Source organism: Sceloporus occidentalis, unplaced genomic scaffold, assembly GCF_023333645.1.
Source record: "Sceloporus occidentalis isolate IW3139 unplaced genomic scaffold, rSceOcc1.0.p SCAF_32, whole genome shotgun sequence".
NCBI classification, from domain to species: domain Eukaryota; kingdom Metazoa; phylum Chordata; class Lepidosauria; order Squamata; family Phrynosomatidae; genus Sceloporus; species Sceloporus occidentalis.
Genome location: NW_028317012.1, coordinates 9,544,226 through 9,616,314, shown reverse-complemented (window position 1 = coordinate 9,616,314; position 72,089 = coordinate 9,544,226).

The following is a 72,089-nucleotide window of genomic DNA, read 5'->3' as shown; positions in this document are numbered from 1 at the left end:
ACTTTTTTATTGTTAATGCCATCGTGTGAATGAAGGCATTTTTAACCTGACGTGTAAAGGTCACATGGTGCTGGCCGTCGTATGTAAAGTGCTGCCCAGGAGGGTATAGCATCTGTATGTTCTTCCACAAATGATATCAATTACTGCAGAGCCGTCACTGAATCCCACAGATGTTACATTTTGCTTGTTGCTCAGCATCGCGTAACATTTATGTGTCCAGTTAAAAATTGCAGGCGCAATGAGGGTCCACCGCCCAGCAGGTGCGGGTTCCATCTCTGATACATATCATCAGCGACGTCGTCCATTAAATGCGTTTCATGATGGTACTGTAAAAGTGAGTCAGTTCTTTGAATACGGAATATATTTTATTTTAATATATACTGACCATTGCTCTTATGAGTTTTGGCTGTTGCTGATCAGTGGATTAGAAATGGGCATCTGTGCAATAAAACTTTAGCCATCTCATCAGTGTTCCAATCAACTGCAATTGGTGGCTACTGACTGAGACGGTTGGGGGTTCAAGTAAATGATCTCTCTCTTTTGCATCACGCCGTGTTCTTTGATGCACAGGGACACTCGGTGAACTTGTGGCTGTATCTCTTGTCTCCATTCACTAAAAGATTAAATGATCAGTATGTTAAGCAATATTTCAACTGACCAGACTCAACTGCAGTTAGGGGTATCCCCCGGAGGCAGAGGACACATGGGGCTATGTTTGAGTTTGGGAGGGGGGGGGCACTGGTGGATTCCTGGGGAGACTTATTACTTGCCTTCCCAGTCCATTCATGTCTAAGTAACCCTGTGCTTATTGGGGGCACAGGGCGAACGAGATGGCCCGTCTGGTCTGATTTTATAATCCTTGATACCGAACATACTTCATCTAACATACTATCCTTCAGAACCAACAGACTTCAGTAGAGTCTTCATCGTCCTATCCTTCTGTAAAATACATCGGAATAGATACAACACCTGTTAATCTCCGCGGCACAATATATTCCGAAAATAGTAAATAGAGAATCTTCCGTACCCTATGTCGTTCCGATCATGCTAATAGCGACAATACGTTTAACCCGTCACAGTTCATGTGTCCATGATCAGAGCTAGAATTACTGCTACCCAGGGTAAATGGCAAAGTGGCAAGTTTTCATGGGGTTAAATAATATTAGGACATACAAATTAATAGGAGTAACATTCTTAATGCTATAGTTGCTTATATAGAAGATAAAACAGTATCTTTAACATAGGCGATGTACGTTTTGATCCTGCACTTTTTCTAGATCTTGTCCTCAACACTATTCCTTACATTTGGTCCATCATACACCGGGGGCTCCCACCTAGTTTTCCGTATGGGAGAAGAAACCTAGTTCAGCCACTTAAGGGTTCACGAAAGAGAAAAAAGAGGGAAAAAAACAAAACAAAACAGGATAATCGGAGCTTTTCGTAATATAAGGGTTTGTATCATTTCATAGCAAACAATTAACATACCCTAAGTTGATACAAAATGAGACCTGGATGAGATGCCACATGCATCGTTGGCTTGGATCTATGTTAAGGATGGAATTGTACAACTCCATCCTTCTAACAAGGGGCATGCATTCATCACGCACTTCAACTCAGCCAACCCAGTGCATAGAGTCACCCGCCCTGGTATTTAAGTCGCGAGAAATGCCTCTTTGTCGTGGTTATGGTGAGCCTTTAAAAATTTTAGAAATGCCGCTGATTTTAGGTTATGGTGAGCATTTCAATATTTTTTTGTCGTTGTTAACTGTCATATTAAAAACTTCTATGGGTAATTTATTAAGTAACATGATTACTTTGCATTACCATGATGTTTATGTCAGCTATTCTTGTAAAGTATTTGCTCAGCTGCACACAGTCAAGTCAAACAGGAGTTAATATATGCGTGGAATCGACCAATCACAGTCGAGTGGGCGGGGTTATCCGGCCAACGCAATAACAAAGGCACGAACGAAAAGCTAAGTGCTGATACAGTTGCTAAAAACCTATTTTGACACAAAAACTGGAAATTGGAGAGAAATAGGTGAAGCCCAAATGCCACAAGTATGCCCCTGGAACATTGTTATATGTTGGTGCATTCTAAATAATCACCAGCAAGTAATTGGGAGTGCAGAATGCAGAGGCTTACCACTTGGTCGTATTTATTTGCTAGAGCATTTTTATATGGGGGGGAAAAAACCCCCCAAAAAACATTTCATATATGTATAAATATTTATTGGGGGTCTGTGTGACGTTTTTTAACCCATTCAGGAGCAAGAGATTTTCATACTCCAATGATGACAGTTGCTAAAGCATGATTTCATTTTTATACCTTTGATATAAGAATGACACTTCATGAGTCCTGAGGTGATTTGTCTATCAAGGGGCATTTGTGATCTAAAAGATCAGACAAACGTACTTAAATATTTGATACCCCCAAAACCTTAATCTAGTACAAATGTCCTGCTGGAGCAAACAAAATATCTGTATAATTATAGTTATTTCAGTGCGTTAGATGGAGCTTTCCTCTTGCTAGCAGTTCATCTGGTAAGTCGCTACAAAATATCTGCATTCAGCTGTATCTTCAGCTGACCAGAAAATGAATTCATTAGAGCCTCTATATTAGTTGTAGGCAGGAATCTAAAACAGAGTGCCTCTAGTGGCAACTACTTCTTTATTGTTAATGCCATCGTGTGAATGAAGGCATTTTTAACCTGACGTGTAAAGGTCACATGGTGCTGGCCGTCGTATGTAAAGTGCTGCCCAGTAGGGTATAGCATCTGTATGTTCTTCCACAAATGATATCAATTACTGCAGAGCCGTCACTGAATCCCACAGATGTTACATTTTGCTTGTTGCTCAGCATCGCGTAACATTTATGTGTCCAGTTAAAAATTGCAGGCGCAATGAGGGTCCACCGCCCAGCAGGTGCGGGTTCCATCTCTGATACATATCATCAGCGACGTCGTCCATTAAATGCGTTTCATGATGGTACTGTAAAAGTGAGTCAGTTCTTTGAATACGGAATATATTTTATTTTAATATATACTGACCATTGCTCTTATGAGTTTTGGCTGTTGCTGATCAGTGGATTAGAAATGGGCATCTGTGCAATAAAACTTTAGCCATCTCATCAGTGTTCCAATCAACTGCAATTGGTGGCTACTGACTGAGACGGTTGGGGGTTCAAGTAAATGATCTCTCTCTTCTGCATCACGCCGTGTTCTTTGATGCACAGGGACACTCGGTGAACTTGTGGCTGTATCTCTTGTCTCCATTCACTAAAAGATTAAATGATCAGTATGTTAAGCAATATTTCAACTGACCAGACTCAACTGCAGTTAGGGGTATCCCCCGGAGGCACAGGACACATGGGGCTATGTTTGAGTTTGGGAGGGGGGGGCACTGGTGGATTCCTGGGGAGACTTATTACTTGCCTTCCCAGTCCATTCATGTCTAAGTAACCCTGTGCTTATTGGGGGCACAAGGCGAACGAGATGGCCCGTCTGGTCTGATTTTATAATCCTTGATACCGAACATACTTCATCTAACATACTATCCTTCAGAACCAACAGACTTCAGTAGAGTCTTCATCTTCCTATCCTTCTGTAAAACACATCGGAATAGATACAACACCTGTTAATCTCCGCGGCACAATATATTCCTAAAATAGTAAATAGAGAATCTTCCGTACCCTATGTCATTCCGATCGTGCTAATAGCGACAATACGTTTAACCCGTCACAGTTCATGTGTCCATGATCAGAGCTAGAATTACTGCTACCCAGGGTAAATGGCAAAGTGGCAAGTTTTCATGGGGTTAAATAATGTTAGGACATACAAATTAATAGGAGTAACATTCTTAATGCTATAGTTGCTTATATAGAAGATAAAACACTATCTTTAACATAGGCGATGTACGTTTTGATCCTGCACTTTTTCTAGATCTCGTCCTCAACACTATTGCTTACATTTGGTCCATCATACACCGGGGGCTCCCACCTAGTTTTCCATATGGGAGAAGAAACCTAGTTCAGCCACTTAAGGGTTCACGAAAGAGAAAAAAGAGATAAAAAAACAAAACAAAACAGGATAATCGGAGCTTTTCGTAATATAAGGGTTTGTATCATTTCATAGCAAACAATTAACATACCCTAAGTTGATACAAAATGAGACCTGGATGAGATGCCACATGCACTGTTGGCTTGGATCTATGTTAAGGATGGAATTGTACAACTCCATCCTTTTAACAAGGGGCATGCATTCATCACGCACTTCAACTCAGCCAACCCAGTGCATAGAGTCACCCGCCCTGGTATTTAAGTCGCGAGAAATGCCTCTTTGTTGTGGTTATGGTGAGCCTTTAAAAATTTTAGAAATGCCGCTGATTTTAGGTTATGGTGAGCATTTCAATATTTTTTTGTCGTTGTTAACTGTCATATTAAAAACTTCTATGGGTAATTTATTAAGTAACATGATTACTTTGCATTACCATGATGTTTATGTCAGCTATTCTTCTAAAGTATTTGCTCAGCTGCACACAGTCAAGTCAAACGGGAGTTAATATATGCGTGGAATCGACCAATCACAGTCGAGTGGGCGGGGTTATCCGGCCAACGCAATAACAAAGGCACGAACGAAAAGCTATGCATGGCATCAACCAATCACAGTCGAGTGGGCGGGGTTATCTGGCTAACGCAATAACAAAGGCACGAACGAAAAGCTAAGTGCTGATACAGCTGCTAAAAACCTATTTTGACACAGAAACTGGAAATTGGAGAGAAATAGGTGAAGCCCAAATGCCACAAGTATGCCCCTGGAACATAGTTATATGTTGGTGCATTCTAAATAATCACCAGCAAGTAATTGGGAGTGCAGAATGCAGAGGCTTACCACTTGGTCGTATTTATTTGCTAGAGTATTTTTATATGGGGGGGAAAAAAACCCCCAAAAAACATTTCATATATGTATAAATATTTATTGGGGGTCTGTGTGACGTTTTTTAACCCATTCAGGAGCAAGAGATTTTCATACTCCAATGATGACAGTTGCTAAAGCATGATTTCATTTTTATACCTTTGATATAAGAATGACACTTCATGAGTCCTGAGGTGATTTGTCTATCAAGGGGCATTTGTGATCTAAAAGATCAGACAAACGTACTTCAATATTTGATACCCCCAAAACCTTAATCTAGTACAAATGTCCTGCTGGAGCAAACAAAATATCTGTATAATTATAGTTATTTCAGTGCGTTAGATGGAGCTTTCCTCTTGCTAGCAGTTCATCTGGTAAGTCGCTACAAAATATCTGCATTCAGCTGTATCTTCAGCTGACCAGAAAATGAATTCATTAGAGCCTCTATATTAGTTGTAGGCAGGAATCTAAAACAGAGTGCCTCTAGTGGCAACTACTTTTTTATTGTTAATGCCATCGTGTGAATGAAGGCATTTTTAACCTGACGTGTAAAGGTCACATGGTGCTGGCCGTCGTATGTAAAGTGCTGCCCAGGAGGGTATAGCATCTGTATGTTCTTCCACAAATGATATCAATTACTGCAGAGCCGTCACTGAATCCCACAGATGTTACATTTTGCTTGTTGCTCAGCATCGCGTAACATTTATGTGTCCAGTTAAAAATTGCAGGCGCAATGAGGGTCCACCGCCCAGCAGGTGCGGGTTCCATCTCTGATACATATCATCAGCGACGTCGTCCATTAAATGCGTTTCATGATGGTACTGTAAAAGTGAGTCAGTTCTTTGAATACGGAATATATTTTATTTTAATATATACTGACCATTGCTCTTATGAGTTTTGGCTGTTGCTGATCAGTGGATTAGAAATGGGCATCTGTGCAATAAAACTTTAGCCATCTCATCAGTGTTCCAATCAACTGCAATTGGTGGCTACTGACTGAGACGGTTGGGGGTTCAAGTAAATGATCTCTCTCTTTTGCATCACGCCGTGTTCTTTGATGCACAGGGACACTCGGTGAACTTGTGGCTGTATCTCTTGTCTCCATTCACTAAAAGATTAAATGATCAGTATGTTAAGCAATATTTCAACTGACCAGACTCAACTGCAGTTAGGGGTATCCCCCGGAGGCAGAGGACACATGGGGCTATGTTTGAGTTTGGGAGGGGGGGGGGCACTGGTGGATTCCTGGGGAGACTTATTACTTGCCTTCCCAGTCCATTCATGTCTAAGTAACCCTGTGCTTATTGGGGGCACAGGGCGAACGAGATGGCCCGTCTGGTCTGATTTTATAATCCTTGATACCGAACATACTTCATCTAACATACTATCCTTCAGAACCAACAGACTTCAGTAGAGTCTTCATCGTCCTATCCTTCTGTAAAATACATCGGAATAGATACAACACCTGTTAATCTCCGCGGCACAATATATTCCGAAAATAGTAAATAGAGAATCTTCCGTACCCTATGTCGTTCCGATCATGCTAATAGCGACAATACGTTTAACCCGTCACAGTTCATGTGTCCATGATCAGAGCTAGAATTACTGCTACCCAGGGTAAATGGCAAAGTGGCAAGTTTTCATGGGGTTAAATAATATTAGGACATACAAATTAATAGGAGTAACATTCTTAATGCTATAGTTGCTTATATAGAAGATAAAACAGTATCTTTAACATAGGCGATGTACGTTTTGATCCTGCACTTTTTCTAGATCTCGTCCTCAACACTATTCCTTACATTTGGTCCATCATACACCGGGGGCTCCCACCTAGTTTTCCGTATGGGAGAAGAAACCTAGTTCAGCCACTTAAGGGTTCACGAAAGAGAAAAAAGAGGGAAAAAAACAAAACAAAACAGGATAATCGGAGCTTTTCGTAATATAAGGGTTTGTATCATTTCATAGCAAACAATTAACATACCCTAAGTTGATACAAAATGAGACCTGGATGAGATGCCACATGCACCGTTGGCTTGGATCTATGTTAAGGATGGAATTGTACAACTCCATCCTTCTAACAAGGGGCATGCATTCATCACGCACTTCAACTCAGCCAACCCAGTGCATAGAGTCACCCGCCCTGGTATTTAAGTCGCGAGAAATGCCTCTTTGTCGTGGTTATGGTGAGCCTTTAAAAATTTTAGAAATGCCGCTGATTTTAGGTTATGGTGAGCATTTCAATATTTTTTTGTCGTTGTTAACTGTCATATTAAAAACTTCTATGGGTAATTTATTAAGTAACATGATTACTTTGCATTACCATGATGTTTATGTCAGCTATTCTTGTAAAGTATTTGCTCAGCTGCACACAGTCAAGTCAAACAGGAGTTAATATATGCGTGGAATCGACCAATCACAGTCGAGTGGGCGGGGTTATCCGGCCAACGCAATAACAAAGGCACGAACGAAAAGCTATGCATGGCATCAACCAATCACAGTCGAGTGGGCGGGGTTATCTGGCTAACGCAATAACAAAGGCACGAACGAAAAGCTAAGTGCTGATACAGCTGCTGAAAACCTATTTTGACACAAAAACTGGAAATTGGAGAGAAATAGGTGAAGCCCAAATGCCACAAGTATGCCCCTGGAACATAGTTATATGTTGGTGCGTTCTAAATAATCACCAGCAAGTAATTGGGAGTGCAGAATGCAGAGGCTTACCACTTGGTCGTATTTATTTGCTAGAGTATTTTTATATGGGGGGGAAAAAACCCCCCAAAAAACATTTCATATATGTATAAATATTTATTGGGGGTCTGTGTGACGTTTTTTAACCCATTCAGGAGCAAGAGATTTTCATACTCCAATGATGACAGTTGCTAAAGCATGATTTCATTTTTATACCTTTGATATAAGAATGACACTTCATGAGTCCTGAGGTGATTTGTCTATCAAGGGGCATTTGTGATCTAAAAGATCAGACAAACGTACTTAAATATTTGATACCAAAACCAAAACCTTAATCTAGTACAAATGTCCTGCTGGAGCAAACAAAATATCTGTATAATTATAGTTATTTCAGTGCGTTAGATGGAGCTTTCCTCTTGCTAGCAGTTCATCTGGTAAGTCGCTACAAAATATCTGCATTCAGCTGTATCTTCAGCTGACCAGAAAATGAATTCATTAGAGCCTCTATATTAGTTGTAGGCAGGAATCTAAAACAGAGTGCCTCTAGTGGCAACTACTTCTTTATTGTTAATGCCATCGTGTGAATGAAGGCATTTTTAACCTGACGTGTAAAGGTCACATGGTGCTGGCCGTCGTATGTAAAGTGCTGCCCAGTAGGGTATAGCATCTGTATGTTCTTCCACAAATGATATCAATTACTGCAGAGCCGTCACTGAATCCCACAGATGTTACATTTTGCTTGTTGCTCAGCATCGCGTAACATTTATGTGTCCAGTTAAAAATTGCAGGCGCAATGAGGGTCCACCGCCCAGCAGGTGCGGGTTCCATCTCTGATACATATCATCAGCGACGTCGTCCATTAAATGCGTTTCATGATGGTACTGTAAAAGTGAGTCAGTTCTTTGAATACGGAATATATTTTATTTTAATATATACTGACCATTGCTCTTATGAGTTTTGGCTGTTGCTGATCAGTGGATTAGAAATGGGCATCTGTGCAATAAAACTTTAGCCATCTCATCAGTGTTCCAATCAACTGCAATTGGTGGCTACTGACTGAGACGGTTGGGGGTTCAAGTAAATGATCTCTCTCTTCTGCATCACGCCGTGTTCTTTGATGCACAGGGACACTCGGTGAACTTGTGGCTGTATCTCTTGTCTCCATTCACTAAAAGATTAAATGATCAGTATGTTAAGCAATATTTCAACTGACCAGACTCAACTGCAGTTAGGGGTATCCCCCGGAGGCACAGGACACATGGGGCTATGTTTGAGTTTGGGAGGGGGGGGCACTGGTGGATTCCTGGGGAGACTTATTACTTGCCTTCCCAGTCCATTCATGTCTAAGTAACCCTGTGCTTATTGGGAGCACAAGGCGAACGAGATGGCCCGTCTGGTCTGATTTTATAATCCTTGATACCGAACATACTTCATCTAACATACTATCCTTCAGAACCAACAGACTTCAGTAGAGTCTTCATCTTCCTATCCTTCTGTAAAACACATCGGAATAGATACAACACCTGTTAATCTCCGCGGCACAATATATTCCGAAAATAGTAAATAGAGAATCTTCCGTACCCTATGTCATTCCGATCGTGCTAATAGCGACAATACGTTTAACCCGTCACAGTTCATGTGTCCATGATCAGAGCTAGAATTACTGCTACCCAGGGTAAATGGCAAAGTGGCAAGTTTTCATGGGGTTAAATAATGTTAGGACATACAAATTAATAGGAGTAACATTCTTAATGCTATAGTTGCTTATATAGAAGATAAAACACTATCTTTAACATAGGCGATGTACGTTTTGATCCTGCACTTTTTCTAGATCTCGTCCTCAACACTATTGCTTACATTTGGTCCATCATACACCGGGGGCTCCCACCTAGTTTTCCGTATGGGAGAAGAAACCTAGTTCAGCCACTTAAGGGTTCACGAAAGAGAAAAAAGAGATAAAAAAACAAAACAAAACAGGATAATCGGAGCTTTTCGTAATATAAGGGTTTGTATCATTTCATAGCAAACAATTAACATACCCTAAGTTGATACAAAATGAGACCTGGATGAGATGCCACATGCACTGTTGGCTTGGATCTATGTTAAGGATGGAATTGTACAACTCCATCCTTTTAACAAGGGGCATGCATTCATCACGCACTTCAACTCAGCCAACCCAGTGCATAGAGTCACCCGCCCTGGTATTTAAGTCGCGAGAAATGCCTCTTTGTTGTGGTTATGGTGAGCCTTTAAAAATTTTAGAAATGCCGCTGATTTTAGGTTATGGTGAGCATTTCAATATTTTTTTGTCGTTGTTAACTGTCATATTAAAAACTTCTATGGGTAATTTATTAAGTAACATGATTACTTTGCATTACCATGATGTTTATGTCAGCTATTCTTCTAAAGTATTTGCTCAGCTGCACACAGTCAAGTCAAACGGGAGTTAATATATGCGTGGAATCGACCAATCACAGTCGAGTGGGCGGGGTTATCCGGCCAACGCAATAACAAAGGCACGAACGAAAAGCTATGCATGGCATCAACCAATCACAGTCGAGTGGGCGGGGTTATCTGGCTAACGCAATAACAAAGGCACGAACGAAAAGCTAAGTGCTGATACAGCTGCTAAAAACCTATTTTGACACAGAAACTGGAAATTGGAGAGAAATAGGTGAAGCCCAAATGCCACAAGTATGCCCCTGGAACATAGTTATATGTTGGTGCATTCTAAATAATCACCAGCAAGTAATTGGGAGTGCAGAATGCAGAGGCTTACCACTTGGTCGTATTTATTTGATAGAGTATTTTTATATGGGGGGGAAAAACCCCCCCAAAAAACATTTCATATATGTATAAATATTTATTGGGGGTCTGTGTGACGTTTTTTAACCCATTCAGGAGCAAGAGATTTTCATACTCCAATGATGACAGTTGCTAAAGCATGATTTCATTTTTATACCTTTGATATAAGAATGACACTTCATGAGTCCTGAGGTGATTTGTCTATCAAGGGGCATTTGTGATCTAAAAGATCAGACAAACGTACTTCAATATTTGATACCCCCAAAACCTTAATCTAGTACAAATGTCCTGCTGGAGCAAACAAAATATCTGTATAATTATAGTTATTTCAGTGCGTTAGATGGAGCTTTCCTCTTGCTAGCAGTTCATCTGGTAAGTCGCTACAAAATATCTGCATTCAGCTGTATCTTCAGCTGACCAGAAAATGAATTCATTAGAGCCTCTATATTAGTTGTAGGCAGGAATCTAAAACAGAGTGCCTCTAGTGGCAACTACTTTTTTATTGTTAATGCCATCGTGTGAATGAAGGCATTTTTAACCTGACGTGTAAAGGTCACATGGTGCTGGCCGTCGTATGTAAAGTGCTGCCCAGGAGGGTATAGCATCTGTATGTTCTTCCACAAATGATATCAATTACTGCAGAGCCGTCACTGAATCCCACAGATGTTACATTTTGCTTGTTGCTCAGCATCGCGTAACATTTATGTGTCCAGTTAAAAATTGCAGGCGCAATGAGGGTCCACCGCCCAGCAGGTGCGGGTTCCATCTCTGATACATATCATCAGCGACGTCGTCCATTAAATGCGTTTCATGATGGTACTGTAAAAGTGAGTCAGTTCTTTGAATACGGAATATATTTTATTTTAATATATACTGACCATTGCTCTTATGAGTTTTGGCTGTTGCTGATCAGTGGATTAGAAATGGGCATCTGTGCAATAAAACTTTAGCCATCTCATCAGTGTTCCAATCAACTGCAATTGGTGGCTACTGACTGAGACGGTTGGGGGTTCAAGTAAATGATCTCTCTCTTTTGCATCACGCCGTGTTCTTTGATGCACAGGGACACTCGGTGAACTTGTGGCTGTATCTCTTGTCTCCATTCACTAAAAGATTAAATGATCAGTATGTTAAGCAATATTTCAACTGACCAGACTCAACTGCAGTTAGGGGTATCCCCCGGAGGCAGAGGACACATGGGGCTATGTTTGAGTTTGGGAGGGGGGGGGGCACTGGTGGATTCCTGGGGAGACTTATTACTTGCCTTCCCAGTCCATTCATGTCTAAGTAACCCTGTGCTTATTGGGGGCACAGGGCGAACGAGATGGCCCGTCTGGTCTGATTTTATAATCCTTGATACCGAACATACTTCATCTAACATACTATCCTTCAGAACCAACAGACTTCAGTAGAGTCTTCATCGTCCTATCCTTCTGTAAAATACATCGGAATAGATACAACACCTGTTAATCTCCGCGGCACAATATATTCCGAAAATAGTAAATAGAGAATCTTCCGTACCCTATGTCGTTCCGATCATGCTAATAGCGACAATACGTTTAACCCGTCACAGTTCATGTGTCCATGATCAGAGCTAGAATTACTGCTACCCAGGGTAAATGGCAAAGTGGCAAGTTTTCATGGGGTTAAATAATATTAGGACATACAAATTAATAGGAGTAACATTCTTAATGCTATAGTTGCTTATATAGAAGATAAAACAGTATCTTTAACATAGGCGATGTACGTTTTGATCCTGCACTTTTTCTAGATCTCGTCCTCAACACTATTCCTTACATTTGGTCCATCATACACCGGGGGCTCCCACCTAGTTTTCCGTATGGGAGAAGAAACCTAGTTCAGCCACTTAAGGGTTCACGAAAGAGAAAAAAGAGGGAAAAAAACAAAACAAAACAGGATAATCGGAGCTTTTCGTAATATAAGGGTTTGTATCATTTCATAGCAAACAATTAACATACCCTAAGTTGATACAAAATGAGACCTGGATGAGATGCCACATGCACCGTTGGCTTGGATCTATGTTAAGGATGGAATTGTACAACTCCATCCTTCTAACAAGGGGCATGCATTCATCACGCACTTCAACTCAGCCAACCCAGTGCATAGAGTCACCCGCCCTGGTATTTAAGTCGCGAGAAATGCCTCTTTGTCGTGGTTATGGTGAGCCTTTAAAAATTTTAGAAATGCCGCTGATTTTAGGTTATGGTGAGCATTTCAATATTTTTTTGTCGTTGTTAACTGTCATATTAAAAACTTCTATGGGTAATTTATTAAGTAACATGATTACTTTGCATTACCATGATGTTTATGTCAGCTATTCTTGTAAAGTATTTGCTCAGCTGCACACAGTCAAGTCAAACAGGAGTTAATATATGCGTGGAATCGACCAATCACAGTCGAGTGGGCGGGGTTATCCGGCCAACGCAATAACAAAGGCACGAACGAAAAGCTATGCATGGCATCAACCAATCACAGTCGAGTGGGCGGGGTTATCTGGCTAACGCAATAACAAAGGCACGAACGAAAAGCTAAGTGCTGATACAGCTGCTGAAAACCTATTTTGACACAAAAACTGGAAATTGGAGAGAAATAGGTGAAGCCCAAATGCCACAAGTATGCCCCTGGAACATAGTTATATGTTGGTGCGTTCTAAATAATCACCAGCAAGTAATTGGGAGTGCAGAATGCAGAGGCTTACCACTTGGTCGTATTTATTTGCTAGAGTATTTTTATATGGGGGGGAAAAAACCCCCCAAAAAACATTTCATATATGTATAAATATTTATTGGGGGTCTGTGTGACGTTTTTTAACCCATTCAGGAGCAAGAGATTTTCATACTCCAATGATGACAGTTGCTAAAGCATGATTTCATTTTTATACCTTTGATATAAGAATGACACTTCATGAGTCCTGAGGTGATTTGTCTATCAAGGGGCATTTGTGATCTAAAAGATCAGACAAACGTACTTAAATATTTGATACCAAAACCAAAACCTTAATCTAGTACAAATGTCCTGCTGGAGCAAACAAAATATCTGTATAATTATAGTTATTTCAGTGCGTTAGATGGAGCTTTCCTCTTGCTAGCAGTTCATCTGGTAAGTCGCTACAAAATATCTGCATTCAGCTGTATCTTCAGCTGACCAGAAAATGAATTCATTAGAGCCTCTATATTAGTTGTAGGCAGGAATCTAAAACAGAGTGCCTCTAGTGGCAACTACTTCTTTATTGTTAATGCCATCGTGTGAATGAAGGCATTTTTAACCTGACGTGTAAAGGTCACATGGTGCTGGCCGTCGTATGTAAAGTGCTGCCCAGTAGGGTATAGCATCTGTATGTTCTTCCACAAATGATATCAATTACTGCAGAGCCGTCACTGAATCCCACAGATGTTACATTTTGCTTGTTGCTCAGCATCGCGTAACATTTATGTGTCCAGTTAAAAATTGCAGGCGCAATGAGGGTCCACCGCCCAGCAGGTGCGGGTTCCATCTCTGATACATATCATCAGCGACGTCGTCCATTAAATGCGTTTCATGATGGTACTGTAAAAGTGAGTCAGTTCTTTGAATACGGAATATATTTTATTTTAATATATACTGACCATTGCTCTTATGAGTTTTGGCTGTTGCTGATCAGTGGATTAGAAATGGGCATCTGTGCAATAAAACTTTAGCCATCTCATCAGTGTTCCAATCAACTGCAATTGGTGGCTACTGACTGAGACGGTTGGGGGTTCAAGTAAATGATCTCTCTCTTCTGCATCACGCCGTGTTCTTTGATGCACAGGGACACTCGGTGAACTTGTGGCTGTATCTCTTGTCTCCATTCACTAAAAGATTAAATGATCAGTATGTTAAGCAATATTTCAACTGACCAGACTCAACTGCAGTTAGGGGTATCCCCCGGAGGCACAGGACACATGGGGCTATGTTTGAGTTTGGGAGGGGGGGGCACTGGTGGATTCCTGGGGAGACTTATTACTTGCCTTCCCAGTCCATTCATGTCTAAGTAACCCTGTGCTTATTGGGAGCACAAGGCGAACGAGATGGCCCGTCTGGTCTGATTTTATAATCCTTGATACCGAACATACTTCATCTAACATACTATCCTTCAGAACCAACAGACTTCAGTAGAGTCTTCATCTTCCTATCCTTCTGTAAAACACATCGGAATAGATACAACACCTGTTAATCTCCGCGGCACAATATATTCCGAAAATAGTAAATAGAGAATCTTCCGTACCCTATGTCATTCCGATCGTGCTAATAGCGACAATACGTTTAACCCGTCACAGTTCATGTGTCCATGATCAGAGCTAGAATTACTGCTACCCAGGGTAAATGGCAAAGTGGCAAGTTTTCATGGGGTTAAATAATGTTAGGACATACAAATTAATAGGAGTAACATTCTTAATGCTATAGTTGCTTATATAGAAGATAAAACACTATCTTTAACATAGGCGATGTACGTTTTGATCCTGCACTTTTTCTAGATCTCGTCCTCAACACTATTGCTTACATTTGGTCCATCATACACCGGGGGCTCCCACCTAGTTTTCCGTATGGGAGAAGAAACCTAGTTCAGCCACTTAAGGGTTCACGAAAGAGAAAAAAGAGATAAAAAAACAAAACAAAACAGGATAATCGGAGCTTTTCGTAATATAAGGGTTTGTATCATTTCATAGCAAACAATTAACATACCCTAAGTTGATACAAAATGAGACCTGGATGAGATGCCACATGCACTGTTGGCTTGGATCTATGTTAAGGATGGAATTGTACAACTCCATCCTTTTAACAAGGGGCATGCATTCATCACGCACTTCAACTCAGCCAACCCAGTGCATAGAGTCACCCGCCCTGGTATTTAAGTCGCGAGAAATGCCTCTTTGTTGTGGTTATGGTGAGCCTTTAAAAATTTTAGAAATGCCGCTGATTTTAGGTTATGGTGAGCATTTCAATATTTTTTTGTCGTTGTTAACTGTCATATTAAAAACTTCTATGGGTAATTTATTAAGTAACATGATTACTTTGCATTACCATGATGTTTATGTCAGCTATTCTTCTAAAGTATTTGCTCAGCTGCACACAGTCAAGTCAAACGGGAGTTAATATATGCGTGGAATCGACCAATCACAGTCGAGTGGGCGGGGTTATCCGGCCAACGCAATAACAAAGGCACGAACGAAAAGCTATGCATGGCATCAACCAATCACAGTCGAGTGGGCGGGGTTATCTGGCTAACGCAATAACAAAGGCACGAACGAAAAGCTAAGTGCTGATACAGCTGCTAAAAACCTATTTTGACACAGAAACTGGAAATTGGAGAGAAATAGGTGAAGCCCAAATGCCACAAGTATGCCCCTGGAACATAGTTATATGTTGGTGCATTCTAAATAATCACCAGCAAGTAATTGGGAGTGCAGAATGCAGAGGCTTACCACTTGGTCGTATTTATTTGATAGAGTATTTTTATATGGGGGGGAAAAAACCCCCCAAAAAACATTTCATATATGTATAAATATTTATTGGGGGTCTGTGTGACGTTTTTTAACCCATTCAGGAGCAAGAGATTTTCATACTCCAATGATGACAGTTGCTAAAGCATGATTTCATTTTTATACCTTTGATATAAGAATGACACTTCATGAGTCCTGAGGTGATTTGTCTATCAAGGGGCATTTGTGATCTAAAAGATCAGACAAACGTACTTCAATATTTGATACCCCCAAAACCTTAATCTAGTACAAATGTCCTGCTGGAGCAAACAAAATATCTGTATAATTATAGTTATTTCAGTGCGTTAGATGGAGCTTTCCTCTTGCTAGCAGTTCATCTGGTAAGTCGCTACAAAATATCTGCATTCAGCTGTATCTTCAGCTGACCAGAAAATGAATTCATTAGAGCCTCTATATTAGTTGTAGGCAGGAATCTAAAACAGAGTGCCTCTAGTGGCAACTACTTTTTTATTGTTAATGCCATCGTGTGAATGAAGGCATTTTTAACCTGACGTGTAAAGGTCACATGGTGCTGGCCGTCGTATGTAAAGTGCTGCCCAGGAGGGTATAGCATCTGTATGTTCTTCCACAAATGATATCAATTACTGCAGAGCCGTCACTGAATCCCACAGATGTTACATTTTGCTTGTTGCTCAGCATCGCGTAACATTTATGTGTCCAGTTAAAAATTGCAGGCGCAATGAGGGTCCACCGCCCAGCAGGTGCGGGTTCCATCTCTGATACATATCATCAGCGACGTCGTCCATTAAATGCGTTTCATGATGGTACTGTAAAAGTGAGTCAGTTCTTTGAATACGGAATATATTTTATTTTAATATATACTGACCATTGCTCTTATGAGTTTTGGCTGTTGCTGATCAGTGGATTAGAAATGGGCATCTGTGCAATAAAACTTTAGCCATCTCATCAGTGTTCCAATCAACTGCAATTGGTGGCTACTGACTGAGACGGTTGGGGGTTCAAGTAAATGATCTCTCTCTTTTGCATCACGCCGTGTTCTTTGATGCACAGGGACACTCGGTGAACTTGTGGCTGTATCTCTTGTCTCCATTCACTAAAAGATTAAATGATCAGTATGTTAAGCAATATTTCAACTGACCAGACTCAACTGCAGTTAGGGGTATCCCCCGGAGGCAGAGGACACATGGGGCTATGTTTGAGTTTGGGAGGGGGGGGGGGCACTGGTGGATTCCTGGGGAGACTTATTACTTGCCTTCCCAGTCCATTCATGTCTAAGTAACCCTGTGCTTATTGGGGGCACAGGGCGAACGAGATGGCCCGTCTGGTCTGATTTTATAATCCTTGATACCGAACATACTTCATCTAACATACTATCCTTCAGAACCAACAGACTTCAGTAGAGTCTTCATCGTCCTATCCTTCTGTAAAATACATCGGAATAGATACAACACCTGTTAATCTCCGCGGCACAATATATTCCGAAAATAGTAAATAGAGAATCTTCCGTACCCTATGTCGTTCCGATCATGCTAATAGCGACAATACGTTTAACCCGTCACAGTTCATGTGTCCATGATCAGAGCTAGAATTACTGCTACCCAGGGTAAATGGCAAAGTGGCAAGTTTTCATGGGGTTAAATAATATTAGGACATACAAATTAATAGGAGTAACATTCTTAATGCTATAGTTGCTTATATAGAAGATAAAACAGTATCTTTAACATAGGCGATGTACGTTTTGATCCTGCACTTTTTCTAGATCTCGTCCTCAACACTATTCCTTACATTTGGTCCATCATACACCGGGGGCTCCCACCTAGTTTTCCGTATGGGAGAAGAAACCTAGTTCAGCCACTTAAGGGTTCACGAAAGAGAAAAAAGAGGGAAAAAAACAAAACAAAACAGGATAATCGGAGCTTTTCGTAATATAAGGGTTTGTATCATTTCATAGCAAACAATTAACATACCCTAAGTTGATACAAAATGAGACCTGGATGAGATGCCACATGCACCGTTGGCTTGGATCTATGTTAAGGATGGAATTGTACAACTCCATCCTTCTAACAAGGGGCATGCATTCATCACGCACTTCAACTCAGCCAACCCAGTGCATAGAGTCACCCGCCCTGGTATTTAAGTCGCGAGAAATGCCTCTTTGTCGTGGTTATGGTGAGCCTTTAAAAATTTTAGAAATGCCGCTGATTTTAGGTTATGGTGAGCATTTCAATATTTTTTTGTCGTTGTTAACTGTCATATTAAAAACTTCTATGGGTAATTTATTAAGTAACATGATTACTTTGCATTACCATGATGTTTATGTCAGCTATTCTTGTAAAGTATTTGCTCAGCTGCACACAGTCAAGTCAAACAGGAGTTAATATATGCGTGGAATCGACCAATCACAGTCGAGTGGGCGGGGTTATCCGGCCAACGCAATAACAAAGGCACGAACGAAAAGCTATGCATGGCATCAACCAATCACAGTCGAGTGGGCGGGGTTATCTGGCTAACGCAATAACAAAGGCACGAACGAAAAGCTAAGTGCTGATACAGCTGCTGAAAACCTATTTTGACACAAAAACTGGAAATTGGAGAGAAATAGGTGAAGCCCAAATGCCACAAGTATGCCCCTGGAACATAGTTATATGTTGGTGCGTTCTAAATAATCACCAGCAAGTAATTGGGAGTGCAGAATGCAGAGGCTTACCACTTGGTCGTATTTATTTGCTAGAGTATTTTTATATGGGGGGGAAAAAACCCCCCAAAAAACATTTCATATATGTATAAATATTTATTGGGGGTCTGTGTGACGTTTTTTAACCCATTCAGGAGCAAGAGATTTTCATACTCCAATGATGACAGTTGCTAAAGCATGATTTCATTTTTATACCTTTGATATAAGAATGACACTTCATGAGTCCTGAGGTGATTTGTCTATCAAGGGGCATTTGTGATCTAAAAGATCAGACAAACGTACTTAAATATTTGATACCAAAACCAAAACCTTAATCTAGTACAAATGTCCTGCTGGAGCAAACAAAATATCTGTATAATTATAGTTATTTCAGTGCGTTAGATGGAGCTTTCCTCTTGCTAGCAGTTCATCTGGTAAGTCGCTACAAAATATCTGCATTCAGCTGTATCTTCAGCTGACCAGAAAATGAATTCATTAGAGCCTCTATATTAGTTGTAGGCAGGAATCTAAAACAGAGTGCCTCTAGTGGCAACTACTTCTTTATTGTTAATGCCATCGTGTGAATGAAGGCATTTTTAACCTGACGTGTAAAGGTCACATGGTGCTGGCCGTCGTATGTAAAGTGCTGCCCAGTAGGGTATAGCATCTGTATGTTCTTCCACAAATGATATCAATTACTGCAGAGCCGTCACTGAATCCCACAGATGTTACATTTTGCTTGTTGCTCAGCATCGCGTAACATTTATGTGTCCAGTTAAAAATTGCAGGCGCAATGAGGGTCCACCGCCCAGCAGGTGCGGGTTCCATCTCTGATACATATCATCAGCGACGTCGTCCATTAAATGCGTTTCATGATGGTACTGTAAAAGTGAGTCAGTTCTTTGAATACGGAATATATTTTATTTTAATATATACTGACCATTGCTCTTATGAGTTTTGGCTGTTGCTGATCAGTGGATTAGAAATGGGCATCTGTGCAATAAAACTTTAGCCATCTCATCAGTGTTCCAATCAACTGCAATTGGTGGCTACTGACTGAGACGGTTGGGGGTTCAAGTAAATGATCTCTCTCTTCTGCATCACGCCGTGTTCTTTGATGCACAGGGACACTCGGTGAACTTGTGGCTGTATCTCTTGTCTCCATTCACTAAAAGATTAAATGATCAGTATGTTAAGCAATATTTCAACTGACCAGACTCAACTGCAGTTAGGGGTATCCCCCGGAGGCACAGGACACATGGGGCTATGTTTGAGTTTGGGAGGGGGGGGCACTGGTGGATTCCTGGGGAGACTTATTACTTGCCTTCCCAGTCCATTCATGTCTAAGTAACCCTGTGCTTATTGGGAGCACAAGGCGAACGAGATGGCCCGTCTGGTCTGATTTTATAATCCTTGATACCGAACATACTTCATCTAACATACTATCCTTCAGAACCAACAGACTTCAGTAGAGTCTTCATCTTCCTATCCTTCTGTAAAACACATCGGAATAGATACAACACCTGTTAATCTCCGCGGCACAATATATTCCTAAAATAGTAAATAGAGAATCTTCCGTACCCTATGTCATTCCGATCGTGCTAATAGCGACAATACGTTTAACCCGTCACAGTTCATGTGTCCATGATCAGAGCTAGAATTACTGCTACCCAGGGTAAATGGCAAAGTGGCAAGTTTTCATGGGGTTAAATAATGTTAGGACATACAAATTAATAGGAGTAACATTCTTAATGCTATAGTTGCTTATATAGAAGATAAAACACTATCTTTAACATAGGCGATGTACGTTTTGATCCTGCACTTTTTCTAGATCTCGTCCTCAACACTATTGCTTACATTTGGTCCATCATACACCGGGGGCTCCCACCTAGTTTTCCGTATGGGAGAAGAAACCTAGTTCAGCCACTTAAGGGTTCACGAAAGAGAAAAAAGAGATAAAAAAACAAAACAAAACAGGATAATCGGAGCTTTTCGTAATATAAGGGTTTGTATCATTTCATAGCAAACAATTAACATACCCTAAGTTGATACAAAATGAGACCTGGATGAGATGCCACATGCACTGTTGGCTTGGATCTATGTTAAGGATGGAATTGTACAACTCCATCCTTTTAACAAGGGGCATGCATTCATCACGCACTTCAACTCAGCCAACCCAGTGCATAGAGTCACCCGCCCTGGTATTTAAGTCGCGAGAAATGCCTCTTTGTTGTGGTTATGGTGAGCCTTTAAAAATTTTAGAAATGCCGCTGATTTTAGGTTATGGTGAGCATTTCAATATTTTTTTGTCGTTGTTAACTGTCATATTAAAAACTTCTATGGGTAATTTATTAAGTAACATGATTACTTTGCATTACCATGATGTTTATGTCAGCTATTCTTGTAAAGTATTTGCTCAGCTGCACACAGTCAAGTCAAACGGGAGTTAATATATGCGTGGAATCGACCAATCACAGTCGAGTGGGCGGGGTTATCCGGCCAACGCAATAACAAAGGCACGAACGAAAAGCTAAGTGCTGATACAGCTGCTAAAAACCTATTTTGACACAAAAACTGGAAATTGGAGAGAAATAGGTGAAGCCCAAATGCCACAAGTATGCCCCTGGAACATAGTTATATGTTGGTGCATTCTAAATAATCACCAGCAAGTAATTGGGAGTGCAGAATGCAGAGGCTTACCACTCGGTCGTATTTATTTGCTAGAGCATTTTTATATGGGGGGGAAAAAACCCCCCAAAAAACATTTCATATATGTATAAATATTTATTGGGGGTCTGTGTGACGTTTTTTAACCCATTCAGGAGCAAGAGATTTTCATACTCCAATGATGACAGTTGCTAAAGCATGATTTCATTTTTATACCTTTGATATAAGAATGACACTTCATGAGTCCTGAGGTGATTTGTCTATCAAGGGGCATTTGTGATCTAAAAGATCAGACAAACATACTTAAATATTTGATACCCCCAAAACCTTAATCTAGTACAAATGTCCTGCTGGAGCAAACAAAATATCTGTATAATTATAGTTATTTCAGTGCGTTAGATGGAGCTTTCCTCTTGCTAGCAGTTCATCTGGTAAATCGCAACAGATTATCTGCATTCAGCTGTATCTTCAGCTGACCAGAAAATGAATTCATTAGAGCCTCTATATTAGTTGTAGGCAGGAATCTAAAACAGAGTGCCTCTAGTGGCAACTACTTCTTTATTGTTAATGCCATCGTGTGAATGAAGGGATTTTTAACCTGACGTGTAAAGGTCACATGGTGCTGGCCGTCGTATGTAAAGTGCTGCCCAGTAGGGTATAGCATCTGTATGTTCTTCCACAAATGATATCAATTACTGCAGAGCCGTCACTGAATCCCACAGATGGTACATTTTGCTTGTTGCTCAGCATCGCGTAACATTTATGTGTCCAGTTAAAAATTGCAGGCGCAATGAGGGTCCACCGCCCAGCAGGTGCGGGTTCCATCTCTGATACATATCATCAGCGACGTCGTCCATTAAATGCGTTTCATGATGGTACTGTAAAAGTGAGTCAGTTCTTTGAATACGGAATATATTTTATTTTAATATATACTGACCATTGCTCTTATGAGTTTTGGCTGTTGCTGATCAGTGGATTAGAAATGGGCATCTGTGCAATAAAACTTTAGCCATCTCATCAGTGTTCCAATCAACTGCAATTGGTGGCTACTGACTGAGACGGTTGGGGGTTCAAGTAAATGATCTCTCTCTTCTGCATCACGCCGTGTTCCTTGATGCACAGGGACACTCGGTGAACTTGTGGCTGTATCTCTTGTCTCCATTCACTAAAAGATTAAATGATCAGTATGTTATGCAATATTTCGACTGACCAGACTCAACTGCAGTTAGGGGTATCCCCCGGAGGCAGAGGACACATGGGGCTATGTTTGAGTTTGGGAGGGGGGGGGCACTGGTGGATTCCTGGGGAGACTTATTACTTGCCTTCCCAGTCCATTCATGTCTAAGTAACCCTGTGCTTATTGGGGGCACAGGGCGAACGAGATGGCCCGTCTGGTCTGATTTTATAATCCTTGATACCGAACATACTTCATCTAACATACTATCCTTCAGAACCAACAGACTTCAGTAGAGTCTTCATCTTCCTATCCTTCTGTAAAACACATCGGAATAGATACAACACCTGTTAATCTCCGCGGCACAATATATTCCGAAAATAGTAAATAGAGAATCTTCCGTACCCTATGTCATTCCGATCGTGCTAATAGCGACAATACGTTTAACCCGTCACAGTTCATGTGTCCATGATCAGAGCTAGAATTACTGCTACCCAGGGTAAATGGCAAAGTGGCAAGTTTTCATGGGGTTAAATAATGTTAGGACATACAAATTAATAGGATTAACATTCTTAATACTATAGTTGCTTATATAGAAGATAAAACAGTATCTTTAACATAGGCGATGTACGTTTTGATCCTGCACTTTTTCTAGATCTCGTCCTCAACACTATTCCTTACATTTGGTCCATCATACACCGGGGGCTCCCACCTAGTTTTCCGTATGGGAGAAGAAACCTAGTTCAGCCACTTAAGGGTTCACGAAAGAGAAAAAAGAGGGAAAAAAACAAAACAAAACAGGATAATCAGAGCTTTTTGTAATATAAGGGTTTGTATCATTTCATAGCAAACAATTAACATACCCTAAGTTGATACAAAATGAGACCTGGATGAGATGCCACATGCACTGTTGGCTTGGATCTATGTTAAGGATGGAATTGTACAACTCCATCCTTTTAACAAGGGGCATGCATTCATCACGCACTTCAACTCAGCCAACCCAGTGCATAGAGTCACCCGCCCTGGTATTTAAGTCGCGAGAAATGCCTCTTTGTTGTGGTTATGGTGAGCCTTTAAAAATTTTAGAAATGCCGCTGATTTTAGGTTATGGTGAGCATTTCAATATTTTTTTGTCGTTGTTAACTGTCATATTAAAAACTTCTATGGGTAATTTATTAAGTAACATGATTACTTTGCATTACCATGATGTTTATGTCAGCTATTCTTGTAAAGTATTTGCTCAGCTGCACACAGTCAAGTCAAACGGGAGTTAATATATGCGTGGAATCGACCAATCACAGTCGAGTGGGCGGGGTTATCCGGCCAACGCAATAACAAAGGCACGAACAAAAAGCTATGCATGGCATCAACCAATCACAGTCGAGTGGGCGGGGTTATCTGGCTAACGCAATAACAAAGGCACGAACGAAAAGCTAAGTGCTGATACAGCTGCTGAAAACCTATTTTGACACAAAAACTGGAAATTGGAGAGAAATAGGTGAAGCCCAAATGCCACAAGTATCCCCCTGGAACATAGTTATATGTTGGTGCAGTCTAAATAATCACCAGCAAATAATTGGGAGTGCAGAATGCAGAGGCTTACCACTTGGTCGTATTTATTTGCTAGAGCATTTTTATATGGGGGGGAAAACCCCCCCAAAAAAACATTTCATATATGTATAAATATTTATTGGGGGTCTGTGTGACGTTTTTTAACCCATTCAGGAGCAAGAGATTTTCATACTCCAATGATGACAGTTGCTAAAGCATGATTTCATTTTTATACCTTTGATATAAGAATGACACTTCATGAGTCCAGAGGTGATTTGTCTATCAAGGGGCATTTGTGATCTAAAAGATCAGACAAATGTACTTAAATATTTGATACCCCCCAAAACCTTAATCTAGTACAAATGTCCTGCTGGAGCAAACACAATATCTGTATAATTATAGTTATTTCAGTGCGTTAGATGGAGCTTTCCTCTTGCTAGCAGTTCATCTGGTAAGTCGCTACAGAATATCTGCATTCAGCTGTATCTTCAGCTGACCAGAAAATAAATTCATTAGAGCCTCTATATTAGTTGCAGGCAGGAATCTAAAACAGAGTGCCTCTAGTGGCAACTACTTCTTTATTGTTAATGCCATCGTGTGAATGAAGGCATTTTTAACCTGACGTGTAATGGTCACATGGTGCTGGCCGTCGTATGTAAAGTGCTGCCCAGTAGGGTATAGCATCTGTATGTTCTTCCACAAATGATATCAATTACTGCAGAGCCGTCACTGAATCCCACAGATGGTACATTTTACTTGTTGCTCAGCATCGCGTAACATTTATGTGTCCAGTTAAAAATTGCAGGCGCAATGAGGGTCCACCGCCCAGCAGGTGCGGGTTCCATCTCTGATACATATCATCAGCGACGTCGTCCATTAAATGCGTTTCATGATGGTACTGTAAAAGTGAGTCAGTTCTTTGAATACGGAATATATTTTATTTTAATATATACTGACCATTGCTCTTATGAGTTTTGGCTGTTGCTGATCAGTGGATTAGAAATGGGCATCTGTGCAATAAAACTTTAGCCATCTCATCAGTGTTCCAATCAACTGCAATTGGTGGCTACTGACTGAGACGGTTGGGGGTTCAAGTAAATGATCTCTCTCTTCTGCATCACGCCGTGTTCCTTGATGCACAGGGACACTCGGTGAACTTGTGGCTGTATCTCTTGTCTCCATTCACTAAAAGATTAAATGATCAGTATGTTATGCAATATTTCGACTGACCAGACTCAACTGCAGTTAGGGGTATCCCCCGGAGGCAGAGGACACATGGGGCTATGTTTGAGTTTGGGAGGGGGGGGGCACTGGTGGATTCCTGGGGAGACTTATTACTTGCCTTCCCAGTCCATTCATGTCTAAGTAACCCTGTGCTTATTGGGGGCACAGGGCGAACGAGATGGCCCGTCTGGTCTGATTTTATAATCCTTGATACCGAACATACTTCATCTAACATACTATCCTTCAGAACCAACAGACTTCAGTAGAGTCTTCATCTTCCTATCCTTCTGTAAAACACATCGGAATAGATACAACACCTGTTAATCTCCGCGGCACAATATATTCCGAAAATAGTAAATAGAGAATCTTCCGTACCCTATGTCATTCCGATCGTGCTAATAGCGACAATACGTTTAACCCGTCACAGTTCATGTGTCCATGATCAGAGCTAGAATTACTGCTACCCAGGGTAAATGGCAAAGTGGCAAGTTTTCATGGGGTTAAATAATGTTAGGACATACAAATTAATAGGAGTAACATTCTTAATGCTATAGTTGCTTATATAGAAGATAAAACAGTATCTTTAACATAGGCGATGTACGTTTTGATCCTGCACTTTTTCTAGATCTCGTCCTCAACACTATTGCTTACATTTGGTCCATCATACACCGGGGGCTCCCACCTAGTTTTCCGTATGGGAGAAGAAACCTAGTTCAGCCACTTAAGGGTTCACGAAAGAGAAAAAAGAGTGAAAAAAACAAAACAAAACAGGTTAATCGGAGCTTTTCGTAATATAAGGGTTTGTATCATTTCATAGAAAACAATTAACATACCCTAAGTTGATACAAAATGAAACCCGGATGAGATGCCACATGTACCGTTGGCTTGGATCCATGTTAAAGATGGAATTGTACAACTCCATCCTTCTAACAAGGGGCATGCATTCATCACGCACTTCAACTCAGCCAACCCAGTGCATAGAGTCACCCGCCCTGGTATTTAAGTCGCGAGAAATGCCTCTTTGTTGTGGTTATGGTGAGCCTTTAAAAATTTTAGAAATGCCGCTGATTTTAGGTTATGGTGAGCATTTCAATATTTTTTTGTCGTTGTTAACTGTCATATTAAAAACTTCTATGGGTAATTTATTAAGTAACATGATTACTTTGCATTACCATGATGTTTATGTCAGCTATTCTTGTAAAGTATTTGCTCAGCTGCACACAGTCAAGTCAAACGGGAGTTAATATATGCGTGGAATCGACCAATCACAGTCGAGTGGGCGGGGTTATCCGGCCAACGCAATAACAAAGGCACGAACGAAAAGCTATGCATGGCATCAACCAATCACAGTCGAGTGGGCGGGGTTATCTGGCTAACGCAATAACAAAGGCACGAACGAAAAGCTAAGTGCTGATACAGCTGCTGAAAACCTATTTTGACACAAAAACTGGAAATTAGACAGCAATAGGTGAAGCCCAAATGCCACAAGTATGCCCCTGGAACATAGTTATATGTTGGTGCATTCTAAATAATCACCAGCAAGTAATTGGGAGTGCAGAATGCAGAGGCTTACCACTTGGTCGTATTTATTTGCTAGAGCATTTTTATATGGGGGGAAAAAACCCCCCAAAAAACATTTCATATATGTATAAATATTTATTGGGGGTCTGTGTGACGTTTTTTAACCCATTCAGGAGCAAGAGATTTTCATACTCCAATGATGACAGTTGCTAAAGCATGATTTCATTTTTATACCTTTGATATAAGAATGACACTTCATGAGTCCTGAGGTGATTTGTCTATCAAGGGGCATTTGTGATCTAAAAGATCAGACAAACGTACTTAAATATTTGATACCCCCAAAACCTTAATCTAGTACAAATGTCCTGCTGGAGCAAACAAAATATCTGTATAATTATAGTTATTTCAGTGCGTTAGATGGAGCTTTCCTCTTGCTAGCAGTTCATCTGGTAAGTCGCTACAGAATATCTGCATTCAGCTGTATCTTCAGCTGACCAGAAAATGAATTCATTAGAGCCTCTATATTAGTTGTAGGCAGGAATCTAAAACAGAGTGCCTCTAGTGGCAACTACTTCTTTATTGTTAATGCCATCGTGTGAATGAAGGCATTTTTAACCTGACGTGTAAAGGTCACATGGTGCTGGCCGTCGTATGTAAAGTGCTGCCCAGTAGGGTATAGCATCTGTATGTTCTTCCACAAATGATATCAATTACTGCAGAGCCGTCACTGAATCCCACAGATGGTACATTTTGCTTGTTGCTCAGCATCGCGTAACATTTATGTGTCCAGTTAAAAATTGCAGGCGCAATGAGGGTCCACCGCCCAGCAGGTGCGGGTTCCATCTCTGATACATATCATCAGCGACGTCGTCCATTAAATGCGTTTCATGATGGTACTGTAAAAGTGAGTCAGTTCTTTGAATACGGAATATATTTTATTTTAATATATACTGACCATTGCTCTTATGAGTTTTGGCTGTTGCTGATCAGTGGATTAGAAATGGGCATCTGTGCAATAAAACTTTAGCAATCTCATCAGTGTTCCAATCAACTGCAATTGGTGGCTACTGACTGAGACGGTTGGGGGTTCAAGTAAATGATCTCTCTCTTCTGCATCACGCCGTGTTCCTTGATGCACAGGGACACTCGGTGAACTTGTGGCTGTATCTCTTGTCTCCATTCACTAAAAGATTAAATGATCAGTATGTTATGCAATATTTCGACTGACCAGACTCAACTGCAGTTAGGGGTATCCCCCGGAGGCAGAGGACACATGGGGCTATGTTTGAGTTTGGGAGGGGGGGGGCACTGGTGGATTCCTGGGGAGACTTATTACTTGCCTTCCCAGTCCATTCATGTCTAAGTAATCCTGTGCTTATTGGGGGCACAGGGCGAACGAGATGGCCCGTCTGGTCTGATTTTATAATCCTTGATACCTAACATACTTCATCTAACATACTATCCTTCAGAACCAACAGACTTCAGTAGAGTCTTCATCTTCCTATCCTTCTGTAAAACACATCGGAATAGATACAACACCTGTTAATCTCCGCGGCACAATATATTCCGAAAATAGTAAATAGAGAATCTTCCGTACCCTATGTCATTCCGATCGTGCTAATAGCGACAATACGTTTAACCCGTCACAGTTCATGTGTCCATGATCAGAGCTAGAATTACTGCTACCCAGGGTAAATGGCAAAGTGGCAAGTTTTCATGGGGTTAAATAATGTTAGGACATACAAATTAATAGGAGTAACATTCTTAATGCTATAGTTGCTTATATAGAAGATAAAACAGTATCTTTAACATAGGCGATGTACGTTTTGATCGTGCACTTTTTCTAGATCTCGTCCTCAACACTATTGCTTACATTTGGTCCATCATACACCGGGGGCTCCCACCTAGTTTTCCGTATGGGAGAAGAAACCTAGTTCAGCCACTTAAGGGTTCACGAAAGAGAAAAAAGAGGGAAAAAAACAAAACAAAACAGGATAATCGGAGCTTTTCGTAATATAAGGGTTTGTATCATTTCATAGCAAACAATTAACATACCCTAAGTTGATACAACATGAGACCTGGATGAGATGCCACATGCACTGTTGGCTTGGATCTATGTTAAGGATGGAATTGTACAACTCCATCTTTCTAACAAGGGGCATGCATTCATCACGCGCTTCAACTCGGCCAACCCAGTGCATAGAGTCACCCGCCCTGGTATTTAAGTCTCGAGAAATGCCTCTTTGTTGTGGTTATGGTGAGCCTTTAAAAATTTTAGAAATGCCGCTGATTTTAGGTTATGGTGAGCATTTCAATATTTTTTTGTCGTTGTTAACTGTCATATTAAAAACTTCTATGGGTAATTTATTAAGTACCATGATTACTTTGCATTACCATGATGTTTATGTCAGCTATTCTTGTAAAGTATTTGCTCAGCTGCACACAGTCAAGTCAAACGGGAGTTAATATATGCGTGGAATCGACCAATCACAGTCCAGTGGGCGGGGTTATCCGGCCAACGCAATAACAAAGGCACGAACGAAAAGCTATGCATGGCATCAACCAATCACAGTCGAGTGGGCGGGGTTATCTGGCTAACGCAATAACAAAGGCACGAACGAAAAGCTAAGTGCTGATACAGCTGCTAAAAACCTATTTTGACACAAAAACTGGAAATTGGAGAGAAATAGGTGAAGCCCAAATGCCACAAGTATGCCCCTGGAACATAGTTATATGTTGGTGCATTCTAAATAATCACCAGCAAGTAATTGGGAGTGCAGAATGCAGAGGCTTACCACTTGGTCGTATTTATTTGCTAGAGCATTTTTATATGGGGGGGAAAAAACCCCCCAAAAAACATTTCATATATGTATAAATATTTATTGGGGGTCTGTGTGACGTTTTTTAACCCATTCAGGAGCAAGAGATTTTCATACTCCAATGATGACAGTTGCTAAAGCATGATTTCATTTTTATACCTTTGATATAAGAATGACACTTCATGAGTCCTGATGTGATTTGTCTATCAAGGGGCATTTGTGATCTAAAAGATCAGACAAACGTACTTAAATATTTGATACCCCCAAAACCTTAATCTAGTACAAATGTCCTGCTGGAGCAAACAAAATATCTGTATAATTATAGTTATTTCAGTGCGTTAGATGGAGCTTTCCTCTTGCTAGCAGTTCATCTGGTAAGTCGCTACAGAATATCTGCATTCAGCTGTATCTTCAGCTGACCAGAAAATGAATTCATTAGAGCCTCTATATTAGTTGTAGGCAGGAATCTAAAACAGAGTGCCTCTAGTGGCAACTACTTCTTTATTGTTAATGCCATCGTGTGAATGAAGGCATTTTTAACCTGACGTGTAAAGGTCACATGGTGCTGGCCGTCGTATGTAAAGTGCTGCCCAGTAGGGTATAGCATCTGTATGTTCTTCCACAAATGATATCAATTACTGCAGAGCCGTCACTGAATCCCACAGATGGTACATTTTGCTTGTTGCTCAGCATCGCGTAACATTTATGTGTCCAGTTAAAAATTGCAGGCGCAATGAGGGTCCACCGCCCAGCAGGTGCGGGTTCCATCTCTGATACATATCATCAGCGACGTCGTCCATTAAATGCGTTTCATGATGGTACTGTAAAAGTGAGTCAGTTCTTTGAATACGGAATATATTTTATTTTAATATATACTCACCATTGCTCTTATGAGTTTTGGCTGTTGCTGATCAGTGGATTAGAAATGGGCATCTGTGCAATAAAACTTTAGCCATCTCATCAGTGTTCCAATCAACTGCAATTGGTGGCTACTGACTGAGACGGTTGGGGGTTCAAGTAAATGATCTCTCTCTTCTGCATCACGCCGTGTTCCTTGATGCACAGGGACACTCGGTGAACTTGTGGCTGTATCTCTTGTCTCCATTCACTAAAAGATTAAATGATCAGTATGTTATGCAATATTTCAACTGACCAGACTCAACTGCAGTTAGGGGTATCCCCCGGAGGCAGAGGACACATGGGGCTATGTTTGAGTTTGGGAGGGGGGGGCACTGGTGGATTCCTGGGGAGACTTATTACTTGCCTTCCCAGTCCATTCATGTCTAAGTAACCTTGTGCTTATTGGGGGCACAGGGCGAACGAGATGGCCCGTCTGGTCTGATTTTATAATCCTTGATACCTAACATACTTCATCTAACATACTATCCTTCAGAACCAACAGACTTCAGTAGAGTCTTCATCTTCCTATCCTTCTGTAAAACACATCGGAATAGGTACAACACCTGTTAATCTCCGCGGCACAATATATTCCGAAAATAGTAAATAGAGAATCTTCCGTACCCTATGTCATTCCGATCGTGCTAATAGCGACAATACGTTTAACCCGTCACAGTTCATGTGTCCATGATCAGAGCTAGAATTACTGCTACCCAGGGTAAATGGCAAAGTGGCAAGTTTTCATGGGGTTAAATAATGTTAGGACATACAAATTAATAGGAGTAACATTCTTAATGCTATAGTTGCTTATATAGAAGATAAAACAGTATCTTTAACATAGGCGATGTACGTTTTGATCCTGCACTTTTTCTAGATCTCGTCCTCAACACTATTCCTTACATTTGGTCCATCATACACCGGGGGCTCCCACCTAGTTTTCCGTATGGGAGAAGAAACCTAGTTCAGCCACTTAAGGGTTCACAAAAGAGAAAAAAAGAGGGGAAAAAAACAAAACAAAACAGGATAATCAGAGCTTTTCGTAATATAAGGGTTTGTATCATTTCATAGCAAACAATTAACATACCCTAAGTTGATACAAAATGAGACCTGGATGACATGCCACATGCACTGTTGGCTTGGATCTATGTTAAGGATGGAATTGTACAACTCCATCCTTCTAACAAGGGGCATGCATTCATCACACACTTCAACTCAGCCAACCCAGTGCATAGAGTCACCCGCCCTGGTATTTAAGTCGCGAGAAATGCCTCTTTGTTGTGGTTATGGTGAGCCTTTAAAAATTTTAGAAATGCCGCTGATTTTAGGTTATGGTGAGCATTTCAATATTTTTTTGTCGTTGTTAACTGTCATATTAAAAACTTCTATGGGTAATTTATTAAGTAACATGATTACTTTGCATTACCATGATGTTTATGTCAGCTATTCTTGTAAAGTATTTGCTCAGCTGCACACAGTCAAGTCAAACGGGAGTTAATATATGCGTGGAATCGACCAATCACAGTCGAGTGGGCGGGGTTATCCGGCCAACGCAATAACAAAGGCACGAACGAAAAGCTATGCATGGCATCAACCAATCACAGTCGAGTGGGCGGGGTTATCTGGCTAACGCAATAACAAAGGCACGAACGAAAAGCTAAGTGCTGATACAGCTGCTGAAAACCTATTTTGACACAAAAACTGGAAATTAGACAGCAATAGGTGAAGCCCAAATGCCACAAGTATGCCCCTGGAACATAGTTATATGTTGGTGCATTCTAAATAATCACCAGCAAGTAATTGGGAGTGCAGAATGCAGAGGCTTACCACTTGGTCGTATTTATTTGCTAGAGCATTTTTATATGGGGGGAAAAAACCCCCCAAAAAACATTTCATATATGTATAAATATTTATTGGGGGTCTGTGTGACGTTTTTTAACCCATTCAGGAGCAAGAGATTTTCATACTCCAATGATGACAGTTGCTAAAGCATGATTTCATTTTTATACCTTTGATATAAGAATGACACTTCATGAGTCCTGAGGTGATTTGTCTATCAAGGGGCATTTGTGATCTAAAAGATCAGACAAACGTACTTAAATATTTGATACCCCCAAAACCTTAATCTAGTACAAATGTCCTGCTGGAGCAAACAAAATATCTGTATAATTATAGTTATTTCAGTGCGTTAGATGGAGCTTTCCTCTTGCTAGCAGTTCATCTGGTAAGTCGCTACAGAATATCTGCATTCAGCTGTATCTTCAGCTGACCAGAAAATGAATTCATTAGAGCCTCTATATTAGTTGTAGGCAGGAATCTAAAACAGAGTGCCTCTAGTGGCAACTACTTCTTTATTGTTAATGCCATCGTGTGAATGAAGGCATTTTTAACCTGACGTGTAAAGGTCACATGGTGCTGGCCGTCGTATGTAAAGTGCTGCCCAGTAGGGTATAGCATCTGTATGTTCTTCCACAAATGATATCAATTACTGCAGAGCCGTCACTGAATCCCACAGATGGTACATTTTGCTTGTTGCTCAGCATCGCGTAACATTTATGTGTCCAGTTAAAAATTGCAGGCGCAATGAGGGTCCACCGCCCAGCAGGTGCGGGTTCCATCTCTGATACATATCATCAGCGACGTCGTCCATTAAATGCGTTTCATGATGGTACTGTAAAAGTGAGTCAGTTCTTTGAATACGGAATATATTTTATTTTAATATATACTGACCATTGCTCTTATGAGTTTTGGCTGTTGCTGATCAGTGGATTAGAAATGGGCATCTGTGCAATAAAACTTTAGCAATCTCATCAGTGTTCCAATCAACTGCAATTGGTGGCTACTGACTGAGACGGTTGGGGGTTCAAGTAAATGATCTCTCTCTTCTGCATCACGCCGTGTTCCTTGATGCACAGGGACACTCGGTGAACTTGTGGCTGTATCTCTTGTCTCCATTCACTAAAAGATTAAATGATCAGTATGTTATGCAATATTTCGACTGACCAGACTCAACTGCAGTTAGGGGTATCCCCCGGAGGCAGAGGACACATGGGGCTATGTTTGAGTTTGGGAGGGGGGGGGCACTGGTGGATTCCTGGGGAGACTTATTACTTGCCTTCCCAGTCCATTCATGTCTAAGTAATCCTGTGCTTATTGGGGGCACAGGGCGAACGAGATGGCCCGTCTGGTCTGATTTTATAATCCTTGATACCTAACATACTTCATCTAACATACTATCCTTCAGAACCAACAGACTTCAGTAGAGTCTTCATCTTCCTATCCTTCTGTAAAACACATCGGAATAGATACAACACCTGTTAATCTCCGCGGCACAATATATTCCGAAAATAGTAAATAGAGAATCTTCCGTACCCTATGTCATTCCGATCGTGCTAATAGCGACAATACGTTTAACCCGTCACAGTTCATGTGTCCATGATCAGAGCTAGAATTACTGCTACCCAGGGTAAATGGCAAAGTGGCAAGTTTTCATGGGGTTAAATAATGTTAGGACATACAAATTAATAGGAGTAACATTCTTAATGCTATAGTTGCTTATATAGAAGATAAAACAGTATCTTTAACATAGGCGATGTACGTTTTGATCGTGCACTTTTTCTAGATCTCGTCCTCAACACTATTGCTTACATTTGGTCCATCATACACCGGGGGCTCCCACCTAGTTTTCCGTATGGGAGAAGAAACCTAGTTCAGCCACTTAAGGGTTCACGAAAGAGAAAAAAGAGGGAAAAAAACAAAACAAAACAGGATAATCGGAGCTTTTCGTAATATAAGGGTTTGTATCATTTCATAGCAAACAATTAACATACCCTAAGTTGATACAACATGAGACCTGGATGAGATGCCACATGCACTGTTGGCTTGGATCTATGTTAAGGATGGAATTGTACAACTCCATCTTTCTAACAAGGGGCATGCATTCATCACGCGCTTCAACTCGGCCAACCCAGTGCATAGAGTCACCCGCCCTGGTATTTAAGTCTCGAGAAATGCCTCTTTGTTGTGGTTATGGTGAGCCTTTAAAAATTTTAGAAATGCCGCTGATTTTAGGTTATGGTGAGCATTTCAATATTTTTTTGTCGTTGCTAACTGTCATATTAAAAACTTCTATGGGTAATTTATTAAGTACCATGATTACTTTGCATTACCATGATGTTTATGTCAGCTATTCTTGTAAAGTATTTGCTCAGCTGCACACAGTCAAGTCAAACGGGAGTTAATATATGCGTGGAATCGACCAATCACAGTCCAGTGGGCGGGGTTATCCGGCCAACGCAATAACAAAGGCACGAACGAAAAGCTATGCATGGCATCAACCAATCACAGTCGAGTGGGCGGGGTTATCTGGCTAACGCAATAACAAAGGCACGAACGAAAAGCTAAGTGCTGATACAGCTGCTAAAAACCTATTTTGACACAAAAACTGGAAATTGGAGAGAAATAGGTGAAGCCCAAATGCCACAAGTATGCCCCTGGAACATAGTTATATGTTGGTGCATTCTAAATAATCACCAGCAAGTAATTGGGAGTGCAGAATGCAGAGGCTTACCACTTGGTCGTATTTATTTGCTAGAGCATTTTTATATGGGGGGGAAAAAACCCCCAAAAAAACATTTCATATATGTATAAATATTTATTGGGGGTCTGTGTGACGTTTTTTAACCCATTCAGGAGCAAGAGATTTTCATACTCCAATGATGACAGTTGCTAAAGCATGATTTCATTTTTATACCTTTGATATAAGAATGACACTTCATGAGTCCTGATGTGATTTGTCTATCAAGGGGCATTTGTGATCTAAAAGATCAGACAAACGTACTTAAATATTTGATACCCCCAAAACCTTAATCTAGTACAAATGTCCTGCTGGAGCAAACAAAATATCTGTATAATTATAGTTATTTCAGTGCGTTAGATGGAGCTTTCCTCTTGCTAGCAGTTCATCTGGTAAGTCGCTACAGAATATCTGCATTCAGCTGTATCTTCAGCTGACCAGAAAATGAATTCATTAGAGCCTCTATATTAGTTGTAGGCAGGAATCTAAAACAGAGTGCCTCTAGTGGCAACTACTTCTTTATTGTTAATGCCATCGTGTGAATGAAGGCATTTTTAACCTGACGTGTAAAGGTCACATGGTGCTGGCCGTCGTATGTAAAGTGCTGCCCAGTAGGGTATAGCATCTGTATGTTCTTCCACAAATGATATCAATTACTGCAGAGCCGTCACTGAATCCCACAGATGGTACATTTTGCTTGTTGCTCAGCATCGCGTAACATTTATGTGTCCAGTTAAAAATTGCAGGCGCAATGAGGGTCCACCGCCCAGCAGGTGCGGGTTCCATCTCTGATACATATCATCAGCGACGTCGTCCATTAAATGCGTTTCATGATGGTACTGTAAAAGTGAGTCAGTTCTTTGAATACGGAATATATTTTATTTTAATATATACTCACCATTGCTCTTATGAGTTTTGGCTGTTGCTGATCAGTGGATTAGAAATGGGCATCTGTGCAATAAAACTTTAGCCATCTCATCAGTGTTCCAATCAACTGCAATTGGTGGCTACTGACTGAGACGGTTGGGGGTTCAAGTAAATGATCTCTCTCTTCTGCATCACGCCGTGTTCCTTGATGCACAGGGACACTCGGTGAACTTGTGGCTGTATCTCTTGTCTCCATTCACTAAAAGATTAAATGATCAGTATGTTATGCAATATTTCAACTGACCAGACTCAACTGCAGTTAGGGGTATCCCCCGGAGGCAGAGGACACATGGGGCTATGTTTGAGTTTGGGAGGGGGGGGCACTGGTGGATTCCTGGGGAGACTTATTACTTGCCTTCCCAGTCCATTCATGTCTAAGTAACCTTGTGCTTATTGGGGGCACAGGGCGAACGAGATGGCCCGTCTGGTCTGATTTTATAATCCTTGATACCTAACATACTTCATCTAACATACTATCCTTCAGAACCAACAGACTTCAGTAGAGTCTTCATCTTCCTATCCTTCTGTAAAACACATCGGAATAGATACAACACCTGTTAATCTCCGCGGCACAATTTATTCCGAAAATAGTAAATAGAGAATCTTCCGTACCCTATGTCATTCCGATCGTGCTAATAGCGACAATACGTTTAACCCGTCACAGTTCATGTGTCCATGATCAGAGCTAGAATTACTGCTACCCAGGGTAAATGGCAAAGTGGCAAGTTTTCATGGGGTTAAATAATGTTAGGACATACAAATTAATAGGAGTAACATTCTTAATGCTATAGTTGCTTATATAGAAGATAAAACAGTATCTTTAACATAGGCGATGTACGTTTTGATCCTGCACTTTTTCTAGATCTCGTCCTCAACACTATTCCTTACATTTGGTCCATCATACACCGGGGGCTCCCACCTAGTTTTCCGTATGGGAGAAGAAACCTAGTTCAGCCACTTAAGGGTTCACGAAAGAGAAAAAAGAGGGAAAAAAACAAAACAAAACAGGATAATCGGAGCTTTTCGTAATATAAGGGTTTGTATCATTTCATAGCAAACAATTAACATACCCTAAGTTGATACAAAATGAGACCTGGATGAGATACCACATGCACTGTTGGCTTGGATCTATGTTAAGGATGGAATTGTACAACTCCATCCTTCTAACAAGGGGCATGCATTCATCACGCACTTCAACTCAGCCAACCCAGTGCATAGAGTCCCCCGCCCTGGTATTTAAGTCGCGAGAAATGCCTCTTTGTTGTGGTTATGGTGAGCCTTTAAAAATTTTAGAAATGCCGCTGATTTTAGGTTATGGTGAGCATTTCAATATTTTTTTGTCGTTGTTAACTGTCATATTAAAAACTTCTATGGGTAATTTATTAAGTAACATGATTACTTTGCATTACCATGATGTTTATGTCAGCTATTCTTGTAAAGTATTTGCTCAGCTGCACACAGTCAAGTCAAACGGGAGTTAATATATGCGTGGAATCGACCAATCACAGTCGAGTGGGCGGGGTTATCCGGCCAACGCAATAACAAAGGCACGAACGAAAAGCTAAGTGCTGATACAGTTGCTAAAAACCTATTTTGACACAAAAACTGGAAATTGGAGAGAAATAGGTGAAGCCCAAATGCCACAAGTATGCCCCTGGAACATTGTTATATGTTGGTGCATTCTAAATAATCACCAGCAAGTAATTGGGAGTGCAGAATGCAGAGGCTTACCACTTGGTCGTATTTATTTGCTAGAGCATTTTTATATGGGGGGGAAAAAACCCCCCAAAAAACATTTCATATATGTATAAATATTTATTGGGGGTCTGTGTGACGTTTTTTAACCCATTCAGGAGCAAGAGATTTTCATACTCCAATGATGACAGTTGCTAAAGCATGATTTCATTTTTATACCTTTGATATAAGAATGACACTTCATGAGTCCTGAGGTGATTTGTCTATCAAGGGGCATTTGTGATCTAAAAGATCAGACAAACGTACTTAAATATTTGATACCCCCAAAACCTTAATCTAGTACAAATGTCCTGCTGGAGCAAACAAAATATCTGTATAATTATAGTTATTTCAGTGCGTTAGATGGAGCTTTCCTCTTGCTAGCAGTTCATCTGGTAAGTCGCTACAAAATATCTGCATTCAGCTGTATCTTCAGCTGACCAGAAAATGAATTCATTAGAGCCTCTATATTAGTTGTAGGCAGGAATCTAAAACAGAGTGCCTCTAGTGGCAACTACTTCTTTATTGTTAATGCCATCGTGTGAATGAAGGCATTTTTAACCTGACGTGTAAAGGTCACATGGTGCTGGCCGTCGTATGTAAAGTGCTGCCCAGTAGGGTATAGCATCTGTATGTTCTTCCACAAATGATATCAATTACTGCAGAGCCGTCACTGAATCCCACAGATGTTACATTTTGCTTGTTGCTCAGCATCGCGTAACATTTATGTGTCCAGTTAAAAATTGCAGGCGCAATGAGGGTCCACCGCCCAGCAGGTGCGGGTTCCATCTCTGATACATATCATCAGCGACGTCGTCCATTAAATGCGTTTCATGATGGTACTGTAAAAGTGAGTCAGTTCTTTGAATACGGAATATATTTTATTTTAATATATACTCACCATTGCTCTTATGAGTTTTGGCTGTTGCTGATCAGTGGATTAGAAATGGGCATCTGTGCAATAAAACTTTAGCCATCTCATCAGTGTTCCAATCAACTGCAATTGGTGGCTACTGACTGAGACGGTTGGGGGTTCAAGTAAATGATCTCTCTCTTCTGCATCACGCCGTGTTCTTTGATGCACAGGGACACTCGGTGAACTTGTGGCTGTATCTCTTGTCTCCATTCACTAAAAGATTAAATGATCAGTATGTTAAGCAATATTTCAACTGACCAGACTCAACTGCAGTTAGGGGTATCCCCCGGAGGCACAGGACACATGGGGCTATGTTTGAGTTTGGGAGGGGGGGGCACTGGTGGATTCCTGGGGAGACTTATTACTTGCCTTCCCAGTCCATTCATGTCTAAGTAACCCTGTGCTTATTGGGGGCACAAGGCGAACGAGATGGCCCGTCTGGTCTGATTTTATAATCCTTGATACCGAACATACTTCATCTAACATACTATCCTTCAGAACCAACAGACTTCAGTAGAGTCTTCATCTTCCTATCCTTCTGTAAAACACATCGGAATAGATACAACACCTGTTAATCTCCGCGGCACAATATATTCCTAAAATAGTAAATAGAGAATCTTCCGTACCCTATGTCATTCCGATCGTGCTAATAGCGACAATACGTTTAACCCGTCACAGTTCATGTGTCCATGATCAGAGCTAGAATTACTGCTACCCAGGGTAAATGGCAAAGTGGCAAGTTTTCATGGGGTTAAATAATGTTAGGACATACAAATTAATAGGAGTAACATTCTTAATGCTATAGTTGCTTATATAGAAGATAAAACACTATCTTTAACATAGGCGATGTACGTTTTGATCCTGCACTTTTTCTAGATCTCGTCCTCAACACTATTGCTTACATTTGGTCCATCATACACCGGGGGCTCCCACCTAGTTTTCCATATGGGAGAAGAAACCTAGTTCAGCCACTTAAGGGTTCACGAAAGAGAAAAAAGAGATAAAAAAACAAAACAAAACAGGATAATCGGAGCTTTTCGTAATATAAGGGTTTGTATCATTTCATAGCAAACAATTAACATACCCTAAGTTGATACAAAATGAGACCTGGATGAGATGCCACATGCACTGTTGGCTTGGATCTATGTTAAGGATGGAATTGTACAACTCCATCCTTTTAACAAGGGGCATGCATTCATCACGCACTTCAACTCAGCCAACCCAGTGCATAGAGTCACCCGCCCTGGTATTTAAGTCGCGAGAAATGCCTCTTTGTTGTGGTTATGGTGAGCCTTTAAAAATTTTAGAAATGCCGCTGATTTTAGGTTATGGTGAGCATTTCAATATTTTTTTGTCGTTGTTAACTGTCATATTAAAAACTTCTATGGGTAATTTATTAAGTAACATGATTACTTTGCATTACCATGATGTTTATGTCAGCTATTCTTCTAAAGTATTTGCTCAGCTGCACACAGTCAAGTCAAACGGGAGTTAATATATGCGTGGAATCGACCAATCACAGTCGAGTGGGCGGGGTTATCCGGCCAACGCAATAACAAAGGCACGAACGAAAAGCTATGCATGGCATCAACCAATCACAGTCGAGTGGGCGGGGTTATCTGGCTAACGCAATAACAAAGGCACGAACGAAAAGCTAAGTGCTGATACAGCTGCTAAAAACCTATTTTGACACAGAAACTGGAAATTGGAGAGAAATAGGTGAAGCCCAAATGCCACAAGTATGCCCCTGGAACATAGTTATATGTTGGTGCATTCTAAATAATCACCAGCAAGTAATTGGGAGTGCAGAATGCAGAGGCTTACCACTTGGTCGTATTTATTTGATAGAGTATTTTTATATGGGGGGGAAAAAACCCCCCAAAAAACATTTCATATATGTATAAATATTTATTGGGGGTCTGTGTGACGTTTTTTAACCCATTCAGGAGCAAGAGATTTTCATACTCCAATGATGACAGTTGCTAAAGCATGATTTCATTTTTATACCTTTGATATAAGAATGACACTTCATGAGTCCTGAGGTGATTTGTCTATCAAGGGGCATTTGTGATCTAAAAGATCAGACAAACGTACTTCAATATTTGATACCCCCAAAACCTTAATCTAGTACAAATGTCCTGCTGGAGCAAACAAAATATCTGTATAATTATAGTTATTTCAGTGCGTTAGATGGAGCTTTCCTCTTGCTAGCAGTTCATCTGGTAAGTCGCTACAAAATATCTGCATTCAGCTGTATCTTCAGCTGACCAGAAAATGAATTCATTAGAGCCTCTATATTAGTTGTAGGCAGGAATCTAAAACAGAGTGCCTCTAGTGGCAACTACTTTTTTATTGTTAATGCCATCGTGTGAATGAAGGCATTTTTAACCTGACGTGTAAAGGTCACATGGTGCTGGCCGTCGTATGTAAAGTGCTGCCCAGGAGGGTATAGCATCTGTATGTTCTTCCACAAATGATATCAATTACTGCAGAGCCGTCACTGAATCCCACAGATGTTACATTTTGCTTGTTGCTCAGCATCGCGTAACATTTATGTGTCCAGTTAAAAATTGCAGGCGCAATGAGGGTCCACCGCCCAGCAGGTGCGGGTTCCATCTCTGATACATATCATCAGCGACGTCGTCCATTAAATGCGTTTCATGATGGTACTGTAAAAGTGAGTCAGTTCTTTGAATACGGAATATATTTTATTTTAATATATACTGACCATTGCTCTTATGAGTTTTGGCTGTTGCTGATCAGTGGATTAGAAATGGGCATCTGTGCAATAAAACTTTAGCCATCTCATCAGTGTTCCAATCAACTGCAATTGGTGGCTACTGACTGAGACGGTTGGGGGTTCAAGTAAATGATCTCTCTCTTTTGCATCACGCCGTGTTCTTTGATGCACAGGGACACTCGGTGAACTTGTGGCTGTATCTCTTGTCTCCATTCACTAAAAGATTAAATGATCAGTATGTTAAGCAATATTTCAACTGACCAGACTCAACTGCAGTTAGGGGTATCCCCCGGAGGCAGAGGACACATGGGGCTATGTTTGAGTTTGGGAGGGGGGGGGGGCACTGGTGGATTCCTGGGGAGACTTATTACTTGCCTTCCCAGTCCATTCATGTCTAAGTAACCCTGTGCTTATTGGGGGCACAGGGCGAACGAGATGGCCCGTCTGGTCTGATTTTATAATCCTTGATACCGAACATACTTCATCTAACATACTATCCTTCAGAACCAACAGACTTCAGTAGAGTCTTCATCGTCCTATCCTTCTGTAAAATACATCGGAATAGATACAACACCTGTTAATCTCCGCGGCACAATATATTCCGAAAATAGTAAATAGAGAATCTTCCGTACCCTATGTCGTTCCGATCATGCTAATAGCGACAATACGTTTAACCCGTCACAGTTCATGTGTCCATGATCAGAGCTAGAATTACTGCTACCCAGGGTAAATGGCAAAGTGGCAAGTTTTCATGGGGTTAAATAATATTAGGACATACAAATTAATAGGAGTAACATTCTTAATGCTATAGTTGCTTATATAGAAGATAAAACAGTATCTTTAACATAGGCGATGTACGTTTTGATCCTGCACTTTTTCTAGATCTCGTCCTCAACACTATTCCTTACATTTGGTCCATCATACACCGGGGGCTCCCACCTAGTTTTCCGTATGGGAGAAGAAACCTAGTTCAGCCACTTAAGGGTTCACGAAAGAGAAAAAAGAGGGAAAAAAACAAAACAAAACAGGATAATCGGAGCTTTTCGTAATATAAGGGTTTGTATCATTTCATAGCAAACAATTAACATACCCTAAGTTGATACAAAATGAGACCTGGATGAGATGCCACATGCACCGTTGGCTTGGATCTATGTTAAGGATGGAATTGTACAACTCCATCCTTCTAACAAGGGGCATGCATTCATCACGCACTTCAACTCAGCCAACCCAGTGCATAGAGTCACCCGCCCTGGTATTTAAGTCGCGAGAAATGCCTCTTTGTCGTGGTTATGGTGAGCCTTTAAAAATTTTAGAAATGCCGCTGATTTTAGGTTATGGTGAGCATTTCAATATTTTTTTGTCGTTGTTAACTGTCATATTAAAAACTTCTATGGGTAATTTATTAAGTAACATGATTACTTTGCATTACCATGATGTTTATGTCAGCTATTCTTGTAAAGTATTTGCTCAGCTGCACACAGTCAAGTCAAACAGGAGTTAATATATGCGTGGAATCGACCAATCACAGTCGAGTGGGCGGGGTTATCCGGCCAACGCAATAACAAAGGCACGAACGAAAAGCTATGCATGGCATCAACCAATCACAGTCGAGTGGGCGGGGTTATCTGGCTAACGCAATAACAAAGGCACGAACGAAAAGCTAAGTGCTGATACAGCTGCTGAAAACCTATTTTGACACAAAAACTGGAAATTGGAGAGAAATAGGTGAAGCCCAAATGCCACAAGTATGCCCCTGGAACATAGTTATATGTTGGTGCGTTCTAAATAATCACCAGCAAGTAATTGGGAGTGCAGAATGCAGAGGCTTACCACTTGGTCGTATTTATTTGCTAGAGTATTTTTATATGGGGGGGAAAAAACCCCCCAAAAAACATTTCATATATGTATAAATATTTATTGGGGGTCTGTGTGACGTTTTTTAACCCATTCAGGAGCAAGAGATTTTCATACTCCAATGATGACAGTTGCTAAAGCATGATTTCATTTTTATACCTTTGATATAAGAATGACACTTCATGAGTCCTGAGGTGATTTGTCTATCAAGGGGCATTTGTGATCTAAAAGATCAGACAAACGTACTTAAATATTTGATACCAAAACCAAAACCTTAATCTAGTACAAATGTCCTGCTGGAGCAAACAAAATATCTGTATAATTATAGTTATTTCAGTGCGTTAGATGGAGCTTTCCTCTTGCTAGCAGTTCATCTGGTAAGTCGCTACAAAATATCTGCATTCAGCTGTATCTTCAGCTGACCAGAAAATGAATTCATTAGAGCCTCTATATTAGTTGTAGGCAGGAATCTAAAACAGAGTGCCTCTAGTGGCAACTACTTCTTTATTGTTAATGCCATCGTGTGAATGAAGGCATTTTTAACCTGACGTGTAAAGGTCACATGGTGCTGGCCGTCGTATGTAAAGTGCTGCCCAGTAGGGTATAGCATCTGTATGTTCTTCCACAAATGATATCAATTACTGCAGAGCCGTCACTGAATCCCACAGATGTTACATTTTGCTTGTTGCTCAGCATCGCGTAACATTTATGTGTCCAGTTAAAAATTGCAGGCGCAATGAGGGTCCACCGCCCAGCAGGTGCGGGTTCCATCTCTGATACATATCATCAGCGACGTCGTCCATTAAATGCGTTTCATGATGGTACTGTAAAAGTGAGTCAGTTCTTTGAATACGGAATATATTTTATTTTAATATATACTGACCATTGCTCTTATGAGTTTTGGCTGTTGCTGATCAGTGGATTAGAAATGGGCATCTGTGCAATAAAACTTTAGCCATCTCATCAGTGTTCCAATCAACTGCAATTGGTGGCTACTGACTGAGACGGTTGGGGGTTCAAGTAAATGATCTCTCTCTTCTGCATCACGCCGTGTTCTTTGATGCACAGGGACACTCGGTGAACTTGTGGCTGTATCTCTTGTCTCCATTCACTAAAAGATTAAATGATCAGTATGTTAAGCAATATTTCAACTGACCAGACTCAACTGCAGTTAGGGGTATCCCCCGGAGGCACAGGACACATGGGGCTATGTTTGAGTTTGGGAGGGGGGGGCACTGGTGGATTCCTGGGGAGACTTATTACTTGCCTTCCCAGTCCATTCATGTCTAAGTAACCCTGTGCTTATTGGGAGCACAAGGCGAACGAGATGGCCCGTCTGGTCTGATTTTATAATCCTTGATACCGAACATACTTCATCTAACATACTATCCTTCAGAACCAACAGACTTCAGTAGAGTCTTCATCTTCCTATCCTTCTGTAAAACACATCGGAATAGATACAACACCTGTTAATCTCCGCGGCACAATATATTCCTAAAATAGTAAATAGAGAATCTTCCGTACCCTATGTCATTCCGATCGTGCTAATAGCGACAATACGTTTAACCCGTCACAGTTCATGTGTCCATGATCAGAGCTAGAATTACTGCTACCCAGGGTAAATGGCAAAGTGGCAAGTTTTCATGGGGTTAAATAATGTTAGGACATACAAATTAATAGGAGTAACATTCTTAATGCTATAGTTGCTTATATAGAAGATAAAACACTATCTTTAACATAGGCGATGTACGTTTTGATCCTGCACTTTTTCTAGATCTCGTCCTCAACACTATTGCTTACATTTGGTCCATCATACACCGGGGGCTCCCACCTAGTTTTCCGTATGGGAGAAGAAACCTAGTTCAGCCACTTAAGGGTTCACGAAAGAGAAAAAAGAGAAAAAAACAAAACAAAACAGGATAATCGGAGCTTTTCGTAATATAAGGGTTTGTATCATTTCATAGCAAACAATTAACATACCCTAAGTTGATACAAAATGAGACCTGGATGAGATGCCACATGCACTGTTGGCTTGGATCTATGTTAAGGATGGAATTGTACAACTCCATCCTTTTAACAAGGGGCATGCATTCATCACGCACTTCAACTCAGCCAACCCAGTGCATAGAGTCACCCGCCCTGGTATTTAAGTCGCGAGAAATGCCTCTTTGTTGTGGTTATGGTGAGCCTTTAAAAATTTTAGAAATGCCGCTGATTTTAGGTTATGGTGAGCATTTCAATATTTTTTTGTCGTTGTTAACTGTCATATTAAAAACTTCTATGGGTAATTTATTAAGTAACATGATTACTTTGCATTACCATGATGTTTATGTCAGCTATTCTTCTAAAGTATTTGCTCAGCTGCACACAGTCAAGTCAAACGGGAGTTAATATATGCGTGGAATCGACCAATCACAGTCGAGTGGGCGGGGTTATCCGGCCAACGCAATAACAAAGGCACGAACGAAAAGCTATGCATGGCATCAACCAATCACAGTCGAGTGGGCGGGGTTATCTGGCTAACGCAATAACAAAGGCACGAACGAAAAGCTAAGTGCTGATACAGCTGCTAAAAACCTATTTTGACACAGAAACTGGAAATTGGAGAGAAATAGGTGAAGCCCAAATGCCACAAGTATGCCCCTGGAACATAGTTATATGTTGGTGCATTCTAAATAATCACCAGCAAGTAATTGGGAGTGCAGAATGCAGAGGCTTACCACTTGGTCGTATTTATTTGATAGAGTATTTTTATATGGGGGGGAAAAAACCCCCCAAAAAACATTTCATATATGTATAAATATTTATTGGGGGTCTGTGTGACGTTTTTTAACCCATTCAGGAGCAAGAGATTTTCATACTCCAATGATGACAGTTGCTAAAGCATGATTTCATTTTTATACCTTTGATATAAGAATGACACTTCATGAGTCCTGAGGTGATTTGTCTATCAAGGGGCATTTGTGATCTAAAAGATCAGACAAACGTACTTCAATATTTGATACCCCCAAAACCTTAATCTAGTACAAATGTCCTGCTGGAGCAAACAAAATATCTGTATAATTATAGTTATTTCAGTGCGTTAGATGGAGCTTTCCTCTTGCTAGCAGTTCATCTGGTAAGTCGCTACAAAATATCTGCATTCAGCTGTATCTTCAGCTGACCAGAAAATGAATTCATTAGAGCCTCTATATTAGTTGTAGGCAGGAATCTAAAACAGAGTGCCTCTAGTGGCAACTACTTTTTTATTGTTAATGCCATCGTGTGAATGAAGGCATTTTTAACCTGACGTGTAAAGGTCACATGGTGCTGGCCGTCGTATGTAAAGTGCTGCCCAGGAGGGTATAGCATCTGTATGTTCTTCCACAAATGATATCAATTACTGCAGAGCCGTCACTGAATCCCACAGATGTTACATTTTGCTTGTTGCTCAGCATCGCGTAACATTTATGTGTCCAGTTAAAAATTGCAGGCGCAATGAGGGTCCACCGCCCAGCAGGTGCGGGTTCCATCTCTGATACATATCATCAGCGACGTCGTCCATTAAATGCGTTTCATGATGGTACTGTAAAAGTGAGTCAGTTCTTTGAATACGGAATATATTTTATTTTAATATATACTGACCATTGCTCTTATGAGTTTTGGCTGTTGCTGATCAGTGGATTAGAAATGGGCATCTGTGCAATAAAACTTTAGCCATCTCATCAGTGTTCCAATCAACTGCAATTGGTGGCTACTGACTGAGACGGTTGGGGGTTCAAGTAAATGATCTCTCTCTTTTGCATCACGCCGTGTTCTTTGATGCACAGGGACACTCGGTGAACTTGTGGCTGTATCTCTTGTCTCCATTCACTAAAAGATTAAATGATCAGTATGTTAAGCAATATTTCAACTGACCAGACTCAACTGCAGTTAGGGGTATCCCCCGGAGGCAGAGGACACATGGGGCTATGTTTGAGTTTGGGAGGGGGGGGGGCACTGGTGGATTCCTGGGGAGACTTATTACTTGCCTTCCCAGTCCATTCATGTCTAAGTAACCCTGTGCTTATTGGGGGCACAGGGCGAACGAGATGGCCCGTCTGGTCTGATTTTATAATCCTTGATACCGAACATACTTCATCTAACATACTATCCTTCAGAACCAACAGACTTCAGTAGAGTCTTCATCGTCCTATCCTTCTGTAAAATACATCGGAATAGATACAACACCTGTTAATCTCCGCGGCACAATATATTCCGAAAATAGTAAATAGAGAATCTTCCGTACCCTATGTCGTTCCGATCATGCTAATAGCGACAATACGTTTAACCCGTCACAGTTCATGTGTCCATGATCAGAGCTAGAATTACTGCTACCCAGGGTAAATGGCAAAGTGGCAAGTTTTCATGGGGTTAAATAATATTAGGACATACAAATTAATAGGAGTAACATTCTTAATGCTATAGTTGCTTATATAGAAGATAAAACAGTATCTTTAACATAGGCGATGTACGTTTTGATCCTGCACTTTTTCTAGATCTCGTCCTCAACACTATTCCTTACATTTGGTCCATCATACACCGGGGGCTCCCACCTAGTTTTCCGTATGGGAGAAGAAACCTAGTTCAGCCACTTAAGGGTTCACGAAAGAGAAAAAAGAGGGAAAAAAACAAAACAAAACAGGATAATCGGAGCTTTTCGTAATATAAGGGTTTGTATCATTTCATAGCAAACAATTAACATACCCTAAGTTGATACAAAATGAGACCTGGATGAGATGCCACATGCACCGTTGGCTTGGATCTATGTTAAGGATGGAATTGTACAACTCCATCCTTCTAACAAGGGGCATGCATTCATCACGCACTTCAACTCAGCCAACCCAGTGCATAGAGTCACCCGCCCTGGTATTTAAGTCGCGAGAAATGCCTCTTTGTCGTGGTTATGGTGAGCCTTTAAAAATTTTAGAAATGCCGCTGATTTTAGGTTATGGTGAGCATTTCAATATTTTTTTGTCGTTGTTAACTGTCATATTAAAAACTTCTATGGGTAATTTATTAAGTAACATGATTACTTTGCATTACCATGATGTTTATGTCAGCTATTCTTGTAAAGTATTTGCTCAGCTGCACACAGTCAAGTCAAACAGGAGTTAATATATGCGTGGAATCGACCAATCACAGTCGAGTGGGCGGGGTTATCCGGCCAACGCAATAACAAAGGCACGAACGAAAAGCTATGCATGGCATCAACCAATCACAGTCGAGTGGGCGGGGTTATCTGGCTAACGCAATAACAAAGGCACGAACGAAAAGCTAAGTGCTGATACAGCTGCTGAAAACCTATTTTGACACAAAAACTGGAAATTGGAGAGAAATAGGTGAAGCCCAAATGCCACAAGTATGCCCCTGGAACATAGTTATATGTTGGTGCGTTCTAAATAATCACCAGCAAGTAATTGGGAGTGCAGAATGCAGAGGCTTACCACTTGGTCGTATTTATTTGCTAGAGTATTTTTATATGGGGGGGAAAAAACCCCCCAAAAAACATTTCATATATGTATAAATATTTATTGGGGGTCTGTGTGACGTTTTTTAACCCATTCAGGAGCAAGAGATTTTCATACTCCAATGATGACAGTTGCTAAAGCATGATTTCATTTTTATACCTTTGATATAAGAATGACACTTCATGAGTCCTGAGGTGATTTGTCTATCAAGGGGCATTTGTGATCTAAAAGATCAGACAAACGTACTTAAATATTTGATACCAAAACCAAAACCTTAATCTAGTACAAATGTCCTGCTGGAGCAAACAAAATATCTGTATAATTATAGTTATTTCAGTGCGTTAGATGGAGCTTTCCTCTTGCTAGCAGTTCATCTGGTAAGTCGCTACAAAATATCTGCATTCAGCTGTATCTTCAGCTGACCAGAAAATGAATTCATTAGAGCCTCTATATTAGTTGTAGGCAGGAATCTAAAACAGAGTGCCTCTAGTGGCAACTACTTCTTTATTGTTAATGCCATCGTGTGAATGAAGGCATTTTTAACCTGACGTGTAAAGGTCACATGGTGCTGGCCGTCGTATGTAAAGTGCTGCCCAGTAGGGTATAGCATCTGTATGTTCTTCCACAAATGATATCAATTACTGCAGAGCCGTCACTGAATCCCACAGATGTTACATTTTGCTTGTTGCTCAGCATCGCGTAACATTTATGTGTCCAGTTAAAAATTGCAGGCGCAATGAGGGTCCACCGCCCAGCAGGTGCGGGTTCCATCTCTGATACATATCATCAGCGACGTCGTCCATTAAATGCGTTTCATGATGGTACTGTAAAAGTGAGTCAGTTCTTTGAATACGGAATATATTTTATTTTAATATATACTGACCATTGCTCTTATGAGTTTTGGCTGTTGCTGATCAGTGGATTAGAAATGGGCATCTGTGCAATAAAACTTTAGCCATCTCATCAGTGTTCCAATCAACTGCAATTGGTGGCTACTGACTGAGACGGTTGGGGGTTCAAGTAAATGATCTCTCTCTTCTGCATCACGCCGTGTTCTTTGATGCACAGGGACACTCGGTGAACTTGTGGCTGTATCTCTTGTCTCCATTCACTAAAAGATTAAATGATCAGTATGTTAAGCAATATTTCAACTGACCAGACTCAACTGCAGTTAGGGGTATCCCCCGGAGGCACAGGACACATGGGGCTATGTTTGAGTTTGGGAGGGGGGGGCACTGGTGGATTCCTGGGGAGACTTATTACTTGCCTTCCCAGTCCATTCATGTCTAAGTAACCCTGTGCTTATTGGGAGCACAAGGCGAACGAGATGGCCCGTCTGGTCTGATTTTATAATCCTTGATACCGAACATACTTCATCTAACATACTATCCTTCAGAACCAACAGACTTCAGTAGAGTCTTCATCTTCCTATCCTTCTGTAAAACACATCGGAATAGATACAACACCTGTTAATCTCCGCGGCACAATATATTCCTAAAATAGTAAATAGAGAATCTTCCGTACCCTATGTCATTCCGATCGTGCTAATAGCGACAATACGTTTAACCCGTCACAGTTCATGTGTCCATGATCAGAGCTAGAATTACTGCTACCCAGGGTAAATGGCAAAGTGGCAAGTTTTCATGGGGTTAAATAATGTTAGGACATACAAATTAATAGGAGTAACATTCTTAATGCTATAGTTGCTTATATAGAAGATAAAACACTATCTTTAACATAGGCGATGTACGTTTTGATCCTGCACTTTTTCTAGATCTCGTCCTCAACACTATTGCTTACATTTGGTCCATCATACACCGGGGGCTCCCACCTAGTTTTCCGTATGGGAGAAGAAACCTAGTTCAGCCACTTAAGGGTTCACGAAAGAGAAAAAAGAGATAAAAAAACAAAACAAAACAGGATAATCGGAGCTTTTCGTAATATAAGGGTTTGTATCATTTCATAGCAAACAATTAACATACCCTAAGTTGATACAAAATGAGACCTGGATGAGATGCCACATGCATCGTTGGCTTGGATCTATGTTAAGGATGGAATTGTACAACTCCATCCTTTTAACAAGGGGCATGCATTCATCACGCACTTCAACTCAGCCAACCCAGTGCATAGAGTCACCCGCCCTGGTATTTAAGTCGCGAGAAATGCCTCTTTGTTGTGGTTATGGTGAGCCTTTAAAAATTTTAGAAATGCCGCTGATTTTAGGTTATGGTGAGCATTTCAATATTTTTTTGTCGTTGTTAACTGTCATATTAAAAACTTCTATGGGTAATTTATTAAGTAACATGATTACTTTGCATTACCATGATGTTTATGTCAGCTATTCTTCTAAAGTATTTGCTCAGCTGCACACAGTCAAGTCAAACGGGAGTTAATATATGCGTGGAATCGACCAATCACAGTCGAGTGGGCGGGGTTATCCGGCCAACGCAATAACAAAGGCACGAACGAAAAGCTATGCATGGCATCAACCAATCACAGTCGAGTGGGCGGGGTTATCTGGCTAACGCAATAACAAAGGCACGAACGAAAAGCTAAGTGCTGATACAGCTGCTAAAAACCTATTTTGACACAGAAACTGGAAATTGGAGAGAAATAGGTGAAGCCCAAATGCCACAAGTATGCCCCTGGAACATAGTTATATGTTGGTGCATTCTAAATAATCACCAGCAAGTAATTGGGAGTGCAGAATGCAGAGGCTTACCACTTGGTCGTATTTATTTGATAGAGTATTTTTATATGGGGGGGAAAAAACCCCCCAAAAAACATTTCATATATGTATAAATATTTATTGGGGGTCTGTGTGACGTTTTTTAACCCATTCAGGAGCAAGAGATTTTCATACTCCAATGATGACAGTTGCTAAAGCATGATTTCATTTTTATACCTTTGATATAAGAATGACACTTCATGAGTCCTGAGGTGATTTGTCTATCAAGGGGCATTTGTGATCTAAAAGATCAGACAAACGTACTTCAATATTTGATACCCCCAAAACCTTAATCTAGTACAAATGTCCTGCTGGAGCAAACAAAATATCTGTATAATTATAGTTATTTCAGTGCGTTAGATGGAGCTTTCCTCTTGCTAGCAGTTCATCTGGTAAGTCGCTACAAAATATCTGCATTCAGCTGTATCTTCAGCTGACCAGAAAATGAATTCATTAGAGCCTCTATATTAGTTGTAGGCAGGAATCTAAAACAGAGTGCCTCTAGTGGCAACTACTTTTTTATTGTTAATGCCATCGTGTGAATGAAGGCATTTTTAACCTGACGTGTAAAGGTCACATGGTGCTGGCCGTCGTATGTAAAGTGCTGCCCAGGAGGGTATAGCATCTGTATGTTCTTCCACAAATGATATCAATTACTGCAGAGCCGTCACTGAATCCCACAGATGTTACATTTTGCTTGTTGCTCAGCATCGCGTAACATTTATGTGTCCAGTTAAAAATTGCAGGCGCAATGAGGGTCCACCGCCCAGCAGGTGCGGGTTCCATCTCTGATACATATCATCAGCGACGTCGTCCATTAAATGCGTTTCATGATGGTACTGTAAAAGTGAGTCAGTTCTTTGAATACGGAATATATTTTATTTTAATATATACTGACCATTGCTCTTATGAGTTTTGGCTGTTGCTGATCAGTGGATTAGAAATGGGCATCTGTGCAATAAAACTTTAGCCATCTCATCAGTGTTCCAATCAACTGCAATTGGTGGCTACTGACTGAGACGGTTGGGGGTTCAAGTAAATGATCTCTCTCTTTTGCATCACGCCGTGTTCTTTGATGCACAGGGACACTCGGTGAACTTGTGGCTGTATCTCTTGTCTCCATTCACTAAAAGATTAAATGATCAGTATGTTAAGCAATATTTCAACTGACCAGACTCAACTGCAGTTAGGGGTATCCCCCGGAGGCAGAGGACACATGGGGCTATGTTTGAGTTTGGGAGGGGGGGGGGCACTGGTGGATTCCTGGGGAGACTTATTACTTGCCTTCCCAGTCCATTCATGTCTAAGTAACCCTGTGCTTATTGGGGGCACAGGGCGAACGAGATGGCCCGTCTGGTCTGATTTTATAATCCTTGATACCGAACATACTTCATCTAACATACTATCCTTCAGAACCAACAGACTTCAGTAGAGTCTTCATCGTCCTATCCTTCTGTAAAATACATCGGAATAGATACAACACCTGTTAATCTCCGCGGCACAATATATTCCGAAAATAGTAAATAGAGAATCTTCCGTACCCTATGTCGTTCCGATCATGCTAATAGCGACAATACGTTTAACCCGTCACAGTTCATGTGTCCATGATCAGAGCTAGAATTACTGCTACCCAGGGTAAATGGCAAAGTGGCAAGTTTTCATGGGGTTAAATAATATTAGGACATACAAATTAATAGGAGTAACATTCTTAATGCTATAGTTGCTTATATAGAAGATAAAACAGTATCTTTAACATAGGCGATGTACGTTTTGATCCTGCACTTTTTCTAGATCTCGTCCTCAACACTATTCCTTACATTTGGTCCATCATACACCGGGGGCTCCCACCTAGTTTTCCGTATGGGAGAAGAAACCTAGTTCAGCCACTTAAGGGTTCACGAAAGAGAAAAAAGAGGGAAAAAAACAAAACAAAACAGGATAATCGGAGCTTTTCGTAATATAAGGGTTTGTATCATTTCATAGCAAACAATTAACATACCCTAAGTTGATACAAAATGAGACCTGGATGAGATGCCACATGCACCGTTGGCTTGGATCTATGTTAAGGATGGAATTGTACAACTCCATCCTTCTAACAAGGGGCATGCATTCATCACGCACTTCAACTCAGCCAACCCAGTGCATAGAGTCACCCGCCCTGGTATTTAAGTCGCGAGAAATGCCTCTTTGTCGTGGTTATGGTGAGCCTTTAAAAATTTTAGAAATGCCGCTGATTTTAGGTTATGGTGAGCATTTCAATATTTTTTTGTCGTTGTTAACTGTCATATTAAAAACTTCTATGGGTAATTTATTAAGTAACATGATTACTTTGCATTACCATGATGTTTATGTCAGCTATTCTTGTAAAGTATTTGCTCAGCTGCACACAGTCAAGTCAAACAGGAGTTAATATATGCGTGGAATCGACCAATCACAGTCGAGTGGGCGGGGTTATCCGGCCAACGCAATAACAAAGGCACGAACGAAAAGCTATGCATGGCATCAACCAATCACAGTCGAGTGGGCGGGGTTATCTGGCTAACGCAATAACAAAGGCACGAACGAAAAGCTAAGTGCTGATACAGCTGCTGAAAACCTATTTTGACACAAAAACTGGAAATTGGAGAGAAATAGGTGAAGCCCAAATGCCACAAGTATGCCCCTGGAACATAGTTATATGTTGGTGCGTTCTAAATAATCACCAGCAAGTAATTGGGAGTGCAGAATGCAGAGGCTTACCACTTGGTCGTATTTATTTGCTAGAGTATTTTTATATGGGGGGGAAAAAACCCCCCAAAAAACATTTCATATATGTATAAATATTTATTGGGGGTCTGTGTGACGTTTTTTAACCCATTCAGGAGCAAGAGATTTTCATACTCCAATGATGACAGTTGCTAAAGCATGATTTCATTTTTATACCTTTGATATAAGAATGACACTTCATGAGTCCTGAGGTGATTTGTCTATCAAGGGGCATTTGTGATCTAAAAGATCAGACAAACGTACTTAAATATTTGATACCAAAACCAAAACCTTAATCTAGTACAAATGTCCTGCTGGAGCAAACAAAATATCTGTATAATTATAGTTATTTCAGTGCGTTAGATGGAGCTTTCCTCTTGCTAGCAGTTCATCTGGTAAGTCGCTACAAAATATCTGCATTCAGCTGTATCTTCAGCTGACCAGAAAATGAATTCATTAGAGCCTCTATATTAGTTGTAGGCAGGAATCTAAAACAGAGTGCCTCTAGTGGCAACTACTTCTTTATTGTTAATGCCATCGTGTGAATGAAGGCATTTTTAACCTGACGTGTAAAGGTCACATGGTGCTGGCCGTCGTATGTAAAGTGCTGCCCAGTAGGGTATAGCATCTGTATGTTCTTCCACAAATGATATCAATTACTGCAGAGCCGTCACTGAATCCCACAGATGTTACATTTTGCTTGTTGCTCAGCATCGCGTAACATTTATGTGTCCAGTTAAAAATTGCAGGCGCAATGAGGGTCCACCGCCCAGCAGGTGCGGGTTCCATCTCTGATACATATCATCAGCGACGTCGTCCATTAAATGCGTTTCATGATGGTACTGTAAAAGTGAGTCAGTTCTTTGAATACGGAATATATTTTATTTTAATATATACTGACCATTGCTCTTATGAGTTTTGGCTGTTGCTGATCAGTGGATTAGAAATGGGCATCTGTGCAATAAAACTTTAGCCATCTCATCAGTGTTCCAATCAACTGCAATTGGTGGCTACTGACTGAGACGGTTGGGGGTTCAAGTAAATGATCTCTCTCTTCTGCATCACGCCGTGTTCTTTGATGCACAGGGACACTCGGTGAACTTGTGGCTGTATCTCTTGTCTCCATTCACTAAAAGATTAAATGATCAGTATGTTAAGCAATATTTCAACTGACCAGACTCAACTGCAGTTAGGGGTATCCCCCGGAGGCACAGGACACATGGGGCTATGTTTGAGTTTGGGAGGGGGGGGCACTGGTGGATTCCTGGGGAGACTTATTACTTGCCTTCCCAGTCCATTCATGTCTAAGTAACCCTGTGCTTATTGGGAGCACAAGGCGAACGAGATGGCCCGTCTGGTCTGATTTTATAATCCTTGATACCGAACATACTTCATCTAACATACTATCCTTCAGAACCAACAGACTTCAGTAGAGTCTTCATCTTCCTATCCTTCTGTAAAACACATCGGAATAGATACAACACCTGTTAATCTCCGCGGCACAATATATTCCTAAAATAGTAAATAGAGAATCTTCCGTACCCTATGTCATTCCGATCGTGCTAATAGCGACAATACGTTTAACCCGTCACAGTTCATGTGTCCATGATCAGAGCTAGAATTACTGCTACCCAGGGTAAATGGCAAAGTGGCAAGTTTTCATGGGGTTAAATAATGTTAGGACATACAAATTAATAGGAGTAACATTCTTAATGCTATAGTTGCTTATATAGAAGATAAAACACTATCTTTAACATAGGCGATGTACGTTTTGATCCTGCACTTTTTCTAGATCTCGTCCTCAACACTATTGCTTACATTTGGTCCATCATACACCGGGGGCTCCCACCTAGTTTTCCGTATGGGAGAAGAAACCTAGTTCAGCCACTTAAGGGTTCACGAAAGAGAAAAAAGAGATAAAAAAACAAAACAAAACAGGATAATCGGAGCTTTTCGTAATATAAGGGTTTGTATCATTTCATAGCAAACAATTAACATACCCTAAGTTGATACAAAATGAGACCTGGATGAGATGCCACATGCACTGTTGGCTTGGATCTATGTTAAGGATGGAATTGTACAACTCCATCCTTTTAACAAGGGGCATGCATTCATCACGCACTTCAACTCAGCCAACCCAGTGCATAGAGTCACCCGCCCTGGTATTTAAGTCGCGAGAAATGCCTCTTTGTTGTGGTTATGGTGAGCCTTTAAAAATTTTAGAAATGCCGCTGATTTTAGGTTATGGTGAGCATTTCAATATTTTTTTGTCGTTGTTAACTGTCATATTAAAAACTTCTATGGGTAATTTATTAAGTAACATGATTACTTTGCATTACCATGATGTTTATGTCAGCTATTCTTGTAAAGTATTTGCTCAGCTGCACACAGTCAAGTCAAACGGGAGTTAATATATGCGTGGAATCGACCAATCACAGTCGAGTGGGCGGGGTTATCCGGCCAACGCAATAACAAAGGCACGAACGAAAAGCTAAGTGCTGATACAGCTGCTAAAAACCTATTTTGACACAAAAACTGGAAATTGGAGAGAAATAGGTGAAGCCCAAATGCCACAAGTATGCCCCTGGAACATAGTTATATGTTGGTGCATTCTAAATAATCACCAGCAAGTAATTGGGAGTGCAGAATGCAGAGGCTTACCACTCGGTCGTATTTATTTGCTAGAGCATTTTTATATGGGGGGGAAAAAACCCCCCAAAAAACATTTCATATATGTATAAATATTTATTGGGGGTCTGTGTGACGTTTTTTAACCCATTCAGGAGCAAGAGATTTTCATACTCCAATGATGACAGTTGCTAAAGCATGATTTCATTTTTATACCTTTGATATAAGAATGACACTTCATGAGTCCTGAGGTGATTTGTCTATCAAGGGGCATTTGTGATCTAAAAGATCAGACAAACATACTTAAATATTTGATACCCCCAAAACCTTAATCTAGTACAAATGTCCTGCTGGAGCAAACAAAATATCTGTATAATTATAGTTATTTCAGTGCGTTAGATGGAGCTTTCCTCTTGCTAGCAGTTCATCTGGTAAATCGCAACAGATTATCTGCATTCAGCTGTATCTTCAGCTGACCAGAAAATGAATTCATTAGAGCCTCTATATTAGTTGTAGGCAGGAATCTAAAACAGAGTGCCTCTAGTGGCAACTACTTCTTTATTGTTAATGCCATCGTGTGAATGAAGGGATTTTTAACCTGACGTGTAAAGGTCACATGGTGCTGGCCGTCGTATGTAAAGTGCTGCCCAGTAGGGTATAGCATCTGTATGTTCTTCCACAAATGATATCAATTACTGCAGAGCCGTCACTGAATCCCACAGATGGTACATTTTGCTTGTTGCTCAGCATCGCGTAACATTTATGTGTCCAGTTAAAAATTGCAGGCGCAATGAGGGTCCACCGCCCAGCAGGTGCGGGTTCCATCTCTGATACATATCATCAGCGACGTCGTCCATTAAATGCGTTTCATGATGGTACTGTAAAAGTGAGTCAGTTCTTTGAATACGGAATATATTTTATTTTAATATATACTGACCATTGCTCTTATGAGTTTTGGCTGTTGCTGATCAGTGGATTAGAAATGGGCATCTGTGCAATAAAACTTTAGCCATCTCATCAGTGTTCCAATCAACTGCAATTGGTGGCTACTGACTGAGACGGTTGGGGGTTCAAGTAAATGATCTCTCTCTTCTGCATCACGCCGTGTTCCTTGATGCACAGGGACACTCGGTGAACTTGTGGCTGTATCTCTTGTCTCCATTCACTAAAAGATTAAATGATCAGTATGTTATGCAATATTTCGACTGACCAGACACAACTGCAGTTAGGGGTATCCCCCGGAGGCAGAGGACACATGGGGCTATGTTTGAGTTTGGGAGGGGGGGGGCACTGGTGGATTCCTGGGGAGACTTATTACTTGCCTTCCCAGTCCATTCATGTCTAAGTAACCCTGTGCTTATTGGGGGCACAGGGCGAACGAGATGGCCCGTCTGGTCTGATTTTATAATCCTTGATACCGAACATACTTCATCTAACATACTATCCTTCAGAACCAACAGACTTCAGTAGAGTCTTCATCTTCCTATCCTTCTGTAAAACACATCGGAATAGATACAACACCTGTTAATCTCCGCGGCACAATATATTCCGAAAATAGTAAATAGAGAATCTTCCGTACCCTATGTCATTCCGATCGTGCTAATAGCGACAATACGTTTAACCCGTCACAGTTCATGTGTCCATGATCAGAGCTAGAATTACTGCTACCCAGGGTAAATGGCAAAGTGGCAAGTTTTCATGGGGTTAAATAATGTTAGGACATACAAATTAATAGGATTAACATTCTTAATACTATAGTTGCTTATATAGAAGATAAAACAGTATCTTTAACATAGGCGATGTACGTTTTGATCCTGCACTTTTTCTAGATCTCGTCCTCAACACTATTCCTTACATTTGGTCCATCATACACCGGGGGCTCCCACCTAGTTTTCCGTATGGGAGAAGAAACCTAGTTCAGCCACTTAAGGGTTCACGAAAGAGAAAAAAGAGGGAAAAAAACAAAACAAAACAGGATAATCAGAGCTTTTTGTAATATAAGGGTTTGTATCATTTCATAGCAAACAATTAACATACCCTAAGTTGATACAAAATGAGACCTGGATGAGATGCCACATGCACTGTTGGCTTGGATCTATGTTAAGGATGGAATTGTACAACTCCATCCTTTTAACAAGGGGCATGCATTCATCACGCACTTCAACTCAGCCAACCCAGTGCATAGAGTCACCCGCCCTGGTATTTAAGTCGCGAGAAATGCCTCTTTGTTGTGGTTATGGTGAGCCTTTAAAAATTTTAGAAATGCCGCTGATTTTAGGTTATGGTGAGCATTTCAATATTTTTTTGTCGTTGTTAACTGTCATATTAAAAACTTCTATGGGTAATTTATTAAGTAACATGATTACTTTGCATTACCATGATGTTTATGTCAGCTATTCTTGTAAAGTATTTGCTCAGCTGCACACAGTCAAGTCAAACGGGAGTTAATATATGCGTGGAATCGACCAATCACAGTCGAGTGGGCGGGGTTATCCGGCCAACGCAATAACAAAGGCACGAACAAAAAGCTATGCATGGCATCAACCAATCACAGTCGAGTGGGCGGGGTTATCTGGCTAACGCAATAACAAAGGCACGAACGAAAAGCTAAGTGCTGATACAGCTGCTGAAAACCTATTTTGACACAAAAACTGGAAATTGGAGAGAAATAGGTGAAGCCCAAATGCCACAAGTATCCCCCTGGAACATAGTTATATGTTGGTGCAGTCTAAATAATCACCAGCAAATAATTGGGAGTGCAGAATGCAGAGGCTTACCACTTGGTCGTATTTATTTGCTAGAGCATTTTTATATGGGGGGGAAAACCCCCCCAAAAAAACATTTCATATATGTATAAATATTTATTGGGGGTCTGTGTGACGTTTTTTAACCCATTCAGGAGCAAGAGATTTTCATACTCCAATGATGACAGTTGCTAAAGCATGATTTCATTTTTATACCTTTGATATAAGAATGACACTTCATGAGTCCAGAGGTGATTTGTCTATCAAGGGGCATTTGTGATCTAAAAGATCAGACAAATGTACTTAAATATTTGATACCCCCCAAAACCTTAATCTAGTACAAATGTCCTGCTGGAGCAAACACAATATCTGTATAATTATAGTTATTTCAGTGCGTTAGATGGAGCTTTCCTCTTGCTAGCAGTTCATCTGGTAAGTCGCTACAGAATATCTGCATTCAGCTGTATCTTCAGCTGACCAGAAAATAAATTCATTAGAGCCTCTATATTAGTTGCAGGCAGGAATCTAAAACAGAGTGCCTCTAGTGGCAACTACTTCTTTATTGTTAATGCCATCGTGTGAATGAAGGCATTTTTAACCTGACGTGTAATGGTCACATGGTGCTGGCCGTCGTATGTAAAGTGCTGCCCAGTAGGGTATAGCATCTGTATGTTCTTCCACAAATGATATCAATTACTGCAGAGCCGTCACTGAATCCCACAGATGGTACATTTTACTTGTTGCTCAGCATCGCGTAACATTTATGTGTCCAGTTAAAAATTGCAGGCGCAATGAGGGTCCACCGCCCAGCAGGTGCGGGTTCCATCTCTGATACATATCATCAGCGACGTCGTCCATTAAATGCGTTTCATGATGGTACTGTAAAAGTGAGTCAGTTCTTTGAATACGGAATATATTTTATTTTAATATATACTGACCATTGCTCTTATGAGTTTTGGCTGTTGCTGATCAGTGGATTAGAAATGGGCATCTGTGCAATAAAACTTTAGCCATCTCATCAGTGTTCCAATCAACTGCAATTGGTGGCTACTGACTGAGACGGTTGGGGGTTCAAGTAAATGATCTCTCTCTTCTGCATCACGCCGTGTTCCTTGATGCACAGGGACACTCGGTGAACTTGTGGCTGTATCTCTTGTCTCCATTCACTAAAAGATTAAATGATCAGTATGTTATGCAATATTTCGACTGACCAGACTCAACTGCAGTTAGGGGTATCCCCCGGAGGCAGAGGACACATGGGGCTATGTTTGAGTTTGGGAGGGGGGGGGCACTGGTGGATTCCTGGGGAGACTTATTACTTGCCTTCCCAGTCCATTCATGTCTAAGTAACCCTGTGCTTATTGGGGGCACAGGGCGAACGAGATGGCCCGTCTGGTCTGATTTTATAATCCTTGATACCGAACATACTTCATCTAACATACTATCCTTCAGAACCAACAGACTTCAGTAGAGTCTTCATCTTCCTATCCTTCTGTAAAACACATCGGAATAGATACAACACCTGTTAATCTCCGCGGCACAATATATTCCGAAAATAGTAAATAGAGAATCTTCCGTACCCTATGTCATTCCGATCGTGCTAATAGCGACAATACGTTTAACCCGTCACAGTTCATGTGTCCATGATCAGAGCTAGAATTACTGCTACCCAGGGTAAATGGCAAAGTGGCAAGTTTTCATGGGGTTAAATAATGTTAGGACATACAAATTAATAGGAGTAACATTCTTAATGCTATAGTTGCTTATATAGAAGATAAAACAGTATCTTTAACATAGGCGATGTACGTTTTGATCCTGCACTTTTTCTAGATCTCGTCCTCAACACTATTGCTTACATTTGGTCCATCATACACCGGGGGCTCCCACCTAGTTTTCCGTATGGGAGAAGAAACCTAGTTCAGCCACTTAAGGGTTCACGAAAGAGAAAAAAGAGTGAAAAAAACAAAACAAAACAGGTTAATCGGAGCTTTTCGTAATATAAGGGTTTGTATCATTTCATAGAAAACAATTAACATACCCTAAGTTGATACAAAATGAAACCCGGATGAGATGCCACATGTACCGTTGGCTTGGATCTATGTTAAGGATGGAATTGTACAACTCCATCCTTCTAACAAGGGGCATGCATTCATCACGCACTTCAACTCAGCCAACCCAGTGCATAGAGTCACCCGCCCTGGTATTTAAGTCGCGAGAAATGCCTCTTTGTTGTGGTTATGGTGAGCCTTTAAAAATTTTAGAAATGCCGCTGATTTTAGGTTATGGTGAGCATTTCAATATTTTTTTGTCGTTGTTAACTGTCATATTAAAAACTTCTATGGGTAATTTATTAAGTAACATGATTACTTTGCATTACCATGATGTTTATGTCAGCTATTCTTGTAAAGTATTTGCTCAGCTGCACACAGTCAAGTCAAACGGGAGTTAATATATGCGTGGAATCGACCAATCACAGTCGAGTGGGCGGGGTTATCCGGCCAACGCAATAACAAAGGCACGAACGAAAAGCTATGCATGGCATCAACCAATCACAGTCGAGTGGGCGGGGTTATCTGGCTAACGCAATAACAAAGGCACGAACGAAAAGCTAAGTGCTGATACAGCTGCTGAAAACCTATTTTGACACAAAAACTGGAAATTGGAGAGAAATAGGTGAAGCCCAAATGCCACAAGTATCCCCCTGGAACATAGTTATATGTTGGTGCAGTCTAAATAATCACCAGCAAATAATTGGGAGTGCAGAATGCAGAGGCTTACCACTTGGTCGTATTTATTTGCTAGAGCATTTTTATATGGGGGGGAAAACCCCCCCAAAAAAACATTTCATATATGTATAAATATTTATTGGGGGTCTGTGTGACGTTTTTTAACCCATTCAGGAGCAAGAGATTTTCATACTCCAATGATGACAGTTGCTAAAGCATGATTTCATTTTTATACCTTTGATATAAGAATGACACTTCATGAGTCCAGAGGTGATTTGTCTATCAAGGGGCATTTGTGATCTAAAAGATCAGACAAATGTACTTAAATATTTGATACCCCCCAAAACCTTAATCTAGTACAAATGTCCTGCTGGAGCAAACACAATATCTGTATAATTATAGTTATTTCAGTGCGTTAGATGGAGCTTTCCTCTTGCTAGCAGTTCATCTGGTAAGTCGCTACAGAATATCTGCATTCAGCTGTATCTTCAGCTGACCAGAAAATAAATTCATTAGAGCCTCTATATTAGTTGCAGGCAGGAATCTAAAACAGAGTGCCTCTAGTGGCAACTACTTCTTTATTGTTAATGCCATCGTGTGAATGAAGGCATTTTTAACCTGACGTGTAATGGTCACATGGTGCTGGCCGTCGTATGTAAAGTGCTGCCCAGTAGGGTATAGCATCTGTATGTTCTTCCACAAATGATATCAATTACTGCAGAGCCGTCACTGAATCCCACAGATGGTACATTTTACTTGTTGCTCAGCATCGCGTAACATTTATGTGTCCAGTTAAAAATTGCAGGCGCAATGAGGGTCCACCGCCCAGCAGGTGCGGGTTCCATCTCTGATACATATCATCAGCGACGTCGTCCATTAAATGCGTTTCATGATGGTACTGTAAAAGTGAGTCAGTTCTTTGAATACGGAATATATTTTATTTTAATATATACTGACCATTGCTCTTATGAGTTTTGGCTGTTGCTGATCAGTGGATTAGAAATGGGCATCTGTGCAATAAAACTTTAGCCATCTCATCAGTGTTCCAATCAACTGCAATTGGTGGCTACTGACTGAGACGGTTGGGGGTTCAAGTAAATGATCTCTCTCTTCTGCATCACGCCGTGTTCCTTGATGCACAGGGACACTCGGTGAACTTGTGGCTGTATCTCTTGTCTCCATTCACTAAAAGATTAAATGATCAGTATGTTATGCAATATTTCGACTGACCAGACTCAACTGCAGTTAGGGGTATCCCCCGGAGGCAGAGGACACATGGGGCTATGTTTGAGTTTGGGAGGGGGGGGGCACTGGTGGATTCCTGGGGAGACTTATTACTTGCCTTCCCAGTCCATTCATGTCTAAGTAACCCTGTGCTTATTGGGGGCACAGGGCGAACGAGATGGCCCGTCTGGTCTGATTTTATAATCCTTGATACCGAACATACTTCATCTAACATACTATCCTTCAGAACCAACAGACTTCAGTAGAGTCTTCATCTTCCTATCCTTCTGTAAAACACATCGGAATAGATACAACACCTGTTAATCTCCGCGGCACAATATATTCCGAAAATAGTAAATAGAGAATCTTCCGTACCCTATGTCATTCCGATCGTGCTAATAGCGACAATACGTTTAACCCGTCACAGTTCATGTGTCCATGATCAGAGCTAGAATTACTGCTACCCAGGGTAAATGGCAAAGTGGCAAGTTTTCATGGGGTTAAATAATGTTAGGACATACAAATTAATAGGAGTAACATTCTTAATGCTATAGTTGCTTATATAGAAGATAAAACAGTATCTTTAACATAGGCGATGTACGTTTTGATCCTGCACTTTTTCTAGATCTCGTCCTCAACACTATTGCTTACATTTGGTCCATCATACACCGGGGGCTCCCACCTAGTTTTCCGTATGGGAGAAGAAACCTAGTTCAGCCACTTAAGGGTTCACGAAAGAGAAAAAAGAGTGAAAAAAACAAAACAAAACAGGTTAATCGGAGCTTTTCGTAATATAAGGGTTTGTATCATTTCATAGAAAACAATTAACATACCCTAAGTTGATACAAAATGAAACCCGGATGAGATGCCACATGTACCGTTGGCTTGGATCCATGTTAAAGATGGAATTGTACAACTCCATCCTTCTAACAAGGGGCATGCATTCATCACGCACTTCAACTCAGCCAACCCAGTGCATAGAGTCACCCGCCCTGGTATTTAAGTCGCGAGAAATGCCTCTTTGTTGTGGTTATGGTGAGCCTTTAAAAATTTTAGAAATGCCGCTGATTTTAGGTTATGGTGAGCATTTCAATATTTTTTTGTCGTTGTTAACTGTCATATTAAAAACTTCTATGGGTAATTTATTAAGTAACATGATTACTTTGCATTACCATGATGTTTATGTCAGCTATTCTTGTAAAGTATTTGCTCAGCTGCACACAGTCAAGTCAAACGGGAGTTAATATATGCGTGGAATCGACCAATCACAGTCGAGTGGGCGGGGTTATCCGGCCAACGCAATAACAAAGGCACGAACAAAAAGCTATGCATGGCATCAACCAATCACAGTCGAGTGGGCGGGGTTATCTGGCTAACGCAATAACAAAGGCACGAACGAAAAGCTAAGTGCTGATACAGCTGCTGAAAACCTATTTTGACACAAAAACTGGAAATTGGAGAGAAATAGGTGAAGCCCAAATGCCACAAGTATCCCCCTGGAACATAGTTATATGTTGGTGCAGTCTAAATAATCACCAGCAAATAATTGGGAGTGCAGAATGCAGAGGCTTACCACTTGGTCGTATTTATTTGCTAGAGCATTTTTATATGGGGGGGAAAACCCCCCCAAAAAAACATTTCATATATGTATAAATATTTATTGGGGGTCTGTGTGACGTTTTTTAACCCATTCAGGAGCAAGAGATTTTCATACTCCAATGATGACAGTTGCTAAAGCATGATTTCATTTTTATACCTTTGATATAAGAATGACACTTCATGAGTCCAGAGGTGATTTGTCTATCAAGGGGCATTTGTGATCTAAAAGATCAGACAAATGTACTTAAATATTTGATACCCCCCAAAACCTTAATCTAGTACAAATGTCCTGCTGGAGCAAACACAATATCTGTATAATTATAGTTATTTCAGTGCGTTAGATGGAGCTTTCCTCTTGCTAGCAGTTCATCTGGTAAGTCGCTACAGAATATCTGCATTCAGCTGTATCTTCAGCTGACCAGAAAATAAATTCATTAGAGCCTCTATATTAGTTGCAGGCAGGAATCTAAAACAGAGTGCCTCTAGTGGCAACTACTTCTTTATTGTTAATGCCATCGTGTGAATGAAGGCATTTTTAACCTGACGTGTAATGGTCACATGGTGCTGGCCGTCGTATGTAAAGTGCTGCCCAGTAGGGTATAGCATCTGTATGTTCTTCCACAAATGATATCAATTACTGCAGAGCCGTCACTGAATCCCACAGATGGTACATTTTACTTGTTGCTCAGCATCGCGTAACATTTATGTGTCCAGTTAAAAATTGCAGGCGCAATGAGGGTCCACCGCCCAGCAGGTGCGGGTTCCATCTCTGATACATATCATCAGCGACGTCGTCCATTAAATGCGTTTCATGATGGTACTGTAAAAGTGAGTCAGTTCTTTGAATACGGAATATATTTTATTTTAATATATACTGACCATTGCTCTTATGAGTTTTGGCTGTTGCTGATCAGTGGATTAGAAATGGGCATCTGTGCAATAAAACTTTAGCCATCTCATCAGTGTTCCAATCAACTGCAATTGGTGGCTACTGACTGAGACGGTTGGGGGTTCAAGTAAATGATCTCTCTCTTCTGCATCACGCCGTGTTCCTTGATGCACAGGGACACTCGGTGAACTTGTGGCTGTATCTCTTGTCTCCATTCACTAAAAGATTAAATGATCAGTATGTTATGCAATATTTCGACTGACCAGACTCAACTGCAGTTAGGGGTATCCCCCGGAGGCAGAGGACACATGGGGCTATGTTTGAGTTTGGGAGGGGGGGGGCACTGGTGGATTCCTGGGGAGACTTATTACTTGCCTTCCCAGTCCATTCATGTCTAAGTAACCCTGTGCTTATTGGGGGCACAGGGCGAACGAGATGGCCCGTCTGGTCTGATTTTATAATCCTTGATACCGAACATACTTCATCTAACATACTATCCTTCAGAACCAACAGACTTCAGTAGAGTCTTCATCTTCCTATCCTTCTGTAAAACACATCGGAATAGATACAACACCTGTTAATCTCCGCGGCACAATATATTCCGAAAATAGTAAATAGAGAATCTTCCGTACCCTATGTCATTCCGATCGTGCTAATAGCGACAATACGTTTAACCCGTCACAGTTCATGTGTCCATGATCAGAGCTAGAATTACTGCTACCCAGGGTAAATGGCAAAGTGGCAAGTTTTCATGGGGTTAAATAATGTTAGGACATACAAATTAATAGGAGTAACATTCTTAATGCTATAGTTGCTTATATAGAAGATAAAACAGTATCTTTAACATAGGCGATGTACGTTTTGATCCTGCACTTTTTCTAGATCTCGTCCTCAACACTATTGCTTACATTTGGTCCATCATACACCGGGGGCTCCCACCTAGTTTTCCGTATGGGAGAAGAAACCTAGTTCAGCCACTTAAGGGTTCACGAAAGAGAAAAAAGAGTGAAAAAAACAAAACAAAACAGGTTAATCGGAGCTTTTCGTAATATAAGGGTTTGTATCATTTCATAGAAAACAATTAACATACCCTAAGTTGATACAAAATGAAACCCGGATGAGATGCCACATGTACCGTTGGCTTGGATCTATGTTAAGGATGGAATTGTACAACTCCATCCTTCTAACAAGGGGCATGCATTCATCACGCACTTCAACTCAGCCAACCCAGTGCATAGAGTCACCCGCCCTGGTATTTAAGTCGCGAGAAATGCCTCTTTGTTGTGGTTATGGTGAGCCTTTAAAAATTTTAGAAATGCCGCTGATTTTAGGTTATGGTGAGCATTTCAATATTTTTTTGTCGTTGTTAACTGTCATATTAAAAACTTCTATGGGTAATTTATTAAGTAACATGATTACTTTGCATTACCATGATGTTTATGTCAGCTATTCTTGTAAAGTATTTGCTCAGCTGCACACAGTCAAGTCAAACGGGAGTTAATATATGCGTGGAATCGACCAATCACAGTCGAGTGGGCGGGGTTATCCGGCCAACGCAATAACAAAGGCACGAACGAAAAGCTATGCATGGCATCAACCAATCACAGTCGAGTGGGCGGGGTTATCTGGCTAACGCAATAACAAAGGCACGAACGAAAAGCTAAGTGCTGATACAGCTGCTGAAAACCTATTTTGACACAAAAACTGGAAATTGGAGAGAAATAGGTGAAGCCCAAATGCCACAAGTATCCCCCTGGAACATAGTTATATGTTGGTGCAGTCTAAATAATCACCAGCAAATAATTGGGAGTGCAGAATGCAGAGGCTTACCACTTGGTCGTATTTATTTGCTAGAGCATTTTTATATGGGGGGGGGAAAAAGCCCCCAAAAAACATTTCATATATGTATAAATATTTATTGGGGGTCTGTGTGACGTTTTTTAACCCATTCAGGAGCAAGAGATTTTCATACTCCAATGATGACAGTTGCTAAAGCATGATTTCATTTTTATACCTTTGATATAAGAATGACACTTTATGAGTCCTGAGGTGATTTGTCTATCAAGGGGCATTTGTGATCTAAAAGATCAGACAAATGTACTTAAATATTTGATACCCCCAAAACCTTAATCTAGTACAAATGTCCTGCTGGAGCAAACAAAATATCTGTATAATTATAGTTATTTCAGTGCGTTAGATGGAGCTTTCCTCTTGCTAGCAGTTCATCTGGTAAATCGCTACAGAATATTTGCATTCAGCTGTATCTTCAGCTGACCAGAAAATAAATTCATTAGAGCCTCTATATTAGTTGTAGGCAGGAATCTAAATCAGAGTGCCTCTAGTGGCAACTACTTCTTTATTGTTAATGCCATCGTGTGAATGAAGGCATTTTTAACCTGACGTGTAAAGGTCACATGGTGCTGGCCGTCGTATGTAAAGTGCTGCCCAGTAGGGTATAGCATCTGTATGTTCTTCCACAAATGATATCAATTACTGCAGAGCCGTCACTGAATCCCACAGATGTTACATTTTGCTTGTTGCTCAGCATCGCGTAACATTTATGTGTCCAGTTAAAAATTGCAGGCGCAATGAGGGTCCACCGCCCAGCAGGTGCGGGTTCCATCTCTGATACATATCATCAGCGACGTCGTCCATTAAATGCGTTTCATGATGGTACTGTAAAAGTGAGTCAGTTCTTTGAATACGGAATATATTTTATTTTAATATATACTGACCATTGCTCTTATGAGTTTTGGCTGTTGCTGATCAGTGGATTAGAAATGGGCATCTGTGCAATAAAACTTTAGCCATCTCATCAGTGTTCCAATCAACTGCAATTGGTGGCTACTGACTGAGACGGTTGGGGGTTCAAGTAAATGATCTCTCTCTTCTGCATCACGCCGTGTTCTTTGATGCACAGGGACACTCGGTGAACTTGTGGCTGTATCTCTTGTCTCCATTCACTAAAAGATTAAATGATCAGTATGTTAAGCAATATTTCAACTGACCAGACTCAACTGCAGTTAGGGGTATCCCCCGGAGGCAGAGGACACATGGGGCTATGTTTGAGTGTGGGAGGGGGGGGCACTGGTGGATTCCTGGGGAGACTTATTACTTGCCTTCCCAGTCCATTCATGTCTAAGTAACCCTGTGCTTATTGGGGGCACAGGGCGAACGAGATGGCCCGTCTGGTCTGATTTTATAATCCTTGATACCGAACATACTTCATCTAACATACTATCCTTCAGAACCAACAGACTTCAGTAGAGTCTTCATCTTCCTATCCTTCTGTAAAACACATCGGAATAGATACAACACCTGTTAATCTCCGCGGCACAATATATTCCGAAAATAGTAAATAGAGAATCTTCCGTACCCTATGTCATTCCGATCGTGCTAATAGCGACAATACGTTTAACCCGTCACAGTTCATGTGTCCATGATCAGAGCTAGAATTACTGCTACCCAGGGTAAATGGCAAAGTGGCAAGTTTTCATGGGGTTAAATAATGTTAGGACATACAAATTAATAGGAGTAACATTCTTAATGCTATAGTTGCTTATATAGAAGATAAAACAGTATCTTTAACATAGGCGATGTACGTTTTGATCCTGCACTTTTTCTAGATCTCGTCCTCAACACTATTGCTTACATTTGGTCCATCATACACCGGGGGCTCCCACCTAGTTTTCCGTATGGGAGAAGAAACCTAGTTCAGCCACTTAAGGGTTCACGAAAGAGAAAAAAGAGTGAAAAAAACAAAACAAAACAGGTTAATCGGAGCTTTTCGTAATATAAGGGTTTGTATCATTTCATAGAAAACAATTAACATACCCTAAGTTGATACAAAATGAAACCCGGATGAGATGCCACATGTACCGTTGGCTTGGATCTATGTTAAGGATGGAATTGTACAACTCCATCCTTCTAACAAGGGGCATGCATTCATCACGCACTTCAACTCAGCCAACCCAGTGCATAGAGTCACCCGCCCTGGTATTTAAGTCGCGAGAAATGCCTCTTTGTTGTGGTTATGGTGAGCCTTTAAAAATTTTAGAAATGCCGCTGATTTTAGGTTATGGTGAGCATTTCAATATTTTTTTGTCGTTGTTAACTGTCATATTAAAAACTTCTATGGGTAATTTATTAAGTAACATGATTACTTTGCATTACCATGATGTTTATGTCAGCTATTCTTGTAAAGTATTTGCTCAGCTGCACACAGTCAAGTCAAACGGGAGTTAATATATGCGTGGAATCGACCAATCACAGTCGAGTGGGCGGGGTTATCCGGCCAACGCAATAACAAAGGCACGAACGAAAAGCTATGCATGGCATCAACCAATCACAGTCGAGTGGGCGGGGTTATCTGGCTAACGCAATAACAAAGGCACGAACGAAAAGCTAAGTGCTGATACAGCTGCTGAAAACCTATTTTGACACAAAAACTGGAAATTGGAGAGAAATAGGTGAAGCCCAAATGCCACAAGTATCCCCCTGGAACATAGTTATATGTTGGTGCAGTCTAAATAATCACCAGCAAATAATTGGGAGTGCAGAATGCAGAGGCTTACCACTTGGTCGTATTTATTTGCTAGAGCATTTTTATATGGGGGGGGGAAAAAGCCCCCAAAAAACATTTCATATATGTATAAATATTTATTGGGGGTCTGTGTGACGTTTTTTAACCCATTCAGGAGCAAGAGATTTTCATACTCCAATGATGACAGTTGCTAAAGCATGATTTCATTTTTATACCTTTGATATAAGAATGACACTTTATGAGTCCTGAGGTGATTTGTCTATCAAGGGGCATTTGTGATCTAAAAGATCAGACAAATGTACTTAAATATTTGATACCCCCAAAACCTTAATCTAGTACAAATGTCCTGCTGGAGCAAACAAAATATCTGTATAATTATAGTTATTTCAGTGCGTTAGATGGAGCTTTCCTCTTGCTAGCAGTTCATCTGGTAAATCGCTACAGAATATTTGCATTCAGCTGTATCTTCAGCTGACCAGAAAATAAATTCATTAGAGCCTCTATATTAGTTGTAGGCAGGAATCTAAATCAGAGTGCCTCTAGTGGCAACTACTTCTTTATTGTTAATGCCATCGTGTGAATGAAGGCATTTTTAACCTGACGTGTAAAGGTCACATGGTGCTGGCCGTCGTATGTAAAGTGCTGCCCAGTAGGGTATAGCATCTGTATGTTCTTCCACAAATGATATCAATTACTGCAGAGCCGTCACTGAATCCCACAGATGTTACATTTTGCTTGTTGCTCAGCATCGCGTAACATTTATGTGTCCAGTTAAAAATTGCAGGCGCAATGAGGGTCCACCGCCCAGCAGGTGCGGGTTCCATCTCTGATACATATCATCAGCGACGTCGTCCATTAAATGCGTTTCATGATGGTACTGTAAAAGTGAGTCAGTTCTTTGAATACGGAATATATTTTATTTTAATATATACTGACCATTGCTCTTATGAGTTTTGGCTGTTGCTGATCAGTGGATTAGAAATGGGCATCTGTGCAATAAAACTTTAGCCATCTCATCAGTGTTCCAATCAACTGCAATTGGTGGCTACTGACTGAGACGGTTGGGGGTTCAAGTAAATGATCTCTTTCTTCTGCATCACGCCGTGTTCTTTGATGCACAGGGACACTCGGTGAACTTGTGGCTGTATCTCTTGTCTCCATTCACTAAAAGATTAAATGATCAGTATGTTAAGCAATATTTCAACTGACCAGACTCAACTGCAGTTAGGGGTATCCCCCGGAGGCAGAGGACACATGGGGCTATGTTTGAGTGTGGGAGGGGGGGGCACTGGTGGATTCCTGGGGAGACTTATTACTTGCCTTCCCAGTCCATTCATGTCTAAGTAACCCTGTGCTTATTGGGGGCACAGGGCGAACGAGATGGCCCGTCTGGTCTGATTTTATAATCCTTGATACCGAACATACTTCATCTAACATACTATCCTTCAGAACCAACAGACTTCAGTAGAGTCTTCATCTTCCTATCCTTCTGTAAAACACATCGGAATAGATACAACACCTGTTAATCTCCGCGGCACAATATATTCCGAAAATAGTAAATAGAGAATCTTCCGTACCCTATGTCATTCCGAT